Raw genomic sequence first — 72,089 nt, 5'->3', positions numbered from 1 at the left:
TAGGGGAGGTGGCGAGGCAGGCGGAGGGACGGGCAACAGCAGAGCAGGGCGGCGGGGGGGCGGCGACGGCGGGAGGCGAACCCTAGAGCAGGGGCGAGGTAGGTGGAGGGAGGGGCAACAGCGGAGCAGGACGGCGAGGTACGGCGGCGGGCGGCGAACCCTAGAGAGGATCGAGCGACATCGAGCGATAGGAGAGGCGAGACCGAGGGAGAGGGAGGAGTTGGATCGAGCGATGCGGAGGGGGAAAACCAACAGGGAGCACGGAGGTGGGAGGATGACGAAAAAAACCCGGAGATGGGAGGATGACGAAAAAAACCAGCGAAAATAAACCGCGGATACTATTCACTAAGTCGTCCATTAGGAGTAGAGACTATCTGCAAAGGCTGATTCTTTACTAGTGTCACATGACGGTGGCAAGGGAGAGGAGAGCTTGCTCGGGGAGGACATGTGGAGGCCGGAGGATGCATGGGAAAGCAGTAGCACTATAACTACTCCCTCTGTCCGATGAAAAGTGTACATATAAAAAATTTAGGACAAATTATGGAGTAGAGTAAAAAATACATTGGAAAGGTGCAAGCCATCCAGTGGCGGAGACAAGGGGGGCGAGCAGGGGCCTGCCCCCCCCCCCCCCCCCCCCCCCCTTTTTTTTTTTTTGCATGAAGGCACCCCCCAACGATCGAGCGATGCTATGTAATTAGCGATGCGAACGCACGTATCTATAATACCTAAATAGCTCATTCCCACTAACCTATTTCTCTTGACATGCAGCCTATCCACATTATCAATCAACATGCAACCATCCACTTAAGCAAATCTGCCACCTTAAAAAAAATATCTATGTTCTTCTTAAACCACGTCATCTCTATTTATTCTATTGGATTGTGTGGCATGCACTCACTGTAGAAGACCAAACGAGGGGCCCTCCACCATACGGGAAGACCAAACAAGGGCCTTTCCATATTCCATCCACCGTGCGGAAAGACCAAACGAGGACCGTTTCATATTCCATTTATTATCATGTCATATATTCATATGCCCGTCTACTGAGATAAATCCAGTTCGGTTCCTCACGCCCCTGTTCCTGTACACTTACCCATACAAATCACAATCGAATCTTCTGCCAACTACATGCTTCTGCTTTCCAATCACTGGACATGAAAAGCTGCAGCGGCGGGCAGGCAGCAGGTAGCAGCGCCCCGATGCCCATCGACTTTAGGAATAGGTTTGGGAGGCAATCCACCGTGTAGACGTAGTAGGGGTGCGGGGTGCCATGCGCCGACGATCGTCTGTATACTGAACTCTGGCTAGACCAGCAAAGGTATGCTAGAAATTTCAGTCATGTTCTTTGCCTCTTTTTAATCCAAGCCAGCAAATCATAATTTAGATTAATTGTGGACTGATTGGTTTGGTGATTTGATGAATTGGGTTATCTGATCAGACCATAGTGATGATGAGGCGTAATTTTTTTTCTAGAACAATTTGCGAACCATTAAATTTTGAGTTGGTTTCTTTACCCGTTTCTACACGCCACTGATCGAGAGGCGCCAGGTCAATATAAAGAAGAATGTCATACCAAGAGGGCAACCATCAAAGCGAATCCATGGGCAGCCGTAATAGTGATCACTTTGGACGTGAATCCGGAGGCTCTGGATTTTGCTAGATACATTCATTCCGTCAAACCTCTCCAGGGTTCCAGGCCTTCTTTTAATCCTAAGTTGATTCCACTACGTACACAGAGGTAACTCATCACTTTTTTTCTTCAAATCCAGTGATAATCAAGCTTTTGCAGGATTTAGCTCAGTTTCATATAATACAAAAGCATGCATGGTTCTGCACCAGATAAGACAAATAAAAAGAATCAGGCAATGACGGCAGTACGCTGCACAGGGTTGATCTAATGAGAAGTACATTTTTAGGCAGATTGCAATGGCTTTTAGATCAACCACTTGGGGTCACCAACTGAGTCAAACAAATTATTGTGCCCCTCATTGTTCCTTCCTATCTATGGCATGTCCTCTTGAAGAAAGTATAAATTGATGTGCTATGATGTTTATCTATCAGGGACGTATGAGTGTCATGTCTTCCATTATCTAGATTTAAAATTGATGATGACTGAACAAATTCTTCACATGGAAAGATCAAATTTGAATCCAAATTTGGTTGCATTTTCTCCACAGTTGACCAACTACTTTTTCTTTGGCGCCCATCATTGTATTGTTTTGATGAATGCAATATCTATCTCTGTAGATATTAGTCAGGTTAATCCCTTAAACAGATGCATAATTCTAACTTAATAAATCTTCCTTGAAGTAAGTAAGTTGCAAATTTCAACAATTCAATATTCCAAAGTAAAAAAACAATTTATATGCATATGTTCCCACAGCAACGCGCGGGGAATTATCTAGTTCCTCAAATTTATACGTACCCCCTACCTAACGTTAGTTTAGAAAAAGGAAAAGGCCCATGTGAAGCCCACAATCGGCCAGGTTGGGCGACCGGCTCTAGTCTCCTGGCGTTTCGTTCTCATGTGATTAGCCCGTACCTAATTAGTACACAGAAATTAGCCGCCGCCGTTCTGTGCCCTCGCCTGCCCGGCCACCTCTGCTCGCTCTCCCTACCCTGCTGCTGCCAATCCAATTCACACGGTGACGACGCCATGCATCCTTCTTCACTTTCAAATCTTTTGGATCCAACCAACGGGAACTAGCCAAGACCCAAGAATCCAAGGTTTAACACATTAATACATCACACCATGCATCTACTAATCCCCATCATCATCATGTATCATTGTTGAAATAATACATCAGATTTTGTTGTTTGCTTGTTTTTTGAGTGATTTGTGATGCTATGATTCTATGAAAATTCATATCTTGCACGTGCCCCAAAAATTACTGTGAACATAATGCAAATTACTCCCTCTGTAAAGAAATACAAGAGCGTTTAGATCACTACTTTAGTGACCTAAGTGCTCTTTTATTTTACAGAGCGAGTATCTTGTATGAGTTCTTATTTGTGATGCAAAATTTTCCTATGTTCAACTTATCCCATATAGCTAATTATGATATTGCAATTCAGTAGCTATGAAGAGAAACGCACCGCCAAGCCCCGTTATGATTAATTCATTTTTAAGCCGGTTGCTTCAAGTTCTCAACTTAGCTAGTGAAATTATTAATGAGGCTAATGTGCAAGTTACAAATCCCAGTCCAACTGACACACGTGATCAGGATATGTTGGACATGATAAATGTTGTAGAACAAGCAAAAACATGTCCAATTGGGAGCTGCCACCGGACAAGCAAGATGTCACTCGCCACTTTTATATATTTGAGGGACTACATCAGCTGGAAGTGCTCCTAAACACTCTAAATAGCAATCTGTCTTTTAAGCGTCAAATGGGAGGTTTACTTTGGTATTGCATGATCATATACGTTGAAAAACATTAGCAGGTAAGTTCTCTTCCAGTAAAATTATTAATATTTTTTCATCTTGATAGCAGTTATAGAGGTAATTTAAAGTCATACAATTATGTCCATGTTTTGTAGTGTGTAGCGCATGTTGCAGTATGATAATAGTTATTTTTTGGTCTAAATTGACTTGCCCCCCCCCCCCCCCCCCCCCCCCCCCCCTATATCAAATCCTGGCTCCGCCCCTGAAGCCAACATCTCTCTTCACTTTAATTATTCAACCTCCAATGACCAAAGTGCATGTAAAAATTAAAGAGACCATGTGTAGAATACTATTGATCTTGATTACCGTGTGATGAGAGAGAAGCATTTTTTCTACTTTAATATACATTAAGAAGATAGATGTATACTCTTTTGTGGACAAATTCTAAAGCCAAACATACGCTTTTCACCGGACAGAAGGAGTAGGTACGAAGGCATATTCTCTAACTCTCGGGCCTCCCTGTTTTGGACGCCTTATTAGGGCCTTGTTGGATCGAAAAATGCCAATGTTGGAGGTGGTATTTTGGCACAAGGCCCTAAGAATATATTTGGCTGCCCGAGTTGGAGCTTTGCTGAAGTTGCTGTCAGATACTTAAATGGAGTTAAATTTTTTTGGAGGGAGGTTAGGTCATGGCCGTCCTCCGCGAGCCAGCCCGCTCGTCGATCTACACCAGCCATCATCGCCCTCTTTAACCGGAACACCTACACCGCCCCCACCCAGCGGCCTTGCACCATGTGGCGTCCCATCATATCCTTCGTTCACGCGTCGGCCCGTCCTCCAATCTACGCTGCGTCTGTACGGCCGCCCTGCCGACTGTCGTCGTCGGCTTCATTTCGGACTCCGCCGCCACCCCGCCTTCACTGCGCGGCATCACCCGCCTGCCGCGGCGTTCTGCCTCATCTACGCAGTGCGACCGACCTGGCCCGTCGGTTGCGTGCGCCTTCGTAGGCCCCGTGAAGCATGTCCCGAGTTCAACGCGCACCTCTACCGACAGAGCAACGGGCTGCCGCTGCGTCGCCCTGTCGGGCCGCAGCGCCGCCGCCCCGTGGTTCTTCTCTCGGCTACACCGACCCGCGTCTCCGTTGCATCGCACCTTCGGGTCGTAGTGCCGTGGCCCGCGGTCCACCGCCGCACCGAGGTCATCTGATTCAGGTCGTCCTCGTGGTTACACCGACCTTCGCGCCGCCGCTGCGTGACCCCATCGGGCCGTAGCGAGCGTGGCACGCGGTCCACGCCTCCGTCCCGAGACCATTCCTGCGGTTGCACCGACCCGGGTTTCGCCGTTGTGTCGCCCCTTCAAGCCACCACGCCACGGCCCGCGGTCCCCGCCACCGCCTCGAGGTCTTCCCGCTATCGCCCCGTCTCGCCTGCTGCCGCTACGTCGCCCCTTTGGGCCGTCGCGCCGCCGCCCCGAGGTCTTCCCGCTGTCGCCCCGTCCCGCCTTCTGCCGCTACGTCGCCCCTTTGGGCCGTAGCGCCGCGGCTCATGGTCCACCGCCATCCCCGCACATCAACCTCTCATGGTATGCGCCGCGCCACCTCCCCTAGCGCAGGAACGATATCATCCGCGCCGGTCTTCTCATGCTGTCAGGTTCCTCGCCTACTTCGAGCACCGTCGCCGCGCTACTAACCTAGCCGCCGCTGTCAGGCCAATGCCGCTCTTCTTCAACGTCAACCGCTACCCCTGTAGCCGCCACTACCCCTGTAGCCACCGCCGCCCGCCCCCCCCCCCCCCTTCGTCTTCGTCCAGCACTAGCCCATCACCAGTGTCGCCATCATCTACCCCGACCACTTCGTCTAGTCCGACCACCATTGGTGACATCTGCCCCCATGCCGATTGGCGCCATAGCCGTTGTCGAGTCTTCTTCTCTGCCGACCCTCCGACTCCTCGACATGACGTACAACTCGTGCAGGTCCCTCGTCTCTGCATGCCTGATAACCCACAAGTGTAGGGGATCGCAACAGCTTTCGAGGGTAGAGTATTCAACCCAAATTTATTGATTCGACACAAGGGGAGCCAAAGAATATTCTCAAGTATTAGCAGCTGAGTTGTCAATTCAACCACACCTGGAAACTTAGTATCTGCAACAAAGTGTTTAGTAGCAAACTAATATGATAGTGGTGGTAATGGTAACAAAAGAGTAATGAAAGCAAAGTAATATTTTTGGTATTTTGTAGTGATTGTAACAGTAGCAACGGGAAAGTAAATAAGCGTAAACCAGTATATGGAAAACTCCTAGGCACCGGATCAGTGATGAATAATTATGCCGGATGCGGTTCATCATGTAACAGTCATAACATAGGGTGACACAGAACTAGCTCCAATTCATCAATGCAATGTAGGCATGTATTTCGTATATAGTCATACGTGCTTATGGAAAAGAACTTGCATGACATCTTTTGTCCTACCCTCCCGTGGCAGCGGGGTCCTATTGGAAACTAAGGGATATTAAGGCCTCCTTTTAATAGAGAACCGGAACAAAGCATTAGCACATAGTGAATACATGAACTCGTCAAACTATGGTCATTACCGGAAGTGGTCCCGATTATTGTCACTTTGGGCTTGCCAGATCATAACACATAGTAGGTGACTATAGACTTGCAAGATAGGATAAAGAACTCACATATATTCATGAAAATATAATAGGTTCACATCTGAAATCATGGCACTCGGGCCCTAGTGACAACCATTAAGCACAGCAAAGTCATAGCAACATCAATCTCAGAACATAGTGGATACTAGGGATTAAACCCTAACAAAACTAACTCGATTACATGATAAATCTCATCCAACCCATCACCGTCCAGCAAGCCTACGATGAAATTACTCACGCACGACGGTGAGCATCATGAAATTGGTGATGGAGGATGGTTGATGATGACGATGGCGACGAATCCCCCTCTCCGGAGCCCCGAACGGACTCCAGATCAGCCCTCCCGAGAGGTTTTAGGGCTTGGCGGCGGCTCCGTATCGTAAAACGCGATGATTTCTTCTCTCTGATTTTTTCTCTCCGTAAGCAAATATATAGAGTTGGAGTTGGCGTCGGAGGGTCTCCAGGGGGCCCACGAGGTACGGGGGCGCGCCCTAAGGGGGGGGGCCACCCTCGTTGACAAGGTGTGGGCCCCCTGGTCTTCATCTTTGGCGAGGATTTTTTATTATTTTTTTATAAGACATCCCGTGGGGTTTCAGGTAATTCCGAGAACTTTTGTTTTCTGCACATAAAAAAAACATCATGGCAATTCTGTTGAAAACAGCGTCAGTCCGGGTTAGTTCCATTCAAACCATACAAGTTAGAGTCCAAAACAAGGGCAAAAGTGTTTGGAAAAGTAGATACGACGGAGACGTATCAACTCCCCCAAGCTTAAACCCTTGCTTGTCCTCAAGCAATTCAGTTGACAAACTGAAAGAAAAAAAGAAAAACTTTTACAAACTCTGTTTGCTCTTGTTGTTGTAATTATGTCAAGCCAGCATTCGAGTTTTCAGCAAAGATCATAACTAACCACATTTGCAATAATTCTCAGGTCTCATAATTACTCATATCAATAGCATAATCTGTTAGGGAACGCAGTAATTTCAAAAATTTTCCTACGCACACGCAAGATCACGGTGATGCACAGCAACGAGAGGGGAGAGTGTTTTCTACGTACCCACGCAGACCGACTGCGGAAGCGATCACACAACGTAGAGGAAGTAGTCGTACGTCTTCCCGATCCGACCGATCCAAGCACCGTTACTCCGGCACCTCCGAGTTCTTAGCACACGTACAGCTCGATGGCGATCCCCGGGCTCCGATCCAGCAAACCGTCGGGGAAGAGTTCCGTCAGCACGACGGCGTGATGACGATCTTGATGTTCTACCGTCGCAGGGCTTCGCCTAAGCACCGCTACAATATGATCAAGGTGGAATATGGTGGCAGGGGGCACCGCACACGGCTAAGGAACGATCTCAAGGATCAACTTGTGTGTCTAGAGGTGCCTCCCTGCCTCCGTATATAAAGGAGCCAAGGGGGAGGGGTGCGGCCAGCCCTATGGAGGCGCAGGAGGAGTCCTACTCCTACCGGGAGTAGGACTCCCCCCCCCAATCCTAGTTGGACTAGGATTCCCCGAGGGGGAAAGAGAGAGAGGGGGGCCGACCACCTCTCCTAGTCCTAATAGGACTAGGGGAGGGGGGAGGTGCGCATCCCACCTTGGGCTGCCCCCTTCTCCTTTCCACTAAAGCCCACTAAGGCCCATTTAGCTCTCGGGGGGTTCCGGTAACCTCCCGGTACTCCGGTAAAATCCCGATTTCACCCGGAACACTTCCGATATCCAAATATAGGCTTCCAATATATCAATCTTTATGTCTCGACCATTTCGAGACTCCTCGTCATGTCCGTGATCACATCCGGGACTCCGAACAACCTTCGGTACATCAAAATGCATAAACTCATAATAACTGTCATCGTAACGTTAAGCGTGCGGACCCTACGGTTCGAGAACAATGTAGACATGACCGAGACACGTCTCCGGTCAATAACCAATAGCGGGACCTGGATGCCCATATTGGCTCCTACATATTCTACGAAGATCTTTATCTGTCAGACCGCATAACAACATACGTTGTTCCCTTTGTCATCGGTATGTTACTTGCCCGAGATTCGATCGTCGGTATCCAATACCTAGTTCAATCTTGTTACCAGCAAGTCTCTTTACTCGTTCCGTAATACATCATCTCACAACTAACATCTTAGTTACAATGCTTGCAAGGCTTATGTGATGTGCATTACCGAGAGGGCCCAGAGATACCTCTCCGACAATCGGAGTGACAAATCCTAATCTCGAAATACGCCAACCCAACATGTACCTTTGGAGACACCTGTAATGCTCCTTTATAATCACCCAGTTACGTTGTGATGTTTGGTAGCACCCAAAGTGTTCCTCCGGCAAACGGGAGTTGCATAATCTCATAGTCATAGGAACATGTATAAGTCATGAAGAAAAGCAATAGCAACATACTAAACGATCGGGTGCTAAGCTAATGGAATGGGTCATGTCAATCAGATCATTCAACTAATGATGTGACCTCGTTAATCAAATAACAACTCTTTGTTCATGGTTAGGAAACTTAACCATCTTTGATTAACGAGCTAGTCAAGTAGAGGCATACTAGTGACTTTCTGTTTGTCTATGTATTCACACATGTACTATGTTTCCGGTTAATACAATTCTAGCATGAATAATAAACATTTATCATGATATAAGGAAATAAATAATAACTTTATTATTGCCTCTAGGGCATATTTCCTTCAGTCTCCCACTTGCACTAGAGTCAATAATCTAGATTACACTGTAATGATCCTAACACCCATGGAGTCTTGGTGTTGATCATGTTTTGCTCGTGGAAGAGGCTTAGTCAACGGGTCTGCAACATTCAGATCCGTATGTATCTTGCAAATCTCTATGTCTCCCACCAGGACTAGATCCCGGATGGAATTGAAGCGTCTCTTGATGTGTTTGGTCCTCTTGTGAAATCTGGATTCCTTTGCCAAGGCAATTGCACCAGTATTGTCACAAAAGATTTTCATTGGACCCGATGCACTAGGTATGACACCTAGATCGGATATGAACTCCTTCATCCAGACTCCTTCGTTCGCTGCTTCCGAAGCAGCTATGTACTCCGCTTCACATGTAGATCCCGCTACGACGCTTTGTTTAGAACTGCACCAACTGACAGCTCCACCGTTTAATGTAAACACGTATTCGGTCTGCGATTTAGAATCGTCCGGATCAATGTCAAAGCTTGCATCAACGTAACCTTTTACGTTGAGCTCTTTGTCACCTCCATATACGAGAAACATATCCTTAGTCCTTTTCAGGTATTTCAGGATGTTCTTGACCGCTGTCCAGTGATCCCCTCCTGGATTACTTTGGTACCTCCCTGCTAAACTTATAGCAAGGCACACATCAGGTCTGGTACACAGCATTGCATACATGATAGAGCCTATGGCTGAAGCATAGGGAACATCTTTCATTTTCTCTTTATCTTCTGCAGTGGTCGGGCATTGAGTCTGACTCAACTTCACACCTTGTAACACAGGCAAGAACCCTTTCTTTGCTTGATCCATTTTGAACTTCTTCAAAATCTTGTCAAGGTATGTGCTTTGTGAAAGTCCAATTAAGCGTCTTGATCTATCTCTATAGATTTTTATGCCTAATATGTAAGCAGCTTCACCGAGGTCTTTCATTAGAAAAACTCTTATTCAAGTATCCCTTTATGCTATCCAGAAATTCTATATCATTTCCAATCAGTAATATGTCATCCACATATAATATTTGAAATGCTACAGAGCTCCCACTCACTTTTTTGAAAATACAGGCTTCTCCGAAAGTCTGTATAAAACCAAATGCGTTGATCACACTATCAAAGCGTTTATTCCAACTCCGAGAGGCTTGCACCAGTCCATAAATGGATCGCTGGAGTGTGCACACTTTGTTAGCTCCCTTTGGATCGACAAAACCTTCCGGTTGCATCATATACAACTCTTCTTCCAGAAATCCATTCAGGAATGCAGTTTTGACATCCATCTGCCAAATTTCATAATCATAAAATGCGGCTATTGCTAACGTGATTCGGACAAACTTAAGCATCGCTACGGGTGAGAAGGTCTCATCGTAGTCAACCCTTTGAACTTGTCAAAAACCTTTTGCGACAAGTCGAGATTTGTAGACGGTAACATTACCATCAGCGTCAGTCTTCTTCTTGAAGATCCATTTATTCTCAATTGCTTGCCGATCATCGGGCAAGTCAACCAAAGTCCATACTTTGTTCTCATACATGGATCCCATTTCAGATTTCATGGCTTCAAGCCACTTTGCGGAATCTGGGCTCACCATCGCTTCTTCATAGTTCATAGGTTCATCATGATCTAGTAGCATGACTTCCAGAACAGGATTACCGTACCACTCTGGTGCGGATCTCGCTCTGGTCGATCTACGAGGTTCAGTAGTATCTTGACCTGAAGTTTCATGATCAACATCATTAGCTTCCTCAATAATTGGTATAGATGTCGCAGAAATAGTTTTATGTGATGTACTATTTTCCAATAAGGGAGCAGGTACAGTTACCTCGTCAAGTTCTACTTTCCTCCCACTCACTTCTTTCGAGAGAAACTCCTTCTCTAGAAAGGATCCATTCTTAGCAACGAATGTCTTGCCTTCGGATCTGTGATAGAAGGTGTACCCAACAGTCTCCTTTGGGTATCCTATGAAGACACATTTCTCCGATTTGGGTTCGAGCTTATCAGGTTGAAGCTTTTTCACATAAGCATCGCAGCCCCAAACTTTAAGAAACGACAACTTTGGTTTCTTGCCAAACCATAGTTCATAAGGCGTCATCTCAACGGATTTTGATGGTGCCCTATTTAACGTGAATGCGGCCGTCTCTAAAGCATAACCCCAAAATGATAGCGGTAAATCAGTAAGAGACATCATAGATCGCACCATATCTAGTAAAGTGCGATTACGACGTTCGGACACACCATTACGTTGTGGTGTTCCGGGTGGCGTGAGTTGCGAAACTATTCCACAATTTTTCAAATGTACACCAAACTCGTAACTCAAATATTCTCCTCCACGATCAGATCGTAGAAACTTTATTTTCTTGTTACGATGATTTTCCACTTCACTCTGAAATTCTTTGAACTTTTCAAATGTTTCAGACTTATGTTTCATTAAGTAGATATATCCATATCTGCTTAAGTCATCTGTGAAGGTGAGAAAATAACGATATCCGCCACGTGCCTCAATATTCATCGGACCACATACATCGGTATGTATGATTTCCAACAAATCTGTTGCTCTCTCCATAGTACCGGAGAACGGTGTTTTAGTCATCTTGCCCATGAGGCACGGTTCGCAAGTACCAAGTGATTCATAATCAAGTGGTTCCAAAAGTCCATCAGTATGGAGTTTCTTCATGCGCTTTACACCGATATGACCTAAACGACAGTGCCACAAATAAGTTGCACTTTCATTATCAACTTTGCATCTTTTGGCTTCAACATTATGAATATGTGTATCACTACTATCAAGATTCAATAAGAATAGACCACTCTTCAAGGGTGCATGACCATAAAAGATATTACTCATATAAATAGAACAACCATTATTCTCTGATTTAAATGAATAACCGTCTCGCATCAAACAAGATCCAGATATAATGTTCATGCTCAACGCTGGCACCAAATAACAATTATTTAGGTCTAATATTAATCCCGAAGGTAGACGTAGAGGTAGCGTGCCGACCGTGATCACATCGACTTTGGAACCGTTTCCCACGCGCATCGTCACCTCGTCCTTTGCCAGTGTCCGCTTATTCCTTAGTCCCTGTTTCGAGTTGCAAATATTAGCAACAGAACCAGTATCAAATACCCAGGTGCTACTGCGAGCTCTAGTAAGGTACACATCAATAACATGTATATCACATATACCTTTGTTCACCTTGCCATCCTTCTTATCCGCCAAATACTTGGGGCAGTTCCGCTTCCAGTGACCAGTCTGCTTGCAGTAGAAGCACTCAGTTTCAGGCTTAGGTCCAGACTTGGGTTTCTTCTCCTGAGCAGCAACTTGCTTGTCGTTCTTCTTGAAGTTCCCCTTCTTCTTCCCTTTGCCCTTTTTCTTGAAACTAGTGGTCTTGTTAACCTTCAACACTTGATGCTCCTTCTTGATTTCTACCTCCGCAGCTTTCAGCATCGTGAAGAGCTCGGGAATAGTCTTGTTCATCCTTTGCATATTATAGTTCATCACGAAGCTCTTGTAGCTTGGTGGCAGTGATTGGAGAATTCTGTCAATGACGCAATCATCTGGAAGATTAAATCCCATCTGAATCAAGTGATTATTATACCCAGACATTTTGAGTATATGCTCACTGACAGAACTGTTCTCCTCCATCTTGCAGCTATAGAACATATTGGAGACTTCATATCTCTCAATCCGGGCATTTGCTTGAAATATTAACTTCAACTCCTGGAACATCTCATATGCTCCATGACGTTCAAAACGTCGTTGAAGTCCCGATTCTAAGCCGTAAAGCATGGCAAACTGAACTACTGAGTAGTCATCAGCTTTGCTCTGCCAGACATTCATAACATCTGGTGTTGGTCCAGCAGCAGGCCTGGCACCCAGCGGTGCTTCCAGGACGTAATTTTTTTGAGAAGCAATGAGGACAATCCTCAAGTTACGGACCCAGTCCGTGTAATTGCTACCATCATCTTTCAACTTTGCTTTCTCAAGGAACGCATTAAAATTCAACAGAACAACAGCACGAGCCATCTATCTACAATCAACATAAACAAGCAAGATTCTATCAGGTACTAAGTTCATGATAAGTTTAAGTTCAATTAATCAAATTACTTAAGAACTCCTACTTAGATAGACATCCCTCTAATCCTCTAAGTGATCACGTGATCCAAATCAACTAAACCATAACCGATCATCACGTGAGATGGAGTAGTTTTCAATGGTGAACATCGTTATGTTGATCATATCTACTATATGATTCACGTTCGACCTTTCGGTCTCCGTGTTCCGAGGCCATATCTGCATATGCTAGGCTCGTCAAGTTTAACCTGAGTATTCTGCGTGTGCAAAACTGGCTTGCACCCGTTGTAGATGGACGTAGAGCTTATCACACCCGATCATCACGTGGTGTCTGGGCACGACGAACTTTGGCAACGGTGCATACTCAGGGAGAACACTTCTTGACAATTTAATGAGAGCTCATCTTATAATGCTACCGTCAATCAAAGCAAGATAAGATGCATAAAAGGATAAACATCACATGCAATCAATATAAGTGATATGATATGGCCATCATCATCTTGTGCTTGTGATCTCCATCTCCGAAGCACCGTCATGATCACCATCGTCACCGGCGCGACACCTTGATCTCCATCGTAGCATCGTTGTCGTCTCGCCAATCTCATGCTTCCACGACTATCGCTACCGCTTAGTGATAAAGTAAAGCATTACATCGCGATTGTATTGCGTAAAATAAAGCGACAACCATATGGCTCCTGCCAGTTGCCGATAACTTGGTTACAACACATGATCATCTCATACAATAAAATTTAGCATCATGCCTTGACCATATCACATCACAACATGCCCTGCAAAAACAAGTTAGACGTCCTCTACTTTGATGTCGCAAATTTTACGTGGCTGCTACGGGCTTAAGCAAGAACCAATCTCACCTACGCATCAAAACCACAACGATAGTTTGTCAAATAGACTTCGTTTTAACCTTCGCAAGGACCTGGCGTAGCCACACTCGGTTCAGCTAAAGTTGGAGAGACAGTCGCCCGCAAGCCACCTGTGTGCAAAGCACGTCGGGGGAACCGGTCTCGCGTAAGCGTACGCGTAATGTTGGTCCGGGTCGTCTCGTCCAACAATACCGCCGAACCAAAGTATGACATGCTGGTAGGCAGTATGACTTATATCGCCCACAACTCACTTGTGTTCTACTCGTGCATATAACATCAAACCATAAAACCTAGGCTCGGATGCCACTGTTAGGGAACGCAGTAATTTCAAAAAATTTCCTACGCACACGCAAGATCATGGCGATGCACAGCAACGAGAGGGGAGAGTGTTGTCTACGTACCCACGCAGACCGACTGCGGAAGCGATCACACAACGTAGAGGAAGTAGTCGTACGTCTTCCCGATCCGACCGATCCAAGCACCGTTACTCCGGCACCTCCGAGTTCTTAGCACACGTACAGCTCGATGACGATCCCCGGGCTCCGATCCAGCAAACCGTCGGGGAAGAGTTCCGTCAGCACGACGTCGTGATGACGATCTTGATGTTCTACCGTCGCAGGGCTTCGCCTAAGCACCGCTACAATATGATCGAGGTGGAATATGGTGGCAGGGGGCACCGCACACGGCTAAGGAACGATCTCAAGGATCAACTTGTGTGTCTAGAGGTGCCTCCCTGCCTCCGTATATAAAGGAGCCAAGGGGGAGGGGTGCGGCCAGCCCTATGGAGGCGCAGGAGGAGTCCTACTCCTACCGGGAGTAGGACCCCCCCCCCAATCCTAGTTGGACTAGGATTCCCCGAGGGGGAAAGAGAGAGAGGGGGGCCGACCACCTCTCCGAGTCCTAATAGGACTAGGGGAGGGGGGAGGTGCGCAGCCCACCTTGGGCTGCCCCCTTCTCCTTTCCACTAAAGCCCACTAAGGCCCATTTAGCTCCCGGGGGGTTCCGGTAACCTCCCGGTACTCCGGTAAAATCCCGGTTTCACCCGGAACACTTCCGATATCCAAATATAGGCTTCCAATATATCAATCTTTATGTCTCGACCATTTCGAGACTCCTCGTCATGTCCGTGATCACATCCGGGACTCCGAACAACCTTCGGTACATCAAAATGCATAAACTCATAATAACTGTCATCGTAACGTTAAGCGTGCGGACCCTACGGTTCGAGAACAATGTAGACATGACCGAGACACGTCTCCGGTCAATAACCAATAGCGGGACCTGGATGCCCATATTGGCTCCTACATATTCTACGAAGATCTTTATCTGTCAGACCGCATAACAACATACGTTGTTCCCTTTGTCATCGGTATGTTACTTGCCCGAGATTCGATCGTCGGTATCCAATACCTAGTTCAATCTTGTTACCAGCAAGTCTCTTTACTCGTTCCGTAATACATCATCTCACAACTAACATCTTAGTTACAATGCTTGCAAGGCTTATGTGATGTGCATTACCGAGAGGGCCCAGAGATACCTCTCCGACAATCGGAGTGACAAATCCTAATCTCGAAATACGCCAACCCAACATGTACCTTTGGAGACACCTGTAATGCTCCTTTATAATCACCCAGTTACGTTGTGACGTTTGGTAGCACCCAAAGTGTTCCTCCGGCAAACGGGAGTTGCATAATCTCATAGTCATAGAACATGTATAAGTCATGAAGAAAAGCAATAGCAACATACTAAACGATCGGGTGCTAAGCTAATGGAATGGGTCATGTCAATCAGATCATTCAACTAATGATGTGACCTCGTTAATCAAATAACAACTCTTTGTTCATGGTTAGGAAACTTAACCATCTTTGATTAACGAGCTAGTCAAGTAGAGGCATACTAGTGACTTTCTGTTTGTCTATGTATTCACACATGTACTATGTTTCTGGTTAATACAATTCTAGCATGAATAATAAACATTTATCATGATATAAGGAAATAAATAATAACTTTATTATTGCCTCTGGGGCATATTTCCTTCAGTCTCCCACTTGCACTAGAGTCAATAATCTAGATTACACTGTAATGATCCTAACACCCATGGAGTCTTGGTGCTGATCATGTTTTGCTCGTGGAAGAGGCTTAGTCAACGGGTCTGCAACATTCAGATCCGTATGTATCTTGCAAATCTCTATGTCTCCACCTGGACTAGATCCCGGATGGAATTGGAGCGTCTCTTGATGTGTTTGGTCCTCTTGTGAAATCTGGATTCCTTTGCCAAGGCAATTGCACCAGTATTGTCACAAAAGATTTTCATTGGACCCGATGCACTAGGTATGACACCTAGATCGGATATGAACTCCTTCATCCAGACTCCTTCGTTCGCTGCTTCCGAAGCAGCTATGTACTCCGCTTCACATGTAGATCCCGCTACGATGCTTTGTTTAGAACTGCACCAACTGACAGCTCCACCGTTTAATGTAAACACGTATCCGGTCTGCGATTTAGAATCGTCCGGATCAGTGTCAAAGCTTGCATCAACGTAACCTTTTACGTTGAGCTCTTTGTCACCTCCATATACGAGAAACATATCCTTAGTCCTTTTCAGGTATTTCAGGATGTTCTTGACCGCTGTCCAGTGATCCACTCCTGGATTACTTTGGTACCTCCCTGCTAAACTTATAGCAAGGCACACATCAGGTCTGGTACACAGCATTGCATACATGATAGAGCCTATGGCTGAAGCATAGGGAACATCTTTCATTTTCTCTCTATCTTCTGTAGTGGTCGGGCATTGAGTCTGACTCAACTTCACACCTTGTAACACAGGCAAGAACCCTTTCTTTGCTTGATCCATTTTGAACTTCTTCAAAATCTTGTCAAGGTATGTGCTTTGTGAAAGTCCAATTAAGCGTCTTGATCTATCTCTATAGATTTTTATGCCTAATATGTAAGCAGCTTCACCGAGGTCTTTCATTAGAAAAACTCTTATTCAAGTATCCCTTTATGCTATCCAGAAATTCTATATCATTTCCAATCAGTAATATGTCATTCACATATAATATTAGAAATGCTACAGAGCTCCCACTCACTTTCTTGTAAATACAGGCTTCTCCGAAAGTCTGTATAAAACCAAATGCTTTGATCACACTATCAAAGCGTTTATTCCAACTCCGAGAGGCTTGCACCAGTCTATAAATGGATCGCTGGAGTTTGCACACTTTGTTAGCTCCCTTTGGATCGACAAAACCTTCCGGTTGCATCATATACAACTCTTCTTCCAGAAATCCATTCAGGAATGCAGTTTTGACATCCATCTGCCAAATTTCATAATCATAAAATGCGGCTATTGCTAACATGATTCGGACAGACTTAAGCATCGCTACGGGTGAGAAGGTCTCATCGTAGTCAACCCCTTGAACTTGTCGAAAACCTTTTGCGACAAGTCGAGATTTGTAGACGGTAACATTACCATCAGCGTCAGTCTTCTTCTTGAAGATCCATTTATTCTCAATTGCTTGCCGATCATCGGGCAAGTCAACCAAAGTCCATACTTTGTTCTCATACATGGATCCCATCTCAGATTTCATGGCTTCAAGCCACTTTGCGGAATCTGGGCTCACCATCGCTTCTTCATAGTTCGTAGGTTCACCATGACTTCCAGAACAGGATTACCGTACCACTCTGGTGCGGATCTCACTCTGGTCGATCTACGAGGTTCAGTAGTATCTTGACCTGAAGTTTCATGATCAACATCATTAGCTTCCTCAATAATTGGTATAGATGTCGCAGAAACAGTTTTCTGTGATGTACCATTTTCCAATAAGGGAGCAGGTACAGTTACCTCGTCAAGTTCTACTTTCCTCCCACTCACTTCTTTCGAGAGAAACTCCTTCTCTAGAAAGGATCCATTCTTAGCAACGAATGTCTTGCCTTCGGATCTGTGATAGAAGGTGTACCCAACAGTCTCCTTTGGGTATCCTATGAAGACACATTTCTCCGATTTGGGTTCGAGCTTATCAGGTTGAAGCTTTTTCACATAAGCATCGCAGCCCCAAACTTTAAGAAACGACAACTTTGGTTTCTTGCCAAACCATAGTTCATAAGGCGTCGTCTCAACGGATTTTGATGGTGCCCTATTTAACGTGAATGCGGCCGTCTCTAAAGCATAACCCCAAAACGATAGCGGTAAATCAGTAAGAGACATCATAGATCGCACCATATCTAGTAAAGTACGATTACGACATTCGGACACACCATTACGCTGTGGTGTTCCGGGTGGCGTGAGTTGCGAAACTATTCCACAATTTTTCAAATGTACACCAAACTCGTAACTCAAATATTCTCCTCCACGATCAGATCGTAGAAACTTTATTTTCTTGTTACGATGATTTTCCACTTCACTCTGAAATTCTTTGAACTTTTCAAATGTTTCAGACTTATGTTTCATTAAGTAGATATATCCATATCTGCTTAAGTCATCTGTGAAGGTGAGAAAATAACGATATCCGCCACGAGCCTCAATATTCATCGGACCACATACATCGGTATGTATGATTTCCAACAAATCTGTTGTTCTCTCCATAGTACCGGAGAACGGTGTTTTAGTCATCTTGCCCATGAGGCACGGTTCGCAAGTACCAAGTGATTCATAATCAAGTGGTTCCAAAAGTCCATCAGTATGGAGTTTCTTCATGCGCTTTACACCGATATGACCTAAACGACAGTGCCACAAATAAGTTGCACTTTCATTATCAACTCTGCATCTTTTGGCTTCAACATTATGAATATGTGTATCACTACTATCAAGATTCAATAAGAATAGACCACTCTTCAAGGGTGCATGACCATAAAAGATATTACTCATATAAATAGAACAACCATTATTCTCTGATTTAAATGAATAACCGTCTCGCATCAAACAAGATCGAGATATAATGTTCATGCTCAACGCTGGCACCAAATAACAATTATTTAGGTCTAATATTAATCCCGAAGGTAGATGTAGAGGTAGCGTGCCGACCACGATCACATCGACTTTGGAACCGTTTCCCACGCGCATCGTCACCTCGTCCTTTGCCAGTGTCCGCTTATTCCTTAGTCCCTATTTCGAGTTGCAAATATTAGCAACAGAACCAGTATCAAATACCCAGGTGCTACTGCGAGCTCTAGTAAGGTACACATCAATAACATGTATATCACATATACCTTTGTTCACCTTGCCATCCTTCTTATCCGCCAAATACTTGGGGCAGTTCCGCTTCCAGTGACCAGTCTGCTTGCAGTAGAAGCACTCAGTTTCAGGCTTAGGTCCAGACTTGGGTTTCTTCTCCTGAGCAGCAACTTGCTTGCCGTTCTTCTTGAAGTTCCCCTTCTTCTTCCCTTTGCCCTTTTTCTTGAAACTAGTAGTCTTGTTAACCATCAACACTTGATGCTCCTTCTTGATTTCTACCTCCGCAGCTTTCAGCATCGTGAAGAGCTCGGGAATAGTCTTGTTCATCCCTTGCATATTCTAGTTCATCACGAAGCTCTTGTAGCTTGGTGGCAGTGATTGGAGAATTCTGTCAATGACGCAATCATCTGGAAGATTAACTCCCATTTGAATCAAGTGATTATTATACCCAGACATTTTGAGTATATGCTCACTGACAGAACTGTTCTCCTCCATCTTGCAGCTATAGAACATATTGGAGACTTCATATCTCTCAATCCGGGCATTTGCTTGAAATATTAACTTCAACTCCTGGAACATCTCATATGCTCCATGACGTTCAAAACGTCGTTGAAGTCCCGATTCTAAGCCGTAAAGCATGGCACACTGAACTATCGAGTAGTCATCAGCTTTGCTCTGCCAGACGTTCATAACATCTGGTGTTGGTCCAGCAACAGACCTGGCACCCAGCGGTGCTTCCAGGACGTAATTTTTCTGAGAAGCAATGAGGACAATCCTCAAGTTACGGACCCAGTCCGTGTAATTGCTACCATCATCTTTCAACTTTGCTTTCTCAAGGAACGCATTAAAATTCAACGGAACAACAGCACGAGCCATCTATCTACAATCAACATAAACAAGCAAGATTCTATCAGGTACTAAGTTCATGATAAGTTTAAGTTCAATTAATCAAATTACTTAAGAACTCCTACTTAGATAGACATCCCTCTAATCCTCTAAGTGATCACGTGATCCAAATCAACTAAACCATAACCGATCATCACGTGAGATGGAGTTGTTTTCAATGGTGAACATCGTTATGTTGATCATATCTACTATATGATTCACGTTCGACCTTTCGGTCTCCGTGTTCCGAGGCCATATCTGCATATGCTAGGCTCGTCAAGTTTAACCTGAGTATTCTGCGTGTGCAAAACTGGCTTGCACCTGTTGTAGATGGACGTAGAGCTTATCACACCCGATCATCACGTGGTGTCTGGGCACGACGAACTTTGGCAACGGTGCATACTCAGGGAGAACACTTCTTGACAATTTAATGAGAGCTCATCTTATAATGCTACCGTCAATCAAAGCAAGATAAGATGCATAAAAGGATAAACATCACATGCAATCAATATAAGTGATATGATATGGCCATCATCATCTTGTGCTTGTGATCTCCATCTCCGAAGCACCATCATGATCACCATCGTCACCGGCGCGACACCTTGATCTCCATCGTAGCATCGTTGTCGTCTCGCCAATCTCATGCTTCCACGACTATCGCTACCGCTTAGTGATAAAGTAAAGCATTACATCGCGATTGTATTGCATAAAATAAAGCGACAACCATATGGCTCCTGCCAGTTGCCGATAACTTGGTTACAAAACATGATCATCTTATACAATAAAATTTAGCATCATGCCTTGACCATATCACATCACAACATGCCCTGCAAAAACAAGTTAGACGTCCTCTACTTTGTTGTTGCAAATTTTACGTGGCTGCTACGGGCTTAAGCAAGAACCAATCTCACCTACGCATCAAAACCACAACGATAGTTTGTCAAATAGACTCCGTTTTAACCTTCGCAAGGACCGGACGTAGCCACACTCGGTTCAGCTAAAGTTGGAGAGACAGTCGCCCGCAAGCCACCTGTGTGCAAAGCACGTCGGGGGAACCGGTCTCGCGTAAGCGTACGCGTAATGTTGGTCCGGGTCGTCTCGTCCAACAATACCGCCGAACCAAAGTATGACATGCTAGTAGGCAGTATGACTTATATCACCCACAACTTACTTGTGTTCTACTCGTGCATATAACATCAAACCATAAAACCTAAGCTCAGATGCCACTGTTAGGGAACGCAGTAATTTCAAAATTTTTCCTACGCACACGCAAGATCATGGTGATGCACAGCAACGAGAGGGGAGAGTGTTGTCTACGTACCCACGCAGACCGACTGCGGAAGCGATCACACAACGTAGAGGAAGTAGTCGTACGTCTTCCCGATCCGACCGATCCAAGCACCGTTACTCCGGCACCTCCGAGTTCTTAGCACACGTACAGCTCGATGATGATCCCCGGGCTCTGATCCAGCAAACCGTCGGGGAAGAGTTCTGTCAGCACGACGGCGTGATGACGATCTTGATGTTCTACCGTCGCAGGGCTTCGCCTAAGCACCGCTACAATATGATCGAGGTGGAATATGGTGGCAGGGGGCACCGCACACGGCTAAGGAACGATCTCAAGGATCAACTTGTGTGTCTAGAGGTGCCCCCTGCCTCCGTATATAAAGGAGCCAAGGGGGAGGGGTGCGGCCAGCCCTATGGAGGCGCAGGAGGAGTCCTACTCCTACCGGGAGTAGGACTCCCCCCCCCAATCCTAGTTGGACTAGGATTCCCCGAGGGGGAAAGAGAGAGAGGGGGGCCGGCCACCTCGCCTAGTCCTAATAGGACTAGGGGAGGGGGGAGGTGCGCAGCCCACCTTGGGCTGCCCCCTTCTCCTTTCCACTAAAGCCCACTAAGGCCCATTTAGCTCCCGGGGGGTTCCGGTAACCTCCCGGTACTCCGGTAAAATCCCGATTTCACCCGGAACACTTCCGATATCCAAATATAGGCTTCCAATATATCAATCTTTATGTCTCGACCATTTCGAGACTCCTCGTCATGTCCGTGATCACATCTGGGACTCCGAACAACCTTCGGTACATCAAAATGCATAAACTCATAATAACTGTCATCGTAACGTTAAGCGTGCGGACCCTACGGTTCGAGAACAATGTAGACATGACCGAGACACGTCTCCGGTCAATAACCAATAGTGCGACCTAGATGCCCATATTGGCTCCTACATATTCTACGAAGATCTTTATCGGTTAGACCGCATAACAACATACGTTGTTCCCTTTGTCATCGGTATGTTACTTGCCCGAGATTCGATCGTCGGTATCCAATACCTAGTTCAATCTTGTTACCGGCAAGTCTCTTTACTCGTTCCTTAATACATCATCTCATAACTAACATCTTAGTTACAATGCTTGCAAGGCTTATGTGATGTGCATTACCGAGAGGGCCCAGAGATACCTCTCCGACAATCGGAGTGACAAATCCTAATCTCAAAATACGCCAACCCAACATGTACCTTTGGAGACACCTTTAATGCTCCTTTATAATCACCCAGTTACGTTGTGACGTTTGGTAGCACCCAAAGTGTTCCTCCGGCAAGCGGGAGTTGCATAATCTCATAGTCATAGGAACATGTATAAGTCATGAAGAAAAGCAATAGCAACATACTAAACGATCGGGTGCTAAGCTAATGGAATGGGTCATGTCAATCAGATCATTCAACTAATGATGTGACCTCGTTAATCAAATAACAACTCTTTGTTCATGGTTAGGAAACTTAACCATCTTTGATTAACGAGCTAGTCAAGTAGAGGCATACTAGTGACTTTCTGTTTGTCTATGTATTCACACATGTACTATGTTTCCGGTTAATACAATTCTAGCATGAATAATAAACATTTATCATGATATAAGGAAATAAATAATAACTTTATTATTGCCTCTATGGCATATTTCCTTCATAATCAACTAGCAAGCCATAATAATAAATCTCGGATGACAACACTTTCTCAAAACAATCATAATACGATATAACAAGATGGTATCTCGCTAGCCCTTTGTGAGACCGCAAAACATAAATGCAGAGCACCTTTAAAGATCAAGGACTGACTAGAAATTGTAATTCATGGTAAAAGAGATCCAATCATAGTCACACCCAACATAGATTAATAGTGATGAATGCAAATGACAGCTGTGCTCTCCAGCTAGTGTTTTTTAATAAGAGGGTGTTGACTCAACATAAAAGTAAATGGATAGGCCCTTCGCAGAGGGAAGCAGGGATTTGTAGAGGTGCCAGAGCTCGGTTTTGAAATAGAGATAAATTATATTTTGAGCGGTATACTTTCATTGTCAACGTAACAACTAAGAGATGGCGATATCTTCCATGCTAAACACATTATAGGAGGTTCCCAAACAGAATGGTAAAGTTTATACTCCCCCTCCACCAACAAGCATCAATCCATGACTTGCTCGAAACAACGAGTGTCTCCAACATACATCAGGTCCCAGGGGGAGTTTTGTTTGCAATTAATTTTGATTTAGTTTGCATAAAGCATGGGACTGGGCATCCCGGTGACCAGCCATTTTCTCGTGAGTGAGGAGCGGAGTCCACTCCTCCTGAGAATAACCCACCTAACATGGAAGATGAGGACAGCCTTGGTTGATACATGAGCTATTCGAGCATACAAAACAGAATGTTTATTTAAAGGTTTAGAGTTTGGCACATACAAATTTACTTGGAACGGTAGGTAGATACCGCATATAGGAAGATATAGTGGACTCATTTGGAATAACTTTGGGGTTTAAGAGATTGGATGCACAAGCAGTATTCCCGCTTAGTACAAGTGAAGGCTAGCAAAAGACTGGGAAGCGACCAACTAGAGAGCGACAACAGCCATGTACATGCATTAAAATTAATAAACATTGGATGCAAGCATGAGTAGGATATAATCCACCACCATGAACATAAATATCATGAAGGCTATGTTGATTTTGTTTCAACTACATGCGTGAACATGTGCCAAGTCAAGTCACTTAAATCATTCAAAGAAGGATACCACCCCATCATACCACATCATAATCATCTCAATAGCATGTTGGCACACAAGGTAAACCATTATAACTCATAGCTAATCAAGCATGGCACAAGAAACTATGATCTCTAATTGTCATTGCAAACATGTTTATTCATAATAAGCTGAATCAAGAACGAGGGACTCATCATATTTACAAAAACAAAAGAGGTCGAGTTCATACCAGCTTTTCTCATCTCAGTCAGCCCATCATATATCATCATAATTGCCTTTCACTTGCATGACCGAATGATGTGAATAATAATAGAAGTGCACGTGCATTGGACTAAGCTGGAATCTGCGAGCATTCAATAAACAGGAGAAGGCAAGGCAATATTTGCTATGAGTTAATTCAACAATAATGCATATAAGAGCCACTTCAACAATTAATTACGGTCTTCTCCTATCGACCCCCAAAGAAAAGAAAAGAAATAAAAACTATTTACATGGGAAAGCTCCCAACAAGCAAAAGAAGAACGGGAAATATTTTTGGGTTTTCTTTTTAATTACTACTACTATAGCAGAAAAGTAAACTACTACTATTTTTTTTGGTTTTCTTAAGGTTTAACAAACACACAAGAAGAAAGCAGGAAAAAGAAAATAACTAGCATGGATATTACAGTGAAAGAGTATGAGCACCGACATCTAGGAATGAGTGTGTGTGAACATAAATGTAATGTCGGTGAGAAATACGTACTCCCCCAAGCTTAGGCTTTTGGCCTAAGTTGGTCTATTGCCAGGGATAGCCTGGCGGATACCCGTAGGTGTAGCTGGGGTCGTACTGCGACGAAGAATAACTGGGATCATACTGTGATGCAGCAGTTATCGCCTGTTGAGCTGCAGCGTGGAGTCGAGCTGCCTTCGCTCTCCTCTCGTACTCATCTGCCTCCTCTCTGGTGATAGTGTATCTTCGTTTTGCCTGAGAATCAAAGAAGGTAGGAGCAGGGAGAGTAATACGGACAACATGTTGTTTGTTAAAAATTAAACGATATAAGAGAGGTGATTCAGGCCTCTCGAAAAACTGGTGCGAAGCCAGAGTTATAATCTAAATATGCAGGAGGCAACTCCATATCACCCTCACGAATGTCTATCTCAAGAAAATTAGCTAAGCGGGTTGCATAAATTCCTCCAAAGAAATCTCCATTATGTCTATTATGATGAGCCTACGAGCTGCAATGGCTCCCATATGATAAGATTGGTCTCCTAACACAGCACTCCTGAGAATGCTAAGGTCAGGGACACACATGTGACATGCTTCATCCTTAGCATTTATGCATCTACCAATGAAGAGAGCAAAATAATGTATAGCAAGGAAGTGAATGCTCCCTATGGTAGTCTGCGTTATATCTCTAGATTCCCCTACAGTTATACTAGCAAGAAAGTTTCTAAATTCAGATTTAGGGGATCCCTAATACTACCCCATGATGGAAGTTTGCAAGCAAAACTGAAATCATCTAAGTCCATTCTATAAGATTTGTCATAAAGATCAAACATGACTAAAGGAGAACTACGCGAAGATGAATACTCAAACCTCCTCACAAATGAGCTTGTGAGATCATGATACTGGGGGCATTTGTCAGCCTCAAAATCCTCAGGACCGGCATTGCGCAAATATGCTTTGAATTCTTATTTAATTCCTGCACGGTCCATAAAATTTTCCGACGGCCATTCGCAAGGCTGTACTGTGAGCGTCTCTTGGTGGATCCTTGTCAGCATCCCGCATAGCAATCCTGGGTCCTTACTTCTTAGAAGAACCACCTTGGAACATCTTCCTAAGCATATTGTTTTTCTCTGAAAAATTTCTGAAATTTTTAGTAACTTCAAACAAAAGTGAACCAACTTCAATAAAACTGATAGCAACTACTCCTACAAGTGCCTAGAGCCTATATCAAGCATTAGAACTACCTAGAACCATATAAATTTGACATGCAAGCTCAAGAACATAGTCACCTATGCAGCACAAATTTGAAAAGAATAAAGCACTAGAACAAAAACTAATTGGAGCAATGGAGGAGTCACATACCAAGGAATAATCTCCCCAAGCAGTTTTGCGAGAGGTGCTTTTAGCAAGGAGATCAAAAATCACAGCAAAAGTGGCTGGAACTCGTGCTTGAGTTGGTTTTTCGGGTTTATGTGAGGCAGAGGAAGAAGATGGGTGCTGGGATAAGTTGAGGAGGGCCACCGTGGGCCCACGAGGCAGGGGGCAAGCCCTAAGGGGGGGGGCGCCCTCCACCCTCGTGGCCAGGTGGCAACTCCTCCTGCGGTAATTTTTGCACAGTAAATCCTCAAATATTCCCGAAAAAATCATATTAAATTGGCATGGCATTCTAAGGACTTTTATTTTCGGGATATTTTTATATTGCACGGATAAGCCAGGAAACAGACAGAAAAATACTATTTTTACTTTATTTCTACTAAATTACAGAAAGTATAGAGAGGGTACAAAAGTTTGTGCTTCTAGTTTCATCGATCTCATGCTCATCAAAAAGAATCCACTAACAAGGTTGATCAAGTCTTGTTAACAAACTCATTTCGATAATCATGAAACCGGAGAAATTTCGAATAACACTAAGTTACCTCAACGGGGATATGCACATCCCCTATAATAAGTATATCATATTTCTTTTTGATAGTAGGAAGAGGAAATTCGAAACCTCCAATTATAATCGATGGAATTTTTCCAATGGAGTTGATACTATGAACTTGAGGTTGTTTCGTCGGAAAGTGTATTGTATGCTCATTACCATTAACATGAAAAGTGACATTGCCTTTGTTGCAATCAATAATAGCCCTTGCAGTATTAAGAAACGGTCTTCCAAGAATAATAGAAATACTATCATCCTCGGGAATATCAAGAATAACAAAGTCCGTTAAAATAGTAACGTTTGCAACCACAACAGGCACATCCCCACAAGTACCGACAGGTATAGCAGTTGATTTATCAGCCATTTGCAAAGATATTTCAGTAGGAGTCAGCTTATTCATGTCATGTCTACGATATAAAGAGAGAGGCATAACACTAACAACACCGGTTCCAAAATCACATAAAGCAGTTTTAATATAATTTCTTTTAATGAAGCAATGTATAGTAGGTACCCCGGGATCTCCAAGTTTCTTTGGTATTCCACCCTTAAAAGTATAATTAGCAAGCATGGTGGAAATTTCAGCTTCCGGTATCTTTATTTTATTAGTAATGATATCCTTCATATATTTAGCATAAGGATTTGTTTTGAGCACATCAGTCAATCGCATACGCAAAAAGATAGGTCTAATCATTTCAGCAAAGCGCTCAAAATCCTCATCGTCCTTTTTATTGGATGGTTTCGGAGGAAAAGGCATGGGTTTCTGAACCCATGGTTCCCTTTCTTTACCATGTTTCCTAGCAACAAAGTCTCTTTTATCATAACATTGATTCTTTGATTGTGGGTTATCAAGATCAATAGCAAGTTCAATTTCTACATTATTATCATTACTAGGTTGAGCATCATCATGAACATCATCATTAATATTTTCATTAGGTTCATGTTCATTACCAGATTGTGTTTGAGCATCGGACATAGATATATCATTTGGATTATCAGGTGGTTCAGTAATAGGTTCTCTAGAAGTTTGCACAGTTCTATCATTTTTCTTTTTCTTATTTTTAGAAGAACTAGGTGCATCAGTATTATTTCTCTGAGAATCTTGCTCGATTCTCTTAGGGTGGCCTTCAGGATACAAAGGTTCCTGAGTCATTCTACCAGTTCTAGTAGCCACTCTAACAGCATAATCATTTTTCTTACTATTCATTTCATCAAGAACTTCTTTTTGAGCCTTAAGTACTTGTTCTACTTGAGTGGTAACCATAGAAGCATGTTTGCTAACAAGTTTAAGTTCACCTTTAATATTAGCCATATAATCACCCAAGTATTTAATCATATCGGAATTTTGTTTTAATTGTCTACCAAAATAAGCAATGAAATTTTATTGTTTGACAATAAAATTATCAAACTCATCAAAGCATTGCCTAGCATACTTATAGTGAGGGATATCACCTTCATCAAATCTATAGAGAGAATTTACCTTTACTACATGTATCGGGATATCGGGTTCTAGAGGTTCTTCGGTAAATAAAGAATTGAGATCATATGTTTCTTCAGCAGGCGGTAAAATAAGACCATGTATTTCTTTAATAGGAGGTAAATTATTAACATCTTCAGCTTTAGTACCTTTTTCTTTCATAGATTTCTTTGCCTCTTGCATATCTTCGGGACTGAGAAATAGAACACCTCTCTTCTTCGGTGTTGGTTTAGGAATAGGCTCAGTAATTGGAGCAGGAGCTGGCTCAGGAGGTGCCCAATTATTTTCATTTGTCAACATATTATTCAATAGAATTTCAGCCTCATCCGGTGTTCTTTCCCTGAAAAGAGAACCAGCACAACTATCCAGGTAATCTCTGGAAGCATCAGTTAGTCCATTATAAAAGATATCAAGTATTTCAGGTTTCTTAAGAGGATGATCAGACAAAGCATTAAGTAACTTGAGAAGCCTCCCCCAAACTTATGGGAGACTCTTCTTTAATTTGCACGAAGTTGTATATTTCCCTCAAAGCAGCTTGTTTCTTATGAGCAGGGAAATATTTAGCAAAGAAGTAATAAATCATATCCTAGTGGCTATGCACACAACCAGGATGAAGAGAATTAAACAATATCTTAGCATCACCCTTTAATGAGAACGGAAATATTTTGAGTATATAAAAGTAACGCGATCTCTCATCATTAGTGAACAGGGCGGCTATATCATTTAACTTAGTAAGATGTGCCACAACAGTTTCAGATTCATAGCCATAAAAAGGATCAGATTCAACCAAAGTAATTATATATGGATCAACAGAAAATTCATAATCCTTATCAGGAACATAGATAGGCGAAGTTGCAAAAGCAGGGTTGGGTTTCATTTTATCTCTAAGTGATTCTTTGTTCCATTTAACTAATATCCTCTTGAGCTCATATCTATCTTTGCAAGCTAAAATAACAGCAGAAGATTCCATATCAAAAACATAACCCTCAGGAATAACAGGCATATTTTCATCATCACTTTCAGATTCAATAATTTCCTTTTCTCTAGCCCTAGCAATTTGTTCATCAAGAAATTTACTAAGGGGCACAGTAGTATCAGGCATAGAAGCAGTTTCATCATAAGTATCATGCATAGCAGAAGTGGCATCATCAATAACATGCGACATATCAGAATGAATAGCAGAAGCAGGTTTAGGTGTCGCTAGCTTACTCATAACAGAAGGTGAATCAAGTGCAGAGCTAGATGGCAGTTCCTTACCTCCCCTCGTAGTTGAGGGATAAATTGTTGTCTTAGCGTGTTTCAAGTTCTTCATAGTGTCCAGCAGATATAAATCCCAAGTGACTCAAAGAATAGAGCTATGCTCCCCGGCAACGGCGCCAGAAATTAGTCTTCATAACCCACAAGTGTAGGGGATCGCAACAGCTTTCGAGGGTAGAGTATTCAACCCAAATTTATTGATTCGAGACAAGGGGAGCCAAAGAATATTCTCAAGTATTAGCAGCTAAGTTGTCAATTCAACCACACCTGGAAACTTAGTATCTGCAGCAAAGTGTTTAGTAGCAAAGTAATATGATAGTGGTGGTAACGGTAACAAAAGAGTAATGAAAGCAAAGTAATATTTTTTGTATTTTGTAGTGATTGTAACAGTAGCAACGGGAAAGTAAATAAGCGTAAACCAGTATATGGAAAACTCATAGGCACTGGATCAGTGATGGATAATTATGCCGGATGCGGTTCATCATGTAACAGTCATAACATAGGGTGACACAGAACTAGCTCCAATTCATCAATGTAATGTAGGCATGTATTCCGTATATAGTCATACGTGCTTATGGAAAAGAACTTGCATGACATCTTTTGTCCTACCCTCCCGTGGCAGCGGGGTCCTATTGGAAACTAAGGGATATTAAGGCCTCCTTTTAATAGAGAACCACAACAAAGCATTAGCACATAGTGAATACATGAACTCCTCAAACTATGGTCATCACTGGGAGTGGTCCCGATTATTGTCACTTCAGGGTTGCCGGATCATAACACATAGTAGGTGACTATAGACTTGCAAGATAGGATAAAGAACTCACATATATTCATGAAAACATAATAGGTTCAGATCTGAAATCATGGCACTCGGGCCCTAGTGACAAGCATTAAGCATAGCAAAGTCATAGCAACATCAATCTCAGAACAGAGTGGATACTAGGGATCAAACCCTAACAAAACTAACTCGATTACATGATAAATCTCATCCAACCCATCACCGTCCAGCAAGCCTACGATGGAATTACTCACGCACGGCGGTGAGCATCACGAAACTGGTGATGGAGGATGATTGATGATGACGATGGCGACGAATCCCCCTCTCCGGAGCCCCGAACGGACTCCAGATCAGCCCTCCCGAGAGGTTTAGGGCTTGGCGGCAGCTCCGTATCGTAAAACGTGATGATTTCTTCTCTCTGATTTTTTTTCTCTCCGAAAGCAAATATATACAGTTGGAGTTGGCGTCGGAGGGTCTCCACGGGGCTCACGAGGTAGGGGGGCGCGCCCTAAGTGGGGGGGGGGCCACCCTCATGGACAGGGTGTGGGCCCCCAGGTTTTCATCTTTGGCGAGGATTTTTTATTATTTTTTATAAGACAACCCGTGGAGTTTCAGGTAATTCCAGGAACTTTTGTTTTCTGCACATAAAACAACATCATGGCAATTCTGCTGAAAACAGCGTCAGTTCGGGTTAGTTCCATTCAAATCATGCAAGTTAGAGTCCAAAACAAGGGCAAAAGTGTTGGGAAAAGTAGATACGACGGAGACGTATCAATGCCCGGTGCTGGCAACACCCATGTGTGCCTTCATCTGCGACGTGTCTCCAGGCCTAGCAAGCCTGGTCAGCGCTTCGTCAACTTAATATTCGTCCGTCTAAGCATGTCCGGTGTTGGCAACACCGACGCGTGCCTTCGTCTACAATGTGTCCTTGGGCTTGGCAAGCCCTGTGCGACCCGTCGTCAACACCGACTTCTTCCCGGCGCACCACTACTTCCACACCACTGTGCCTATGACTAACACGGCGCCATCTTGCGCCCGCGGCTCCATGACGATTTCCTCGACACCGGCAACCCCGACTCCACATCGACCAGAACATTTTTCGCATGGCTACCTCGACCACGGATCCATCACCATAGGCTCTCGGCACAAAAGGCTACCGCCTTGCTTGAGCAACCTCGTCGGTTTCCACTCTAGCCTCGACTTCGCGATGCATCGACCGTTACGACTGTGGGGGGTCTCCGTCGGTGTGCCTTCGGATTCTCTACCAGTTTCACCGTCTGCGTCGCTAACGTTGTGACTGCGGGGGGATGTTGAGTATATTGATTAGATTGGAAACATAGGTTAGACTAGGAAATATTCTAGCTTGCCTTGTACTCCAAGTAGATCATGTGTTCCTATATATATGCCCACGAGGCTCAAGCAATACAATAACTATTCCACCAAATCTCTCTCTTCCTTCTGATAGTCTAGTTAAGTTAATTTGATCAACGCCATTCAACCAACTTTATCTAGGAATAAAGTAACCAAAAATGAAGATGGAATAGTTTAAACCGGTACAACCGCTTTGTGTTTAATTAGGAGACGATTTCTCAGAAATAATGTCTCACCACATATTTAATTTATCTAATTGCTAGAGATAAGACTAAGAGATAATTCATTATACATCATATTTTTGTTGTTATCTCTAACTTGGTAAACTTAAGATAAAACTTGTTGGAGTTGTGTCAAATATTGTCTACAAGGTAGGTTAAAATTGTACTCCCAGTTGTATTGTGTTCCAGGGTATGTAGCCGTGTTCTAGTAGGACACCCGTATCTTAGGCCTCTCATATATACTGTGGGTAGACACACGATATAACATACGACAACATAATAGCATAGATGCGCAAGGAAGCTGGCTGCGTGTGCTGGCACCCGGGTGGCCGGTGTGCGGTTTTGTGATGGTGTAACGGGGAGGAGCGCCCGTAGTCAGGCCTCCGTGATGTAGCCATATCGGTGCACCTCGTTAGCAAATCTCGGTGTCGCGTCTCGTGTGATTGCTTAGTCCTCGGTAGATCGACTACATGGCTCGGATTTGTTTTAATAAAACTGTCTTATGAAACACCATACATGTCCATGATTAATTTCAAAAAAGTTATAAAATGCCCATACTTAGTTATTTTAAGCCCAAAATGCCCGCAGTCTAAATCCAGATGAAGCAGAGACATGGTAATAGAGCAGCCGTAGATGGAGTCAATTTGAAAACACGACGTGGAAAATGGTTCTGAACGAAGAGTTCTCTTCCAAGTGGAAAAACGTTGACGGTTCGGACCGTCGGCAAGTGTTACCGGCAGCCTAGCTTGTACCATTACGAAATGGCGCCCGTCCGGCTATTCCTATTTTGCCGGCTGTTTACGAAGACCGCCGCTGGCCAGAACAGAACAATTCCTACCCTGGCAAAACCTTTCTCTTGAAGAAAAGGACAGAGCGAGCGAGCGGAGAAACTAAACGCTGATTAGTTAAACTGCAATTATTCCTCATCTGTGTTTATTTACAAGGCAAACCTTATATTACCTCCATCCTCTTTATTAGCCCCTCTCGTATTTAGGTTTATATTTTGACCATAATCTTAACTAAGAAAAATACAAGTTATACTTCCTTCATAAAGAAATGTAAGAGCGTTTATATCACTACTCAGAGGAGTTTAGCACTACAAGTTTAACATTGGTCAATTCCAACAAACAAGCTGATAGCTTACAAGTCCCTACGGAATGAAATGTCTGGCAGGGACTGACCCATGACGTGAGCGGGATATTACACCATAGGAGGGTGCCTCCCACAGTGTCTTCCGAAAATATCACCTGAGACGCTTTTCTGCTGTCGCTGCTGCCACCACCGGCCCTTTGCTCTGCCAGTACAGAGAGGCATAGTAAAAGGAGGACACGGCTAGGGCACCGAGTACGACGTAGGTGATGATGCTCACTGGGCTGTGTAAGATCATAAGCATTTCTACTCCCTCGAGGGGAGCCGCGTTGGGTTTATATTGATGTTGGCCGAAGCCTTGCCTTTGTGTACAAGGTGAGAGATACAAGAGTTTGAATAGAACAAGAGATAAGGCAAGAGGTTGAGATTACAACGATATATTCTAGCACCCTTCCTTAATCTCAACTATCCTAAATTAAGACTACTCTTGAACTCTTCAAATGGTCTTGCTGGTAATGTCTTTGTAAAGCCATCTGCCACTTGATCCTTGGAGGGGATAAACCATATCTCGAGTTTCTTTGATGCAACTCTTTCTCGCACAAAGTGAAAATCAATTTCTATGTGCTTTGTCCTTGCATGAAACACTGGATTTGCAAACAAATATGTTGCTCCCAAGTTATCACACCATAAACATGAGATACGATTTTTCTTGATCCCCAATTCCTCAAGAAGTGATTCAACCCAAATGATTTCAGCAGTTGCATTTGCCAAAGACTTGTTTTCAGCTTCTATGCTTGACTGTGACACAGTTGCTTGCTTTCTAGCACTCCAAGAAACAAGATTAGACCCAAAGAATACTACAAAACCTCTAGTTGATCTTCTATCATCACTACATCCTGCCCAGTCACTATCAGAGAATGCACTCACAAGAGAGGACTTAGACCGTTTGAAATGAAGTCCTGTTACCATATTATGCTTCACATATCTTACAATTCCTTGACAGCTGACCAATATGCAGAAGTAGGTGCATGTGGATATTGATAAACCTTGTTGACAACAAATGAGAGTTAGATATTGTAATGCTCCCACAGTACTCCTATACCTTGTGCTCTCCTCCTCTTGAAGTGGCTCACTTTCATATGCTGAGAGCTTTTCTGAGGAATACAAAGGTGTAGGCACTGGCTTGCAATTCTTCATTCCCATGCAAGACAGAAGCTCAATAATGTATTTTTCATGATTCAACACAATGCCATCTTGAGTTTTCTTGACTTCAATACCTAGGAAGAAATGCAAATCACCTAGGTCCTTCAAGGCAAACTCTGAGCTCAAATCATGTAGGAGAGCATTAGTAGCATTTTGTGAAGGACTTGCAACTATGATGTCATCAACATATATAAGCACAAAAATGACTACCCTTGCCTTGTTATAAATAAACAAAGATGTACCAGCCTTGGAAGCAATGAATCCAAGATATTTCAAATGTAAGCTCAATCTGGAGTACCATGCTCTGGATGCTTGTTTTAAACCATAGAGTGCTTTTGTCAAGCTTGCAAACATAATGTGGTAGCTTCTTACTCTCATATCCAGGTGGCTGTCTCATAAACATTTCCTCTTCCAGAACGCCATGCAAAAATGCATTCTGTACATCTAGCTGTCCTAGGCTCCATCCCCTGGTTACAGCAATGGCTAACACAAGTCTGATAGTTGCAACTTTCACAACAGGACTAGAGGTATCCTCATAATTAATACCATAACATTGTTAAAAGCCCTTTGCAACTAGACATGCCTTATACCTGCCAATGGAGCCATCTGCCTTCTTTTTAATTCTGTACACCCATTTACAATCAATGATATTTTTACCTTTCTGATTTGGTACAAGATGCTAGGTTTTATTCCTCATAAGTGCGGAATATTCATCATCCATCGCTTTTTTCCATTTAGGATCATCAAGTGCACTGCTCAACGTGGTTGTCTCTCCTGAAATACACAACATTCCGTATGGTATAGTCCCATCTTTTCTTATTTTATGATTTCGTATACCTTTCTGTAGCCGAGTGATAATCCGTGAAGAAGTCGCTAGCTGAACCGGTGGATCACTCGCCACAGAAGATATGGGAGAATCTGCATGTGCTGACGTAGCAGGCGAATATGTCGCCTCATGCAGAAGAGATCATGTGGTCGCTGGTGTGGCTGCCTCCCCTGTACGCACACGGGTGCCAACCGACCGAGCCGGCGTAGCGGATCCGCTGTCCAACCGCGGCTGCAGGCGCACGCTGGGCGAGGGGGATCCTACCCCGCTGCTGGTCCCGCCTGTTGCTGACGTGGTGGTGCGGGAGTGGCCCGACCGTGGGTCGGGGCTGCAGCTGGTGGGAGCGCGATCCGAGGAGGTTCTGCTCACGCGATCCGTGGACTGCACGCGCACAGGAGTATCACGCGCCGCCGGATCACCTTCGTTAGCTGTGCCAGGTTTGTCTTCTTCTCCAGTATGCTATATTTTCAAGATTTTGATCATTTTGAGCACCGTTTTCTCCAGGGACCTGCATGGGCAATAGAGAAGAACTAGTACCAGCAGAGATATCATCACATTGGTTAGTAGTTTAGTACAATCGTCGCCCCCGTGATCAAAAGACCGAAGATGTGGAGGAAGAAGAATAGTTTCCTTGTGGAGAAGTGCACCAGCATTGGGATGAAGAGAGGCAAAGGGAAACACAGACTCATCAAAAACAACATCTCTGGATATGCAGACCCTACTAGTAGGAACATTAAGGCATTTGACCCCTTTATGCATGGGGCTATAGCCTAAAAAAGACACACTTTTTAGAGCGGAAAGCGAGTTTGCGTGTGTTGTAGTCTCTAAGGTTGCGCCAACATGCAGAGCCAAAAATACGAAGATATGTGTAATTGGGTGTGACACCAAGGAGTCGTGTAATGGGTGTTTCAAGTTTGATAAATTTACTTGGAAGCAAATTGATAAGATATGTGGCAGTTAAGAACGCTTCATCGCAAAATTTAAGTGGCAGGGATGCATTTGCTAGCAATGCTAGCCCCATATCAACTATGTGATAGTGCTTTCTTTCAGCAGAATCATGTTGTTGGTGAGCATGAGGGCAAGAGACATGATGTTATATACCAAGCTTTTGGAAGAAAGAGTTTAATTTTTCATACTCACCACCCCAGTTAGTTTGCATAGCAATGATCTTGGAGTTCAGTTTGCATTCAACAAGATTTTGGAAATTGATAAAGACTTGGAATACATCAGACTGTTTCTTCAATAAGTAAATCCATGTAAATTTACTATAGTAATCAATAGAACTTACATAATAGGAAAATCTACCAACTGAAGTAGGAGCTGGCCCCCATACATCTAAAAATATAAGTTGTAGAGGAGCAGTAGACACACTAGTAGAGATGGGGTAAGGTAATTGATGACTTTTTGCTCGTTGACATGGATCAGAAACTGACTCAATACTATTATTATAAGAGAGTTTATTTTTGCTAAGAACATATTTAACTATGACTGAAGATGGAAGACCTAAACGACTATGCCACCTTGATGATGATGGCTTGGTGACAACGTTTGCTTGCTTATTGGACCAGGAAGATGATGATGATATGAGTGGGTAGAGGCCTCCCACGCACCATCCTCTAACAATGATTCTCCTTGTTCTCAAGTGCTTAACCAAGAAAAAATAAGGGTAGAATTCTATAAGAACATTGTTATCAAGAGTGAATCGATGAACGGAAACAAGATTTTGGATGTTTGAGGAACATGCAAGACATCTTTCAAGTGCAAATTTTTCATGGGGTTTTTAACAATTGAACTACCAATGTGTGTGATATTCATACCAGAATCGCTTGCCATGCGAATTTGTTCGCCTCCGTTGTATTTCCTCGGCATCGTCAACTTGCCAAGTTCTCCTGTGATGTGATTTGTTGCTGCACTATCGGCGTACCAGTTGGTGTCCACGCCATAGGACACAACACACGCCTCCTTCTCTTCTTGATCGTATTATTCATAGCGCCACCAACAAACACATGCACCTCCTGGATGATGCTTGTAGCATATCTGATGTCTACGATAGTCATGCTGATGCTCACGCACCTGCTGTTGCTGTTGCTGTTGCTGTCGAGGGCGTCCTCTGAAGCCGCCGCCTCCATTGGCAGGAAAGGGTTGGCGGTCACCACAGTCACCACGGTCGTGCCCCCTTCCTCCTCGCCCACGAGACCTGCCGCTGGACTGGCCACGGCCTCTGTAGACCGCGTTTGCAGATGAATGAAACCCGCCCGAAGACAAGTCGCCTACCATCTCCATCATTTGATCGAAGGCAAAGTTTTGAGCAAAGAGGTCGTCGGTGGTGATAGTGTTCTTGACAGTGCCGATCACCGCCACCACAGAGTTGTAGTCACGGTCCAGACCTGCAAAGGATGTAATCCACCATCTCCAGATCAGAGACCGGACGACCAGCATCAGCTAGTTCATCCCCAAGACTCTTCATCTTCACCATGTATGCCGAGCATGACATGGTGCCCTTCTTGGTGTTGGTGATTGCAATTCTCAGATTGGTAATCTGAGACTGCGATTGTGAGGCGAAGAGATCTGTGACTGTTGTCCAGAGCTTGAAGGTGGAATCCTTCCCAACGACGTGCGCAAGAATCTCTGGAGACATGGAGTTGAGGAGATATGAAAGGACCTACTGATCTTTGGTGATCCAGGGCCCGTACAGAGGGTTTGGCTCTAGCGCAGGGGTCTTGTCCGCCTTTGTGATCTCCACCATCCCGGGCGGAGCGGCGTCAGAGTTGTATAGGAGCCCCGTTACCTGCTCACCTCGTAGGGCTGGGAAAACCTGCATCTTCCAGAGGATGAAGTTCCCTCTTGCAAGCTTCTCAGATGGCGACGAACCGAGGTTGAGGGCGACGCCGGCCAAGGAAGACATGGAGACGATGATGTGTGATCTAGGGTTTTGGTTTGTGGCTAGATGCATGGGAAGAGGTGGCTCTGATGACCATGTAAGATCGTAAGCATTCCTACTCCCTCTAGGGGAGTCGCGTTGGGTTTATATTGATGTTGGCCGAAGCCTTACCTTGGCGTACAAGGTGAGAGACACAAGAGTTTGAATAGAACAAGAGATAAGGAAAGAGTTTGAGATTACAACGATTTATTCTAACAGGCTGATTTGAGTAGGGCCCTTCTTTTGTTTGTGCCGTGCAAGCAATGGCTTTGGCTTGATCTTTGCCATGGTTCAGCTCTGGTAAAGCAATGTAAAGAATCAGCATAGTGGAATTTTAAACAACATAAAAGGCTTGCTATGTTTATAACATATAGTAATAGTTTATAAACAACAACATATAGTAATAGTTTATAAACAACAACACATCATCACAACGGCGCATACTTATAAACAATAACATACCATAACAACAACATATTCTTCAACAAAATTTTCTCAAAACAACAACACATGGTCATATATTTTAAGTTCAAAACTCATGATAAAGCCGGTACCAATCAACACCTCCAAGAAGGGACGTGACGATAGCAACCAAGGTTTTCCCCCGGTATGCGGCGAGGAGAAAGGTTTTCCCACGTCGGTGTCAGACAGGATGGCAGGGATTTCTACCGATCCCAACCATCACCCAGGCACTCTAGAGCACTCCACCATACCGCCCACCACCCCGTGCCAACACGATCTTCAAGCCACCCATGCTGTCTCACCACGGCACCGAGTAGTGGAGCCTGCACAGGAAAGAAGAAGAGTCGGGACGTGAGCCAGCAGCACCCTCGTCATGCAGGAGAGCCCGAACTCCACCATCAACGACGGTAACAGACCAGATGCAACAGCAGGAGCATACCAGGCCCGTGAGCCCACATGCCTGGCCGGGCCCTAAAATGCCCATAAAGCTCACACTGTCGTGCTGTAGAAGGCACGCCTATGGCATCTCCGCCCCCATCCGAGCAATCCCTCCTCTTCACCATGCAATAAGCAGGGAGGCCGCACCGGAGACAGCCGCTAGGATCCAGATGGGCCACTCAGGGCCTAGATCTGGGCCGGGGTGCACTGCCGGCAATCCCCGCGCCACCAAGCCACCCGGCCACCAAGGAAAAGCACCACCACCTCTCTGACCGCCGGCCACCGCCAACAGGTCACTGGACCACAGCCTACTGAGCCGCACCGCCGCCGACCTCCTGCCCCGAGAAGCAGGGTCGCACGCGGGTAAAGAAGACCCCGCCGCTGCCGACGCCACCCTGGTGAGGTCCGGCGGTGCCCGCCGGCAGCGGCGAGGGGCGAGGGGGGAGCGGGGTCCGATGGAATCAAGCAAAGGTCATCACGGAGGCAAGACCGCCAGGACGGCAGGATGGAGGTCATCACGGAGCCCACCGCGGCGTCTCCACCAAAGCCTTTTGCAGACGAAGACTACTTTTGTTAGGATAGCTTGTACTAGTTGTCCCCCAGGTTAGGGTTTAGAGTTTAGGGGTGGGAGGAGGAGGGGGGCGGAGGGAGGTGTGCCGTGCGCCCCCCAGGAGGCTGCACTAGGGCAGGGTTGGGATGGGATGGGCAGGTGATTCGTGGAGATGTCTTGCTGCTCAGCAGTTAGGAACCTTGGCTAGCTCCAAGGTCTCGCCTTCCGAATCTCAAATGTAGCGTGCAACACAACCATTAAAAAAACCATTAGCACACTGGACAATTTGTGAAGTACCAAGCGTGCAAAAACATTACAATGAACTGGGAGGTGGCGCATTAAGAGGAGGCTGCAACCAAACTTTGCTGCGGAGAATCATATCAGCCATCAAGGAAGCATATCGAAGCTAAAACTCCTGCTCACACACAGAAGCAAAACGTCGTCCTCCCTTCCCGGCCCCATGGCCGTCGATTCAAGGTCGGAACACGCGAAGGATGCAGTGGCGACAGGCATTGGTCAAGGTAGGTGTGTGGAGATGGCAAGGACTAGTGGGGAAGAGCGAACGCCGAAGTGTGTAGGGCAAATAAGCCGCGGCGACGTGTCGGGCACGACCAACGCATGTATGGGCGCGAGCTGATCGTGTCAGCCACGCCGGGTCCGCGGCGTAGCTGTGTGTGTGCGCGCGCGCGTGCATGTGGTGCACGGGGGTGTCCGTGTGCGGCTACACCGTGCGTGTGTGTGCATGGGCATTCTGTTGGCGAGCCGTGCGGTCCGATCGGGCGCGATCCACCGTGAGCCGCGCAGCGCGGGCGTGTCAGAGCGAAGAGAGCGCGGGCACGATCGGGGGGCGACTGGAGGCGTGGGTGCGTGCCCGGTGTGCTGGCTCGGGTATAAAGCCGTGCGGTGGCGTTATAACAGAGTGACAAGGTCAAGTTCGTACTCGAGGGAAAGGAAGAGGGCGTTCGTGCGCCGGAAATCTCCTGTGTCCACTGTCTCTTTCGATCCTCTTTTTCCTCCTTCTTCGGGCATTCGAGCGCAGAGAGCGAGTGAGGTGCAACGAAAGATGGAGGTAGAGCTAGGGTTTAGGGTTTTGCAACAACATTTGGTATCAGAGCCACGTGGAGGGAGGAGCTCGCCGTCGATGTCTGCCGGTGGATCCCGTATGCCGGTGGATCAGGCAGCTCGCTACTGTAGCCAGTGTCGATGCTCACCGGTGAGAACTACACCGCTGGGCAATCAAAGTCGAGGCAAATCTCTACGCGGCTGGGCTGTGGGAGGCGGTGGTGGTGCCGGAGGACGCGGCGGCGGCGGTGCTCGTGAAGAAAGACAAGTCGGCGCGGGCTTACCTGCTCGAGGCGCTCGCAGAGGACCTGCTGCTGTAGGTGGCGTCCAAGAAGACGGAGGCGGAGGTCTGGGCCAGCCTTAAGGTGCGGTTCGTCGGCACGGATCGGTTTCGGGCGGCGCGACTGGGCACTCTCCGCGGCGAGTTTGAGCTGCTGCGCATGGCAGAGGGTGACTCGCTGGACGCGTTCGCCGGCAAGCTCGGTGGCATGACGGCGTGCTTCACGAGGCTTGGAACGATGCTGGAAGATGCGGCGTTGGTGAAGAAGCTGCGTGACTCCGTGCCGGACCGCATGTACGCGGCGGTGGGGATTGAGCAGTTCTTCGACGTGAGCACCATGGCGTTCGAGGAGGCCCTGGGTCGCCTGAAGGCCTTCGACAAGCGGCTACGGCAACCTGGGTAGGCAGGCGGCGAGCGAGATGAGGGCCAGCTCATGTACACGGCGGCACAGTGGCCGGGGCGGGAGCGGCAGCATGGCAGGGCTCGGGACGACGACAACGGGCGAAGCGTGGCGTCGGGCAATGGCAGAAACAGGCGCGGGCACTGCTACAAATGCGGCGAGGACGGCCACTTCAAGAGGGAGTGGCCACTGCTGCGCAAGGAGTCGGCGGCCGGGCGTGCGCTGCTGGCGGACGACGTCGTCGTGGAAGACAGCCTGCTCTGAGCCGCGGCTTAGAGGGTGAACTGTAGGGCAAATAAGCCGCGGCGACGTGTCAGGCACGACCAGCGCGTGTATGGGTGCGAGCTGATCGTGTCGGGTGCGCCGGGTCCGCGGTGTAGGTGTGCCTGTGTGCGTGCGTGTGGTGCATGGGGATGTCTGTGAGCGGCTACACCATGCGTGTGTGTGCGTGGGTGTTCTGTTGGTGAGCCGTGCGGCCCGATCAGGTGCGATCCGTTGGCGCTCACAGCGAGTCACGCGCGGGCACGATCGGTGGGCGAGTGGAGGCGTGGGTGCGTGCCTGGTGTGCTGGCTCGGGGTATAAAGTCGCGCGGTGACGTTGTAACAGAGTGACAAGGTCTAGTTCGTGCTTGAGGGAAAGGAAGAGGGCGTTCGTGCGCCGGAAATTTCCTGTGTCCACCATCTCCTCCGATCCTCTTCTTCCTCCTCCTTCTGTCGTTCAAACGCAGAGAGCGAGCGAGGTGCAACGAGAGAGAGAGAGGTAGAGCTAGGGTTTAGGGTTTTGCAACGACAAAGTGGAGACAGTCATCCCTTGCGCGCCTCTTCCACACCACAGCTCCTGATTCGCCGTCGAGGACTCTTCAAGGCGGGTGGTCGTGCAAGACCGAATCGGCTAACGGCGCCGATGCATAGACGAAGGAGGCAGAGGCGGCCTTGTACCGGTAGATGGCGACGGGGGCAGACAGCCGGAGTTTGCGGGGGTCGGTGGAGAGAGCAGGCGGCGGAGAGGATATGGAGAGAAGTCAGAGACGGGCGAGAGAAAACCAGGCGTCTCACCGATCGGGGACGGAGCAACCAACCATGAAAGCTATGTGGCTCGGTGCTATGAGAAATCCCACAAATGCCCTCGGCGGAGTATGGAAACCATGTGCGGGGTATGCAAAGTGGAACGTTTTCCTTCCTTCCTTCCTTCCACTTGCATTTTGCTCTTCGTTTTTTTTTATCTTCCTTCCACTTCTGTATTGTTGAGCGCTCATACTTCCCCGCTGCATGTCCTCCCCTGCGTCAGTGGCTCGATTGGTATACTGGTTCGTCAGAAACTATTCCCCTTTATATTTTTTCTTTTATGGATCTTGTTTGTGCAAAGCTCGATTGGTATACTGGCGGAGAACCATGAAAGAGCCGACCAGTTAAACTGCTCATCTGTACTAACGCTTATTATCTTATCTATATAAACATGCAGCTGGTTCTTTAGTTTTACATCCCGGGGAAGCAATACCATGGCGGATGGACCAAGCCGTGTGCCACTCCATTCATGGGAAAGTATGACAAACAATTTCTCTGAAGACCGTGTACTTGGTAGCGGTACATACGGAAAAGTTTATCTGGTATCATTAATCATTCACAATTTCGTACTCCCTCCATCCGAAAATAAGTGTCGCCAAGGGATTATATGCTTTGAAATGGTGAAAAAAAATCGTCATTCATTGCACTCTTTATTTCATTACTGTGGTTCGATTTAGGCGTACGCCAAGATCCATGGCACCGTTTTCTCATATTTGATCTAGCACACTGCTATTTAGTTTTCTATATCAATCTTGTTGAGGAACAACTTGCATATAATTTTCCAAATATCTATGCCTATTCAAGAATGAGTATATTCAGTAATATCTTCTGCTTTATAAATGTCAACTATATCCCTACAAACAGAAAACTAAACCGTATGTGTCCAATAGGGGAAGCGGGAAGATGGGCAAAAAATTGCTGTGAAGATTCTTCATGGCATGGTAGAACATGGCGATGAGAAATTTGAAAAGGAGTTCTACAATCTTGCAAATCTTCAACACCAGAACATTGGGCGGTTAATTGGTTATTGCCATGAAACCCGACGAGAATTCTTGCCGTACAACGAAACAATGGTTCTTGCTGATGTCACAAAAAAAGCGCTTTGCTTTGAGTTTATGTAAAATGGAAGCCTTAACAGCTATCTTTTTGGTAAATCTATGATGATGCTTCATTTTCTATAGGTTGCCATTATATATATGTGTGTGTGTTTCAAGAATTATAATATTGTGTTTATTTCTATAGAGGAATGTAATGGACATAGTTGGTGCCAGCGCTACGGTATAATCAAGGGTATTTGCAATGGTTTGAAGTACCTTCATGAGGAACTAAAGCCTCCTATTTTTCATTTGGATCTAAAACCAGCCAACATAGCTGGACAAGAACATGATCCCGAAAATCGCAGATTTCGGATTGTCCAGATTCTTCAAGGAAAAAAATCCCACATCACCAATAGCCCTATAGGAACACTGTAAGCTTATTCTTCATGTCAAATGGTTTGTTTTTTCAACCAGACAACTCATATTTGCAATGTGCACATGATGTCTCTGACATATGCGTTGTGTCGTGCTTGCAGTGGGTACTTACCACCAGAGTTTATAAGTGAGAACATAATCTCAAATAAGCTGGATATATTCAGCTTAGGTGTTGTGATCATAAAGATAATGGCAGGACCCGAAGACTACACCAAAAGTGCTGAAATGCTGTCCGAGCAATTTATTAAAATTGTAAGAAGTGCCTTTTATTGGTATCAGTTGAACATTCTCACTAATAGTGCTCTGTTTTTACACTACCATACTTTTTGTTCTCAATATCCATGTACATAAGAACTGGAGGACTAGGATACAAGCAGCGTCAGAGGATTTGTTGGAGTCGTATTCTGAACAAGTAAAGATATGTATGGAAATTGCTTTAAGTTGTGTGGAGGCCGATCGACGGAAAAGGCCTACTATAGGGGATATTGTTAATATGCTAAATGAGACAGAGACAGTAGAAAATGATCAAGAGGCAGTAATTGACCAGGTGTGATCAACAATACCACAATCTATTTTTCTAGTATGATCTTAGTCTTTTTTTCTTGTTTTCCTATTCTACAAAAAAAGGCCAAGCTTGTACGTATATTACTGATTCTTACGACCTGAAAATATTATGGCAATGGATATTAATTTTCTTAAGTTTGATCCTAGTATAGACGGGTGGGATGATGCACCCGGTCAGTCATTGGGTCAAAGCCCTGCTATTGTTTTAACCTTGTGGCTTTCTTCTTGCATGCAGATGAACTCTTGCATGGTCAAGGACACTGACCTGATAGATGTCCATCCCCTCCGGCTCGACTTCTCTTTCCGACCGAACAAGTTGATCTCCTGCCAATTTCACGTAACTAACAACATGGATGATTGGCTTGTGTCCGTTAAGTGTGTCCCAAAACACAAGGTGGCAAACCGTTATTATACTAATCGGACGGACATCATCGGTATTGTGCCACCAAGGTCCACACACACCTTCATTTTAACGATGAAAGAAGCACAGCAGCCGCCGGCCAACATGGATGTGCTTGACGTAGTCGTAGAGACTTACGCAAGCAAAGAAAACAGCCGTGCATGTCATCGTGATGTAACCCTAATGGCCGTCTGTGCAACAACGTGCGAGACGAAGATATCTGAGGTTAGTTGTTGGTCTTGGAGGGTTTGAAGTTTGAACGTGATCAAGTAGACGCTAGCTAGGATATACTCTGATACTTTTTCACGTATATTTTACCTTCTGTTTTCAGCCTCATATGGCGCATGTTTTGATCAACTATGCTTACTTCAGGTCATACTTCGTGATGGCGATTACGGTGTACTAAAGTCGATGGATGTGCACCCTACGGAGCCTTGGTGAGTTCAAGCTTCCAGCGGTATTGTTTGTTTGCTTTGGGTACAAACTGACGTGCACTTAAGCACTTCAGAAACCAAACCTTTGCCCTGGATCTTCTATCTTCTATTCTTAAATAGCTACAGCCCACTACCCAATTTTTCTCTCCATGCAACAATGCCACATCACCAAGTCAGTCATGCATGTAGTCATAAGTTACTTTCTCCATTAATCTCTTCATGCAAAACATACTCTCATGCATAATTTTTTTTCTAGGTAATTAAGTCATATAAGACATTTTTATATTTGTTTTTGCATTAATATTTGTTTGCTACCATTTATTCATATATTTTTAACAAGTTTCCTGCAGCAACACGCGGGGCATCGTTTAGTTATAGATAAAGCAACCAACAAAAGATCCATACAAGAAGTACAAAGATAAAGGAAGTTTGGGGACACAAGCAAACAGACCTCGACAAGGGTAGCATCAGGCTCATTACAAATGACGAAGACAGACGGTTCCCTCAAAAAAAAATGACAAAGACAGACGGGGAACAATCCTGCAGCATGGTGTGGCCAAACCAGCTGTCAAGCTAGAAGAGGGGCGCGGTGCCCTGACCAACCTCATGTCGGGCTTCCTCCCGAATGATGTGCTTAATACTTTGGATCGACCGCTAGAATAGGGACCCCTCCTTCAGAGAGCACGCGAGAAGAAGATGACCATGAACGTATTTTGCTTTGATTGGATCAAGGCAAAGGCCCACCTCACCCGAAGGATCCTCCAGACCCATTTTCAGAGTATAGCCAAATTGATGCCCGGCGATGCCAATAATCCCTACAAATACCTTCGTCTGTATGGTGGCAAAACTACACCTATTTAACCATGCGGTACCTTTGTTTCTCATCAATACCCTGCCAGAATAAGCGATAAACCTCCTTGTCCATCTCCGCATGGATCGCTTCTAGGAAAAAGTACAAACCCATAAGTAACATGGGTAGGCTAGAGAGACAAGAGATAATTAGGATATTAGCGCCTTTGGAACTGGCCCGCCAGGGCTCCATATGGGACATAACCTGCTCTACTAGTAGTCCTAAGTCCCTAATTAGGATCTGCGAGTCACTCACCGGACAGCCTAGGTACGTAATTGGGAAGGTCGGGGAGCCGACAACGCAGGTTGTTCCCAATGCACTACTGCTCGTCTCGCAAGTACCCCAGAACATCGTGAACATTGTGTCATCTGCATACTAGAGGTGGGTGAGACCACCTCCAACGATCAAGTGATCCACCAGCCCATGGATGTGGCCAGCCGCTTTGGCCTTATCAAAGATATATGCGGCGACATCAATGATGTGGTTAAATAGGAGCAAAGTGAGCGGATCTCCCTGGCGCACACAGTGTGAGGATTTGAAGTAAGTGATGGGGATCGTTGCATGGAAAACAAAAAGTTTTTCTATGAAACACCCAAGATCTATTCTATAGAGATATTGGCAACGAGAGGGGAGTGTGTCTACGTACCCTATTAGACGGAAAGCTTTAACGATCTAGAGATCGTGGTTGGCGTAGTCGTACTCCCTTGGTGATCTGATCCGATCCAGTGCCGAATGGGTGGCACCTCCGAGATGTGCACAAATATGGCTCTCTTACGTATCCGCCTCCTTGATCCAGCAAGGGAGGAGGAGAGGTAGATGGGATCTAGGCCAGCACAATGGCGTGGTGGTAGTGGTGTCAGCAGAACAGCAGCAGGGCTTCGCCAAGTGTGTGCATGAAGGAGATGGAAGGAGTTGGGAGAGGTGGCGGCCATGGGTGGAAGGGTGCAGCCCTCCTTGTACCTCCCCACTATATATAAGGGTGAGGGAGGGGCGGCCAGCCATGGACCATCCTCCAAGGAAGGGGCAGCAGCCATAAGGGGAGGCTTGCCTCCAAAGCCATGTGGGGCACCTCCACCCCTTGTGTTGTAGGGTGGAACCCTAGATGGAGATCTTTCACGAATTGGAGGGGAAATCCCCAAGAACACGAATAACATGAAGAATACAAGAGCGGGGAAACACTCAAATTGACTAGATCCAATCACACAAAGAGAGATACAAGGGTCCAAATCCAACACAAGAAGATACAAGAGGTAACTAGTTCATCCCAATCCTATGAGGAGAGAGGTCTTGATGATCCAATGATGGGGATCCTTCCCTAGATGGGGTCTTGATATCCACAAGAGGATCTTCTCCCTTAGGAGGACATGATCTCCAAGGGCAGGAAGATGAGAAAAACTCTCTCAATATCTCACATATACTTTGCTATCCCTATAAATGACTAGGGGAGGGGTACTTATAGTCTAGGGACGAAATAATGGAGAAAAGGGGTACAAGGGTCATTTTAACCCAATATGCACGCAGGCATCGTCGGAGGGGTCCGGGCACCCTGTGGTCCCTAGGATGAGGAGGCCGGGCACCCGGGGTAGCGCCAGGTGAGTGTGTGGGCACCCGAGGGGTCGGGGTGCTGGCACCCGGGGATGCGGGCACCCGGTGTTGAAATCCCGGGCACCCGGGGTGCTCAGGGGCCGCACCCTTTGGGGGCCGGGGGTCCGGGCACCCGGGGCATAGGAGACCGGGCACCCGGGGTGGTCCGAGGTCTCCGGTGCTTCGCGTCTTGGGGTCCCTCTTCCTCCTCCTTCTCCCTTATTGGATGGTGTACATGTTCTCTTGCGCTTGAACTCCTCCTCATCGACGATGAAGCTTCGGTAATACCTATGCATGCACACGAGAGGAATGTCAAGTAGTATACCATCCTCGAAGGGGTCAAGTGAACACGTGTAAAGGAGATGATTAACCTTTATGTATGTGCAGTAGATGTCGCACGTGTCACTTGCCGAACGGACTCTTGACATGGTGATGTTCGTAGGATGCTCTGCATCATCCCCTCCCCCTTGGGAAAGATCCGACCTCGGATCGAAAACCAAATCACCATGGGAAAGAGATGGCGTCGCCTTGTAGGAGTGAACGTTCACCAAGTACTCATTGTCTTGAAACTCAAAGTTGGCACTCTCCAATGTCGCACCGGCTCGTGATTCCTTCAAAATGAGCAAGAACAACTAACACTTGGAAAAACAAATGTGGTTAGCGTTAGTGCAAAACCAAGCATTCAAGTGGTGATTCACCGAACAAGTGTTGTCATCATGCATATCAAGTGGTGTGACAAGGGATTGTGACATGTCATGTAAGCACATAAATTGAGCAAAATCAAGGACATCATGGAAGCAAGCATGCAAAGGTGAGGTAAAGGTGTTAATATGCGGGACAAGTAAACGAGCATCTACCTCAATGTCATAGCAAGCATGCATGAGACTCTCAATGAACGGTCTATGGTAGGCATAAGAGTCATTCACAACACCAAATGAACTGCAATGTCTAAACACATGGGGTAAGTGCAAGACAATCCGAGCATAATGTGCACATGGTATAGTGAAAATAGTGTGGCACTCAACACAATGGAAAGAGCAATTGTTCATCATGTGTGAGGCAATCAAGTCAAGCAAGTGACAAGCAATGGGACATGGCATATGTGAAGTAATGACATTGTTGCAACCAAACATATGATAGCAGTAAGTAATCCAAGAATTGGATGCAACATGAGAAAGCATAGAAATCAAGTCGTGCAAACTAGTGGAGCGAAGATGCAACACACTAGAGGAAATAATGGCAATCATGTCATGTGAGCAAATACTAGGCATAGGCAATGCACATGGCATATCACAAGCACGAGTACAAAGCAATATATCATCATAGGAATGGATCACAAAGGAAACATGGCAAGAACAAGCAATATCTCCACCAAGCTTGCAAATACACATACAAGTAGTAGAATCAATCATCATGCGTAATGCAAAGCATGGGTCACAAATGCATGGCAAATGTAAAGAAATGAGCATATCATGCAAAGTGAACATGGCAATATGGGCATAAAGTGAGAAGTGGTATATAACCCATAACCAAGTGAGGGCCATGTAGAACAAATGCGCGAAGTCTTTGTGCGAAGAGAGCGGTGGTAAGAACAATCCACGGTATCCCAAATCATCATTGCTCTCTAAGCTCGTTTCGTCAACTCGTGGGATTGCGGGGTTGACGATGTAGAATGTGTACCTACACAAAAGAGACACAAACCAAAGAACTTGTGTGTGTGGTAAATGTATACATCATCCATCATGATGTGTATGTGCATGTGTGACTTAGCACAAAATAAGCATCTGTCAAAGAAATTGGAAACCTGGTATATGAACATGTCATCCATCATGAAAGAATAGTTGTTATGTATGACACGATGGGGACACAAGTTGAGAGTGCAAGTATATGGCACATCACTAGGATGTTTATTCATGGGGAGCATATGGTGCACACAAGTAGTGAGATCATGCAATGAATAGGATGGATCAAAATCTCCTAACATGTATGAGGAAACTATGGGGGTCTCCTCATGAGCATTAGTGGAAACAACACATGGAGAATATTGACAACATCCAAAAAAATGCATATTTGGAACAATGTGATCATGGCATGGCATAGTAGATGAATTGCGCAAATCATGTAAAGGAAGCATGGCAATGTCATCGCATGAAAAACAAAAGCCAATGACCATCATCTCGTCATCTATGCCATAAGTGCAAATGAGATTTATTTTAATGGCGGAAGCATAGTTACTATGTTGAGATTGAAATGATGCAATATGGGAGATCTCACTCATAGCATATGACAAGTTCAATGGATTGTCAAACATGATGTGACCTAGAGAATTGTCACAAGAAATCCTATGTAACATGGCATCACAACTAATAGAGTCCACATGGCAACCATCAAACTCATCATAAATGGGTAAATCAACGCATGTGGAAGTCGAACTAGCATGAAGCATGCCAGTAGGCGGATCAACATCATGCAAGCAATCAATGTCAAGAATGTCCACTAGTGGGACTAGAGCATCACCTTCACCCATGTTACCTTTTCATTCCACTCAAGTGGTGTACTTGAGGTGGCAAAGACCAAATGGTGGTCATCATCCTCAACTTGATGGAACCATGTGGGGGGTGTATCGTAATCCACCATGGCCATCGTCTTGTCCAAAAGAAGGACGAAGTCGTCCCGAATCGGTGCATCATCATATATGGGACCTATCACCAAATGAGAAGACACAATAGAGGTAGAGGTTAAGTTGTTAGAAATCAAAATGGCCTCACGTGCCCTATCAACTTCCTCACTCTCTCTATGTGGTGGTGGCTCAATCACTACCTCAAGGTAGGTGCACTCAATGTCACATATGGTGGAGTCACTCAAATCACTCAAGTGGTGGTGTTGGTGGCTCGCCTCGCATGTGAATTGGGGCAGCTCATCATATATGGAGCTAGTGGTGAAGTCACTCTCACTCTCAATATGGTGGCACAAGTCACTCAACTCATCATACGTCACCGTGGTCGAAGGGAAAATCTCATGCTCAACCATCTCGTCGTCGTCGCCGTGGATGAAGGCCGAAGATGGCCCCTCATCGCTCTCCTCCATGACCGACGGGAAAATCACATGCTCGATCATCTCATCACCGTCACCGTGGATGAAGGCCGATGTAGCCGTACTCGTCAGAGGTAGGCGAAGATGTCGTACGTCCAAAGGCGAAGATGCCTTGATAACACTAGGCGAAGATGCCGAAGTGGCGGTAGTAGTCGTAGCTCAGTCTTGTTGGTGCTCGTGTCGCGGTCTTCTCTTGTGTTCATGAAGGTTTTCTTGATGGTGCCGTGTGGTACTTGCATCTTGTAGCTGCTCTGAAGGTGTGCGACTTGAGCATCTCCGCCGAGAAGATGACGAAGGGGAAGAAGACTTGCATTTGGCCACCAAGTCTCATACTTGATGCATTTGTTCGGCCAACTTGGTGTCTATGTAGTCCCTTTTACGTGCTTCGTTTGGCGAATGTTGATGGCGAGTCACTCAATGCCTTGCATTGCTCGTTGTAGTCCTAAGGTGGACATTTTGGTGATGTAGTTGTTAGCACCGTCATTGTCGTGGAAGACCGGAGATGAAATTCCCTGCCTATCCATCACAAGACTCGAGCAAATCTGAATGGAAGAAAGGAAAGAACTAGACCAAATGTACCTTTCGAATGTTGAAGATGGATCAATGATCACTTAATAATGTATCAAGGAAATAGCACAATTGGTACCGGATCTTGTCAATTCTCACACCTAAACAAGTACGGCTTATGGTGGAGCTCGGTGAGGATACTGGCACAAATTTTTTATGAGAAATATTAGCAAGAGTCAATAATGTTGGAAAAGATTCACAAATTCGCAAGTGAAACAAGTAGACCAATAGCAATATGTGGCACACGGAAACACACACACGGATAGATATTATGGGGTCGTGCAACCAAGGAATGAGCACAAAATGTGGAATCCACGGAAAACGCTCATGTTGCACAACTCAAAAGAGACGCTAGCACGATTGCTCAATAGGCGGATACGACACTTGTGCACAACCTATAAGATGCAAAATGTATGAGCCTTCTATCCCAAGTATGCTATGTGTATCATGTTCCCAATGTTCTTCTCAAGGTGATCCAAGATGATCGGATATGACAATCTTATGTGGAATTTGGTATGATGCTATGGCTCTTGCTCACAAGCTTCTTTGCTCTCTTTTTGCTTAAAAGCTTACTCTTTTGTTTTTTTTGTATGGCCACTTATGCGAAATGCACAAACCAAGATAGCAATTGTGTATATGCGGGAACAATCTTGTGACACAAGGAATGATATGTGTTGGGGAACGTAGTAATTTCAAAAAAATTCCTACGCACACGCAAGATCATGGTGATGCATAGCAACGAGAGGAGAGAGTGTGATCTACGTACCCTTGTAGACCGACAGCGGAAGCGTTAGCACAACGTGGTTGACGTAGTCGTACGTCTTCACGGCCCGATCGATCAAGCACCGAAACTACGACACCTCCGAGTTTTAGCACATGTTCAGCTTGATGACGATCCCCGGACTTCGATCCAGCAAAGTGTCGGGGAAGAGTTCCATCAGCACGACGGCGTCGTGACGATCTTGATGTACTACCATCGTAGGGCTTCACCTAGGCACCGCTACAATATTATCGAGGATTATGGTGGAAGGGGGCACCGCACACGGCTAAGAATATGATCACGTGGATCAACTTGTCTCTAGGGGTGCCCCCTGCCCCCGTATATAAAGGAGCAAGGGGAGGAGGCCGGCCGGCCCTATAGGCGCGCCAAGGAGGAGGAGGGGGAAGGAAGTGGGGAAGGAGAAGGAAAGGGGGGCGCCGCCCCCCCTCTCCTTGTCCAATTCGGAATAGGGGGGGAGGAGGCGCGCGGCCCACCCTTGCTGCCCCTCTGTCTCTCCACTAAGGCCCGTATGGCCCATTACTTCTCCCGGTAGGGTTCCGGTAACCCTCCGGCTCTCCGATTTTCTCCGAAATCACCCGGAACACTTCCGGTGTCCGAATATAGCCGTCCAATATATCAATCTTTATGTCTCGACCATTTCGAGACTCCTCGTTATGTCATTGATCACATCCGGGACTCTGAACTAACTTCGGTACATCAAAACTCATAAACTCATAATATAACTGTCATCGAAACCTTAAGCGTGCGGACCCTATGGGTTCGAGAACAATGTAGACATGACCGAGACACGTCTCCAGTCAATAACCAATAGCGGAACCTGGATGCTCATATTTGGCTCCTACATATTCTACAAAGATCTTTATCGGTCAGACCGCATAACAACATACGTTGTTCCCTTTGTCATCGGTATGTTACTTGCCCAAGATTCGATCGTCGGTATCTCAATACGTAGTTCAATCTCGTTACCGGCAAGTCTCTTTACTCGTTTCGTGATACATCATCTCGCAACTAACTCATTAGTTGCAATGCTTGCAAGGCTTATGTGATGTGCGTTACCGAGAGGGCCCAGAGATACCTCTCCGACAATCGGAGTGACAAATCCTAATCTCGAAATACGCCAACCCAACATGTACCTTTGGAGACACCTGTAGAGCTCCTTTATAATCACCCAGTTACGTTGTGACGTTTGGTAGCACACAAAGTGTTCCTCCGGCAAACGGGAGTTGCATAATCTCATAGTCATAGGAACATGTATAAGTCATGAAGAAAGCAATAGCAACATACTAAACGATCGGGTGCTAAGCTAATGGAATGGGTCATGTCAATCACATCATTCTCCTAATAATGTGATCCCGTTAATCAAATGACAACACATGTCTATGGTTAGGAAACATAACCATCTTTGATTAATGAGCTAGTCAAGTAGAGGCATACTAGTGACGTTTGGTTTGTCTATGTATTCACACAAGTATTATGTTTTCGGATAATACAATTCTAGCATGAATAATAAACATTTATCATGATATAAGGAAATAAAAATAATAACATTATTATTGCCTCTAGGGCATATTTCCTTCAATATGATGATACCAAGATGATCGGATCACTAATGTGCACATGTAACGTTGCCAACAATACTTAAATGGCTAGTCTCGATAGGCAAGTGACACAAAATGGGCTAAGGGGTTAACAATGTAAAGGCAAGAATGTACAATGATGGGATACCACGATACCAAGATGATATAGAGGTTATTGTTCTTGCTTACGGTTAGGGTGTCAAATTGGTGAAGTGGTCGATGTCGAGTCCTTGTCGAAGGTGAGCGGCGGTGTTGTCGATGTCAAACTGTTCCTAGGTAGCCGAAACAACCTAGGAAACGGGAAAAACTGCAAACTCAAAATCTCAAAGGAGAATTTCAAATGGTGGTAGCGGAAAGCGTAGGTGGTTCCGGAGTTAGCAATGCGGGAGTGGTGGTGGTGGTTGATGACGAAGCGACAATCACTAAGTAGCCAAAACACCTTAGGAGACTCAAGTAACCCCTCAAGCAACCACAAATGCTATATGGAACTAAAAGGGTTAGGTTGCGGAAAGCTATGGTGGTTTTGCGGATGATATAGTGGATGGCCGAGGCAAAGAAGCCAAAATGCCAAAATTTTGATGAAGTCAAATGGTGTTGGAACCTATCCAGATGGATGGGGGATGTCAATAGCTACTCAACGAGCCAAAGAACGTCAAAATCGGACTCCGGGGGTGAAAATTATGGCCGAAACGGTTTTTGTTGGTGGGCTGATTCGAGGGGGTGCGGGTGCCCAGGGGTCGAGGGAGCGGGCACCCGGGGTGGTCAGAGGGGTTGGACGGGGTGGTCCGGGTGCCCGGGAGTCACGGATTTGGGCGGACATTTATGGGAAAATGGGAGAAATTCGTGGATTTCGTGGAGGGAAAGATGGAGATGGATGGGGGAAGGCGAGATCCACTTGAAACCAAGCAAATCCATGGATCAAATCCAACAAAACCTCATCAAACCAACAAATCACAAAAAAAATTGGGGCTATTTTTGGTGGGAAATTTTCGTGAGAAACACAACAAAATTAGGCTAGAGAACGAGGGGGGCTCCAATTTCGTGAGATACCATGGCTCATGATACCAAGATGTTGTAGGGTGGAACCCTCGATGGAGATCTTTCACGAATTGGAGGGGAAATCCCCAAGAACACGAAGAACACAAGAGAGGGGAAACACTCAAATTGACTAGATCCAATCACACAAAGAGAGATACAAGGGTCCAAATCCAACACAAGAAGATACAAGAGGTAACTAGTTCATCCCAATCCTATGAGGAGAGAGGTCTTGATGATCCAATGATGGGGATTCTTCCCTAGATGGGGTCTTGATATCCACAAGAGGATCTTCTCCCTTAGGAGGACATGATCTCCAAGGGCAGGAAGATGAGAAAAACTCTCTCAATATCTCACATATACTTTGCTATCCCTCTAAATGAGCTAGTGGAGGGGTACTTATAGTCTAGGGACGAAATAATGGAGAAAAGGGGTACAAGGGTCATTTTAACCCAATATGCACGCAGGCATCGTGGGAGGGGTCCGTGCACCCGGGGTAAAGGGGTCCAGGCACCCGGGGGCCGCTGGGATGACGAAGCCGGGCACCCAGGGGTGAAGTCCGGGCACCCGGGGTAGCGCCACTTGAGGGTGCGGGCACCCGAGGGTAGGAGTGCGGGCACCCGGTGGTGAAAGCCCGAGCACCCGGGGTGGTCAGGGGCCGCACCCTTTGGGGGCCGGGGGTCCGAGCACCCGGGGCATAGGAGGCCGTGCAGCCGGGGTGGTCCAAGGTCTCCGGTGCTTTGCGTCTTGGGGTCCCTCTTCCTCCTCCTTCTCCCTTCTTGGATGGTGTAGATGTTCTCTTGTGCTTGAACTCCTCCTCGTCGTCGATGAAGCTTCGGTAATAGCTATGCATGCACACGAGAGGAATGCCAAGTAGTATACCATCCTCGAAGGGGCAAGTGAAAACGTGTAAAGGAGATGATTAACCTTTATGTATGTGAAGTAGATGTCGCACGTGTCACTTGCCGAATGGACTCTTGACATGGTGATGTCCGTAGGATGCTCCGCATCACCTAGGGTTTGCCCTAGCCCAGCCGCATAGACCTTGTAGGGGCTGGTGCACCTGGCCATGCAGACCAGGGTTCCCTCCTACAGCCCATGTTGGCCCCCAAGGCAAGTGGACCTCCGGAACCCTTCGGTACCTCTAGTACACTCCTGGCATACCTCCGAACTTTTCCGACTCCAAATATAGCTTCCCATTTATTAATATTTGCCCCTGGAAGATTCTGGAGCTCCTTGTGATTTCCCGGATCCCATCCGGGACTGCAAACTACTTTTGTACTTCACCGTATGAATATCCCAATACTACCCTAGCATTACCGAACATTAAGTGTGTGACCCTACGGGTTCGTAAATCATACACACATGAGCGAGACACCTCTCCGATAAATAATCACTAGTGGGACCTAGATGCCCATATTGATTTTAGCATATTCAATGAAGATCTTCATCGGTTGAATCACGATGTTGAGGATTCAATTAATCCCGTATGCAATTCCTTTTGTCCGGCGATATGTAGGATTAGACTGCCCAGAGCTGGAGCGGTCATTCCAACAAGTTACTTGATATCTCCTTTTTATTAATCTGGTATTCGAACAAGAAAGGGTATCCCACACCTATTTCTCTAGAGGTGATCCTGGGTATCGAACCCACGAGTGGAAGATTCCCTTGAAGCGATGGTCTCTAGCAAGCTTTTGTCAAAGTGTCAAATCCAACTTTTGACCAGATCAACAAGCAAATTGTGATTCAAACACATATATTAAAAAGAAGGTACAGTGATGAGGTCTTAATGCTCACAACCATGTATTGGTGTTGGGATAAAAAATGATATTAGTTTGTGCTTAGGAAGTCACCCATCAAGAGGTGCTTGCTTCGTTTGGGATGGGGATGTGTCCAAATTACACCTTGACCGACATGAGTCCTGCATCAAGAATCAGTTGTCCTACCGAAGGCCCTATCTATCTCGCGGGGTTGCCCCCATAATTAAGATAATAATATCTGACAAAAGCTTTGGGCGTTCAATGACTACACCTCATGAATCCCCAAGGATATCATCCATGTTACCCAACTAAACCTAACTGTCACCGGTGTTTGATATAAAACTTCATGGTCCCCTTGCCCCTGACCTCACCGGTGCTCTATCTCCATGATTCTGGGTACCTACAGGGATGAAGATCGCGGACAAGACAAGAGATACTTCACGATGCAATTTTATTTTACACATACAATACGTTGTGTCAAAGACTTCCATCGACCCCTTCACCAAATTCCTGGGCCTGCAAGTCTCATGCCTCACCACATACCTTACCGGACTACTCACACATGGAGATCAGATCGCGAGAAAAGATCACTGAAGAACACATCTTGAGATTGATTGATTGCAATATGTCTTACAATAGATGCCTTGTGTGATGCACGATTACAAGTATGAACTAGATGAGAGAGGGCTATGATTTCTGAGATGGCTATGGAGGTGAAGATGGCGGCGGCTAGGGTTTGTGGATGAAGATGGTGATGAATGGGTTGTGGTTGTGATCCACGCTCCTCCTTTGCTCCTTCTCTTGACATTTTGACGGGGTCCCCTTAATAAAATTTGTTCAGGTGCACGACCTGCCTTGGTTTCCACGCCAAACGACCGCTCATACGAGCGCGTGCGGTCGCATGGAATGTCGTCTTTCTCCCTGGTGGCCTTCTGACGCCTCCTGGTGATTTGTTTCTTCTCTATTTCCCTTCCTTTCCTTTCTCCCACGTGATATCTTCCCTTTTCAGCCCATTTCCTATGAAAAAAACAGTAAAGAGAGGATTTGTGGAATCCTTTGCATTCATTAGTCATTAATGGCAACATCGGAGCAAATATCTCTCTTTTAATGAAATATGCCGGTTTAAACGAGCTTGAAATGAGTGTAAAAATATCATTCATCATTACTCAGCTTGGGTTTTTCAGTCAATCAACAGATTGTGTAGTTTCTTAGTCTTCTGGTCCACGTCTTCATGACTTATAGAAAGGGTTTCTTTCTTTTACAAGATCATGGAAGCTTCAGAAACCGTCCTAGATCTTCTAGAAACAAGAAACGGACATACCTAGTTCAATTTTGTTACCGTCAAGTCTCTTTACTCATTTCGTAATACAATATCCCTGTTATCAAACTCATGAGTCAAATCCGTGAAAGCCATTCATGATGTTGTATTACCGAGAGGGCCTAGAGATATCTCAACGTCACACAGAGGGACGAATCCTAGTCTCGATTCATGCAACCGAACAAACACTTTCCGATATATCTGTGGAGAAACTTTATGATCACCCAGTTACGAAGTGATGCTTGATATCCACAAAGTATTCTTCCAGCAATCGGGAGTGGTATGATCTCATGGTCTAAGGAACAGACACTTGACATAAAGCAAGTTGTAGCAAATACACTAAGTGACACGATCTGATGCGAAGCTTACAGTTGGGTCTATCCATCACAGAATTCTTCTAATGATGTGATGCCATTATCAAATGACAGCTCATGTCTATGATTAGGAAATCTTAACCATCTTTGATCAACGGCCTAGTCTAGTAGAGGCTCACTAGGGACAGGGTGTCTGTTTATCTACCCACATATGTATCTGAGTTTCTGGTCAATACAATTATAGAATGTATTGATAATAAACATTAATCATGAACGGGGAAATATGATAATAACATTTTTATTATTGCCTCTAGGGCATCTTTCCAACAGCAAGGGCTTAGAACACCATTTGTGTTAATGGTCGTACTACCACTGGATCCAAGTTGCATCACCCAGATGATTCAGCAGTCATCAAAGGCCCTCCGCTTTAGGACCTGACGAAGGAATAAGAGCTCCAGGTGGTTATATGCTTTCTAGAAGACAAGTTTAAGGAAGATCCCCCCCCTTCGTTTCGTTGACTTGACTTTGGGGACAAGCTCGTGAAGCACGAGCACCCTATCGAAGATATCCTGACCTCAGAGAAAGGTCGACTGGCTGGGTGTGGATCACCCTACCAGTGATCGGAGCTAGGTGCATTGTGCACACCTTCGTAAATACGCGCTGAAGGGTGTTGATCACAGTAACAGGCCTAAAATGCATAATGTCGGTGGCCCCAACAACATTGGGAATAAGGGAGATGACCCCAAAATTATTTCAAGACATATCAAGCATCCCAACAAAGAAGTCCTGGCCATCTTGGCCAAGGGTTGAGCCTGTTCTCTAGTATGCCAAGGCTGCCCAAATTTCCACTTAAAAAGAGGAAGGGCGAGGGCCTCATTCTCGAGGGCATAAATGATAACCCACAAGTATAGGGGACTGCGACAATCTTCGAGGGTAGTATTTCACCCAAATTTATTGATTCGACACAAAGGGAGCCAAATAATATTTTGACTATTTGCAATTGAGTTGTCAATTCAACCACACCCGGAGAACTAAATATGTGCGGCAAAGTGTCTATTAGCGCGGTAGTATGATAGTTTGATTGCAGTAATAAAAATAGCAATAGTAATAGTAACAGTAGAAGTTTTGTAGTGATTGTAACGGCAGCCACAACAAAAGTAACTTAGCGAAGATCAATATGACAAAAGCGCAGGCATTGAACGAGCGATGGATATTTATGTTGGATGTTGGATGATATTCATCATATAACAGTCATATATCAGTCACACAATAGCTCCAATTCATCAATGTAATGTAGGCATGTGTTCCGTATATACCCATACGTGCTTATAATAAGAACTAGCATGACATCTTTTGTCCTACCCTCCCACGGCAGTGGGTCCATAAGGAAATCTAATGGATATTAAGGCGTCTTTTTAATAGCGAACCGGAATAAAGGATTAAGACATAGTGAACACATGAACTCCTCATACTATGGTCCTCACCGAAAATAATCCAATTATTGTCACCTTAGGGTATGTAGATCATAACACGTATCCACCCTTCTGAGCCCCGAACGGGCTCCAGATTAGCCCTCCCGATGAAGAACAGGAGGTGGCGGTGGCTCCGTATCGTAAAACTTAATGATTCCTTATCTCTGATTTTTTTTCTCCGCGAGACGGTACTTATGGAGTTGGAGTTAGGGCTAACGGAGGAATGTGGACCCACAAGCTCACACGGCGCGCCCCCTGAGCTCGTGGCTCCTGGGTGCCCCCCCTCCAGTAGTTCTCTTCGCCAATATTTTTTACATATTCTGTAAATATTCTTCGTAAATTTTTAGCTCAATATGAGAACTTTTATTTCTACACAAAAATAAGACCATAGCAATTCTGATGAAAATAGCGCCAGTCCGGGTTAGATTCATTCAAATCGCATAAATTAGAGTAGAAAACGGAAGCAAAAGTTTCTGAAAAAGTACATACGTTTGGGAAATATCACTAAGACCCTCAACTCCATGGGCAAGAAATTAGGGGCAAGGGCACCCCCTACTAGGAGCCGCCTCAAAAAACACCTTATTGAAGGCATATGTGTGCTCCTGGATGGCCCACGCTTCTGGAATGAGGGACTCATGCTACTACAGGTCCATCAACACCAATGACAAAAAGTTATCATCACTCACCATTTGGCGACCCGTCAGTGATGACTACCTCATCACTAGCGGACTACCTCACCTGTGAGTGATGACTAGTGATCACTGACCGGTCGGCCATTTGGTCAATGGTGATTGTTGATGGGGCAACACGAAACAAGCTAGTACTGACCGACGGTACACTCTGGGCGGTTGGTGTACTTGTGGTGACCTTGGTAACTAGGGCTGCACTGCTAGCACACTATTCTAGTAGTGCAGCCCCGATTACACTGCCTCATCCAGAGATAGATTACATCACCAACATTGCATTTCATAGCATCACATACAAAACAGTATGAACATTGCATATCATCCCATACACACATACATTTGCATTTCATAGCCTTACATACAAATAGTATCATTATTGCATGTATATCATCAATATTTCATTTCAACATTTTTAACTTGTGTACATGTACATCATTGCCATCGTAAAGTAGATACAACGTACCTATCTCATCTCTTCATGTCTAGACCATAGATCATTTTCAGATATCTAGTTGACCATGACTATCTGGCTTGCTACAAATATGTTTGAATAAGTATATTAACTTGGATGTACATAAATGAAATGGAGATAGCTAGTTTGCAATCGCCATGACTTTATATCATAGGCCCCAATCTAGTGCAATTTTGAGTCGATAGCTGGTGCAATGCTACCAGCTAAAGGCGCTGCCATTGGGTATTTTTGTGCAGTGCAACAAAATTTGAGCAACGTCACCAGCGTCATATTTCTGCCGGACTACACAAACACTCTCTTGAAAGAAAAGTGCTTTGTATAGTACATCTGCATTACACAAAACACTCTTTTGAAACAGTTTTGAGAATGAGTGTATCATCCACACATTGTAGATGAGAGAGCCCTCCAAGTACCACCCTGGCCTCCACTACCAAAATATGGCTTGCTGCCTTGGAGCTTTGCTGTCAGAGCATCGGCCACAGTATTAAATAAGAGGGGGAATAGCGGATCATCCAACGGATCGACCCCCCCCCCCCCTCACATTTCTAAAGAGTACTCCTATCTCACTGTTAATGTTACCTCCGTTTACTAGTTACATCATACAACTAGTCCATCTGGTACCTCATCGATAAATTCCAATCTAACGTAGTCAAGCGAAAATTAATGTCTCCCCTCGAGAGCATTTGATCTCACGTAGCACTTTCATGCAAAACCACATTCCCATGGAGGATACTCTTACCACGGATAAACACTGTCCGGTTAGGGTGGATCATCTTGTGGGCCACCCGCACCAATCTGGAGGCAAAACTCTTTACCAGTAACTTAAAGCTGACATTGATCAATGTAATCGGTCTGTATTGCCGAATGCCATCCGCTCCATTCAACTTCGGCAAAAAGGTTAACACCCCTTATTTAAGTCTCTTAATATCAATTAGGCCCCATGTGAAATCATCCAGCAAGCTAAACTTCTGAGGGCCTACCAGCGCCCAGAATTTCCTATAAAAAAATCACCGGAAGTCCATTTTGACAGGGAGCCATGTCCGTCTTAATCTCGTCTAGAGACATGTATTTTCTTGTAGGGAAAATGGAGCCACCAAACTCCTATTATCCATCTCTGATACCCTTCCCTTAATCTTCCACGTTGTTGCCGAGATATGTGCCCATCCAGGTTCTGCAGTCCCGAGAGGCTCGCGGTAGAATTCATAAATCTGGTTCCAGAGCTCCCGGTCATGGGAAATGATTCTGTTCCCACTCCTAAGGTACCAAATCAAACATCTTCTCCTTCTCCCGTTAGCGAGCGCATGAAATAATGCGGTGCTGGCATCACCCCCCAGAATCCATTGTTATGTTCCCCTCTGCTACCCGTACAACTCCTTGCAGTAAGCTGGGAAGGTTAGATCGTCTTCGATCTCATATCTCCATGCCCATCCATTCATCGAGACACCAACAACACCGGCTTTAAGGTCCATGTTGGGACTTCGGCCACTAAAGCCTTTTTCTCTAGATGCTACCTACATTCACTCCCCAACCACTGAGGTGATGTCGTAGGCGTCGAATGCTATGTTGCCAACCATTGATCTTGTGCCATAACGGCCCATAACAGTGGGGTGGCCTCTCCATTGCCTGCCACCAAATGTCAGTGACACTCTCCACAAAACCAGGCTGGAGGAGCCATTGTTTCTAAAAGAAGAAGCGCCTAGGGGTCTGCCTTTCTTCCTCCCCGGAGGCTAACTACAATGGACAACTACAACAATGATCGGTCATGAGAACTGTAAATAAAAAAAATAAGTGCGTAACGTGTCATCCAGCTATTGCGCGTGGAACAATGTTCACCTTTGTATTTTTCTTATTGGATGCGGATTTGGTGAACATGGTTCCACGCGCACCCCTTATGAATAGTAAATTCAAAAATACTAGAAAAATTAAAAAAATCTGAATATTTTTTCTAACATACTTAGTCAACCGATATACCTGTGTTTGAAGTTTCACAAAGCAATTACATCCTTATTATTCTGGGCAAAAATGAAAAAAGAAGCTATATTAAGAAACACTATTTAATGTACAGTAAGGTCCCAATTGTAGTTTCTTCACTAAGAATACTACTGGTGTCAATATTTTTCTGAAAATTCACACGTGAGTAGAATGGTCGACCGAGTTTGTTATCCGAAAATTTTAGATATTTTTCAATTTTCCTTGTATATTTTTGAATTTACTATTCACGTGGGTGCGCGTGGAACCATGTTCACCTTTGTATTTTTCCTTATTCCCCTACCATGTTTCCTCATGTGACGCAGGATTTTGGCAGCCTATTACAAATGGCTTGTCATTTGGAACTACAAGACCCAGGTATATACGTAGGATGGAGCCGTATTCTTCTTGGGATGCATTGATGGGCTGGGCCCTCACATCATATATTACGCATTGAAAAGTAAGATGTTCAAGAGTTTCAATTGTATCGATATTTTGTGCGATGCAGACAAGAATTAGGGAGCATGGATTCTACCCTGGTTTGACTCATGCCATCAGAGCGCTTAGCTCCGACTACGGTGGGTTCATCGCTTCCGTTAGGTTCATCGCACAGTCGACGGAGCAATTGTTCGTGGTGGGTGATGGGCATGGGTACATCCACGTGTATGAATGCATGTCAATGAAGAGAGTCAAGGAATTCAAAGCTCACGGTCGTGCGGTCATCTCATTCACCGTTCACCCGACTGAACCATTTCTGTTATCAGCATCTGATGACCAGCTGATTAAGCTTTGGAACTGGAAGGAGAGCTGGGTTTGCATTCGGATATTCACTGGGCACTCGGACCGGGTAAACCAAGTCATGTTTAATCCGCATGATGTCAACACGTTTGCCAGTGTTTCCAAAGATGGCACAATGAAGGTTAATTATTAGTCCTTTTTCTTTCGTGCTCGTGCCTATAATGTTTTCTTTTTCTTTGAAGGGAGGCCTATAATGTTGTTTGTCCGTATAATATAATTTATTTATTTCTCATTCACAGGTCTGGAGAATTTTATTTCCCATTCATGTCATCAGCCTCAAGTGCGAAGAGGGACAAGCATGTGTTGTTTACTATCCCACGGGTGGTGATCAGCGGCACTACATTGTTACAGGATCAGAACATGGGACGGCACGCGTATAAATACTAGATCATTTTCTTAATTCAACAAAAAAATATGATATCAGATGTATCCCGTGGTTGCATGCCGCACATCTCAAATTAACGTCTCTCCTTCATTTTCTAATATCAGATCTGGGATTTGCAAACACAGACATGTATCCGTGAAATCAAGGGGCTCAACCGATACAGTGAACAAAATGCTGGTGTGATGGATTACCTCCCAGATCGTCCAGTGTTGGCTACCGCGTCAGGTGCCACAGGTGTTTCTCTCCACGACCTCACTACCTACAGGTATTACAGCACCCGCTACAATATATTGTGACTTCGTGCCTCCTCAGGCATAGTTTTTTTGTCGGGTCCCTGTACTAAAGGCACACAAGTGATGGCCATAGTACTAAAGAAACACGAGTGATGACCATAGTAAGAGCAAGTCTAATACGATACAATCAACACGTTGTGAGGATTAAAATGTTGTATTCTTGCTGAGTTAGATGAGAGAGAAGAGGAGCGAGAAGCGAAGCGGGTTGTACATTAAAAACCAGCTGCAACACCGGCTCCAAGAATTATTGCCAAAATGTATGGTGGGCCATGTACTAGTAAAGTAGTACTATTAAGTAACTAGCTACTATATTTGGCTATTAAGTTGACTATATATGACATGGCAAGTTTATGTAGCCGGTTGCTGGCTATACTATTAACCATACTCTAAATAAATGTGCTTGTCGAATCTCTTCTGATCACATGTGCATGAGGAAAGTTTCAATTTGGATCCGAATCAACCTGGCAGAAAGCAGGGAATGCAAAAGTAACACTCTAACTACCAGCTTGCTTTTCAGTTGAAATCCTTATATAAAACCAGAGGATCCGAGCATGGCTCCACCATTCCCCTCTCTTCTTTTGTTTTTTGTTTTGTTTTATGATGTAGAGTATACATGGCTAAATTATGTATGCATGTTGGAATTAATAGTAGGATTCATAATTTTGTAGGTGCCAAAGAACGCTTCATTTTGGTCTTGGCAGTGTTTTATGTTTTGCATACATCAAGGGCACAAGAAGGTAACGATGTTTTTTAAACGCCCTGTATTTTACTACTCCCTTCATTTTTGTATACAAGGCCACAAACTCGGATTACAGGTACCAATGTAAAATTTAATGCATGCTTTATAAGTCAACTTTTTTTCTTATTTACTGGGATCATTAATACTTCGCATGCATGCAAAGAAACTGAATGGTGGAAGTAGATGACTGTCATTATGACTGCATGCATGCAAGTATTAAACAGGTTGTTAGTATGAGAAACTACCATTAATTTAGCCTCGATTACTGTTGGTGGCCTTATATAGATGCAAAATGTATATTTCATAGTGGCCTTGTATATAAAAATGGATGGAGTACCACACATCTTCTTTTCAACCTTTTAGCGGGAACAAAGTGGGATAATCCTACGTGAGAATAGCATCGCCACAGGAGTAGATAACGTCCTAACAAACTAAAGCCATCTTGTCCATGGGGATGATCCTAGTACTCCTAGCCAAATGTGTGAACATCCAAGCTCAATAAGCCCCTTGAGGGAAAGAAGTGCTAAGGGCATCTTCGGACCCTCAAACTGCCCGCAACCGTCCGGACTACGCCGTTAGGACGTGTTTAGCCATTCAAAGCGGGTCCGCATCGGTCCGCCGACCTGTTCGGACGCACTTTTTTCCAGAAAGACGAAACAAACTACGGGGCTTTACACGAGTCTAGACAGCAACCACGTAGGACTCTGACACCACTGGCCCACACAAAGCCCCTCCTAGATCCCACATCCCCATCCTCCCATCTTTCTCTGCATCCACTTTCTCACTTGCTTCCTCTGCTGTTCCACCAGCCCGCCACACCCTTCCCTAAACTGGACGACTCCGTATCCTCCAACACTACACCCAGGCTTCATGCCGGTTTTCCACACCTCCCCTCCATCTGCCGCACAGGTACCATCTGACCCTACGGTACTACGTACTAAGCCTGACAAGTGTTCATTGAAACGCATGTGCTAATTTGTTTTATCCCTTCTTCTTTAAAACTGTTTAGATATGAAGTACATATATGAGCACTATGTTGAGTCGTTGGATGGCTTGTCCGACAAAAGACGACTCCACAGATGAGACACCGATGATGCAGGCGGTCAGACGCGAAGCGTGCGGAAGAGCATGTTGTCAAATTATATGGATCGACCAAGGGTCATCGAGTGCTCAACCGCAACAGGGCGTGCGGCCTTTTGATGCTGATGGACCACTACCTTGCCCTCGATACCTATTCGCCGATATTTTTGGTTGGCTCTTTTGGATGTGAATAATGTCTTCGATCGGCTCTATGGCGTCCGGCCCTTTGATGATTACTTCATCTTAAAGAAGGATGTCGTGGGAAGGATATGGTTCTCTAGTTACCAGAAGTGCACGACTGCACTATAGATGCTTGCTTATGGCACTGCCGCTAATTCATGGGATGAATACCTATAGATGTGTAAGAGCAATGCGGAGATGACATGGTAAGATTTCCTACTGTCGTGGTCTCAGTGTTTGGACCTCAGTACCTGAGAGAACCAACTGTCGTAGACACAGACAGGACCTTGGCAATGTCTAAAGCTAGATGGTGTCCAGGTGTGTTTGGATCTCTTGACTTCATGCATCGGAGATGGAACAACTGTCTTGAAGCTCTACAAGGCAAATTTCAAGATCATTTTAAGAAGCTTACCATCATTATTGAAGTAGTTGCACTTACAAAATCTTTGGATTTGGCACGCTTTCTTTGGTATGCCCGGGTCTCATAGTTGAATCAATGTGCTGCAACAATCACCATTGTTTGCTAGGCTGACTAAAGGCGAATCTCCTCCTTGCCACTCTGTCAATGGATATGAATACAACATGGGATACTATTTGGTTGATAGTATCTATGCTCCATGAGTTACCTTTGTCAAGACCATCTCTGATCCACTTGGCCAAAGTCTCACTTTGGCCAAAGACAAGAAGCAGCTGGAAAGGATATTGAGAGGGCATTTGCAGTTCTGCAAGTATGTTGTGCAGTTGTTCGTGGACCTACTAAACAATGAGATCCGGAGACCTTTTGGGAGGTGATGACATGTTGTGTAATCATGCACAACATAATAGTGGTGGATTAGGGTGAGGATGTTATCGTAGCTCTTCAATTTGATAACATGGGTAATCCTATCGTACTGCCAGAGCAAAATCTAGCCAAATTTGATGAGTTTGTTCAAATGTATCAACACATTCAACATCGAGCAACTCATATGCAACTGAACTAAGATTTGATTGAGCAACCCTGTGCAGTTAAATAGGACAAGTAATACAAATGTGCTATTACAATCTTAATACTTTGTTGGACAGTGATGTTTAATTAGAACTACTATTGCATTTAAGCATTTGCTTTAGTTAAACTGGAACTGGATATTCAGCTATTTTGAGCTTGTAGACTCCAAAAAAAATGGAGGCTGATGTATGCGGCTAGCTTTGGATGGGGCATACTCATCGGTCATTTTTTTAGAGCTAGACGGAAATTTATAACTCCGGTCTAACACTTCGTGTAGCTTCCGCTTTTCTGCGCCGAAATCCATGCAACCGATCGGGGCGTTATTTCTCAAGATGCAACCTAGCATTTTGCTATATGTCTTGGCCGCGCCATCTGGGGCGATGGGATCTCCTTTTGGGCCAACTTACGTTATTATAATGATACCTTCATGAAGCTTGTTCGGTTCCCTAGCCTTATGACTGCTCTTGTTGCTGGAGGCGGTGCTAGATGAAGCCCCATCGGTGTGGCTCGTTTCTCCTCGCCCAGTGGGTGGTTCTTCATGTTGGTCGTCGCCCATCTCAACGTCAGGGGCTACTCTCAACATCAGGGTTGTTGTAGTTGAGTTCCTTTTCAGATGATGCTCTGGCGTGGGGATCCATTCATCGAAGTGCAAAATTGACAAAGAGTTATTATTGAGTGGAAATTTTGGCATGACCCTTGATAAAAGGGAAAATTTTGTTTTTGCCACTCTCGATTTTGCCAATTTTTCTTATGCCAGTTCAGATTTTGACATTTCACTTTTGCCACTCTTAGTTTTGGACAATTGTCACAATTGTCATTCCTGTGCTGGTGGAGATCTAGTGGTCAACAGCATTGTTGGGATAGAGTGGGAACATGACGGTGACCCCGCGGTGGCGCCCTCTCAAAAGCCATGCAAGCACGGCAGGTGAGCACGCGGTGGTGGCGGCGCAAGAGGCGAGCACGCATGGCCGGTGAGGTCTAACGGCTCGCGGCGCACGGCGGCGATGGGCGATTTCGCTGAGCGGGGGCATGGTTTGAACAAAAGGCGTCTAAGGTAAGGTAGATGGGGGGCCGGTAATTTTTGGATCGGACCTACGTGGCGGGCGGGACAGCCGCAAATGCCTGGCGCAGCGGGCCCACTACCGTACCCACCACCCCAAATATCTGACATGGCGGTCCACCTAGCACGCCCGCCACAGCAACTTTTTTTGAATGTCACAATGCTTCTACGCAGTGATTATCGATCCGATCCACACATTATATATGTCTATATAGTACAAAATAACATTCATATAAATACATTAGAATTAAGTTGTTAATGGATTCTACTGACGGTCTTCACATGAATTTTGGTTATCCTCTTCCTGGTATGGACTATTGTCCTTTTCTGACTCAGTCTTGACCATGGTGCAATGTCATCACTAGGCAATGTTGATCTTTTTCTTCTCGGTACATGTTTGATGCCTCGTTGTTCTTCCGCGGGGTAGTCGTCTAATTGGTCATAGTCCTCCTCATCATTGACTTCGTCCATTCCGACGATACTCCTCTTTCCTCTTCAGTAGACCACACGGCTAGGCTTAATTGGGTCTTTTATGTAGAAGCATTGACAATCTTATTGCAAGCACGTTCGTGGACTCATTTTGTGGTGGTATAACCATGGTAGTGAAATAATCGTCTTCTTAAAGTACGTGGTTCGCCCATCTAACATGGAACATGGGGCATATCCGCGTACCTTAGTTCCCAAATCTCTTTGATTCTGTTGTAGTGTTCCTTCTTTTCATTAGCGGTGTATGCATGTAGTGTCACCCCTAAATTCTGGTACACACCTTTTACCTTGTCTCTGGCCTCCGTATAGAATATGTATCCGTTGATGTCATAGGCTTGGTATGTGGTCACATTCAATGCGGATCCCGATGCCAAGGAGAACAGCTCAGTAGCTCTTTCATCATCTTCTCACAATGGATTTTCCCGCACGTATGTCTTGAACAAACCTGCAAACTTTTTGTCGTGCTCATTTGTTAGTTGCACATCGGAGCGGTTTATCCCGTGTTTCCTGTATTCAGTTTTCAACCGCAACATGTGCTTCCTAGCATATGGGTTGACACACTTAATGTGTTGTAACACCACAGTGTGAGCTCTTATGAAGTCGGGCTCTCGGTTGGGATCGTCAAAGGTCACATGCATATTCTTTCTCCATTTCTTGTGACCTACGTCCTTTAGCCGGCCAATGTGCTTATTCTTGGGCATGCCCAAAGGTTTCTCGACTTCAAGGTAGTCTATGCAAAGCAAAATAACCTCTATAGATAGAAATCACTGGACGATGCTTCCGTCTTGATGTGACCTGTTATGAACGTTTCGTTTGAGTATCCCATTTGATCTTTAGAAGGGGAACATGTTGTGGATGAATACTGGTTCTAGGTCTATGATGTTTCCGATAATGTGGACAAGCAGATGCACCATGATGTCAAAAAATGAGGGTGTGAAGTACACCTCAAGCTCACATAGTATGACAACAATCTCTTCTTGCAGTTTCGACACGTCCATCCATCATTCATTCCTGTTGCTCGTCATTGTCCGTTCCTTCACATGACATCCCATCCTCACCATGACTTGCCCATGTCGTATAACCGGGCATAAAACAACTAGGCAACAAGTTCTTATGCAACTCTCCTGGTTCACTTGAGTACATAACATCATTCTCGCAAACAACACACAGACAACATATTTTCTTGGAACTCTTTTTTTGTACATATTCCTCCGCAAAATGTAAGAACTCTATCAAAACATTAAAATTATCATTGGACACACATGGTATAGAGTACATCCAACTATGTTCCAACATTCCACGCCAAAACCTGCAACATATATACATATATAACATAATAAATTATTATTCGATCTAAGAATATGGAAAATTAGAAAATTCGGCACGACCTTTGCTAAAAATGGGAGATATTGAGTGACATCAACCCGACGAAACAAAAATTAATCAACATTTCGATGTGATTTGGCACTTTCATTTGTATTCCCTGAAAATTTTCAACAAAAGCATCCGATCAACCGAATGTTGAATCGCCGAACACGTCCACCGCACCACACACCAACAATCAAGTACGCATGCATGCTCATACATACACACGATGTTGAATTTAGAAAAGAATTCTCACCTAAAACGTGTCTCCTCGTCTCTCTGATGTAGCGTGTCAGATCGATCAGAAGAAATCAAGAACTGAGAGCTGTGGTGTATGATCAATGGTGAGAGGAGTAGCAGGAAGAGGAAGAAACTAGGGAGTGGAAGCCACTGAACTAGGAAGCAAACATTACACACGATTTTATCACTGGCGGGCGGCAGGAATTGCCCACCACTGCTAAGTGACGTGGAAAACATCCTCGCGCGAGAATTTTTTGTGGCGGGCACCAATTAGGGCCCGCCACATCTATTCAACCTACCACTAGCGGGCGATGTAGAGGACCAGCCACAGCTATGTTCTGCTAAAATTGGGTTTCAAACGATGATAGCTAGTGGCGGATGCTAGTTACTGCTTGCCACTGCTTGGTCATTTACCTGTGGCGGGCAGCAGCTAGGGCCCGTCACAGCTGAGTTACGCAAGCAATCCTCGTCCGGGAGATTGTACCTGTGGCGGGGGTTGAATTTTGTCAACCACAGTTACGTTGTTAGCTCTGGCGGACACTGTTTGGTACTCGTCATTGCTTATTTAAAAAAATAACTGTGGCAGGTGACCTACACTGCCCGCCACTCACTGGGGTTCAGCTATAAGCCCTTTCCCAGCAGTGTAGTGGTAGCCTCAAAGCTTGGTTGCGATCTTGCGTCTGATACATATGTCTCCTATTTGAAGTTATTAAGTCCAAAAATAGTATTCCATAAACGAGTTTTACAAAACAACAACTGAAAACTGATTTTGTAAACTTGTTCCATATAGCAGATATCCTAACAACCACTCAAGCGTGGGATAGCATAGTAGGAAGGTTTTTTAATTCGGCATGGGGATTTTTCTTCACAACGTTATTTCACAGTTCATAGTTCTGACCATAGTGTAGCCTTGCCATTGGACATATCTCCGGTGTTGCAATCGTGGAAATCGATGAATTTTCTAAGAACGTCCTGCCTCCTGCAAGGTAATTGAGGAATGGAGGAACATAAAGCTTGAACGAGATGGAGCATGAATTGCGTGTTTGAGTTATGCCAATGCAAAATTGGTGTAGAGATTGTTCTCAGTGGTGTTATTCAGTTATGTGATTAGCATTCTTTATCATATTGTAGAAGTAGTACATATTTTTCCTATGTACATTGCAGTATGTTCCGATCAGAGAAACGTGGGTTCCCTCAAAATTTACATTTCTTCATGAGTTTCTGATTTTAAAATTGGTATGAACCTTGCACATTTCTTCATGAGTTTCTTATTTTTAATTTGTTATGAACTTTGCGCTTTCCTGTGGATCCTTTTCCCTGCATAACGCATGGAATTTGTACGAAACGCGGACCCCCTGTCACCTCTCTGTAGATATTTTGGAGTGAATGGTGTGAAAGCAGAGCATTATTTAAGGTCGACGGGAGTGAGTGGCGCTCGTTCAGGAGTGAATAGGCTTGGTGCAGGAATATTTGAGGAACATGGTTTTCTTTCAGTTTTGCATTCTCACTAGTCCCAGTGTTGCTGTTGTTGCTTGATTGATGGCAAACAATTGCCTCGATTTCAATCCAAAGTTGCTCGGGTTAGCATCGCTAAGCTACCACCACTATCGCTCCATAGAATTGCAAGGACATTCAGTTAATATATCCAAAAACTGAGGAGCCATTGCTCACTCTACAACGGTGTCATAAAAACTTCCAAGCAAGACTGCAAGTACATACTGATCGATGATCCAATTTTTAAGCGACAAAGTTAGACGAGAGATATTTGGGCGGCATCGTTCTGTCTGACCTCTCCGCCATTCAAATCACCAGATATATCCGAGATACCTTTAGCTGCTGAAATGCACATATGCAACCATCCATCTTCTGTCAGTCACTCTGTTAGTGTAGAGTGCATTTCTGTCTTAGGCTATTGATAATAATCTAGAGCAGAGTATAATTCATTTCTATGATTACCACTACATAGTACATTGCTACAAGTAGTACATAAAGAATGCATGAGGCATAACCTTAAGAGAGAAACCCCAATAAGAGGGAAATACATGGAAGCACAAGACTTTAATTTGCAGGGCTCCACAGTAATCAAGCTTTCTCCCGCTTTATCAGCAGATCACCAATACAAAAGGATCCGCTACATTCATTCAGTTCAACAATGAATAACGGAAGCTCACAAAATAAAAATGAATTGTCCAATGTGATGTTTTAAAGTACCAGCATGTATACATAATAAGGGGTGTAATGTTGAATACACTATGAGTTTGTCCACAATGGTACCCATATTATACTTGACCGTATCGTGTCATTTATCAACAGATGGTTGAAACCCATGGTATCCTACAGCT

General features: G+C 45.0%; 2 protein-coding genes and 1 pseudogene across 2 annotated transcripts; 2 read left to right on the top strand and 1 right to left on the bottom strand.

The window, feature by feature from the left end:
* The first annotated feature begins 42,223 nt into the window (after window positions 1-42,223).
* On the top strand, window positions 42,224-70,854 carry LOC147977533 (coatomer subunit beta'-1-like). Its single transcript, XM_087545798.1, has 10 exons — window positions 42,224-42,331; window positions 44,061-44,450; window positions 44,598-44,662; window positions 62,463-62,514; window positions 62,645-63,055; window positions 63,174-63,308; window positions 63,424-63,584; window positions 64,281-64,349; window positions 70,656-70,733; window positions 70,821-70,854. The coding sequence occupies exons 1-10, from the start codon at window positions 42,224-42,226 to the stop codon at window positions 70,852-70,854; spliced, it is 1,503 nt and encodes a 500-aa protein (XP_087401924.1).
* On the top strand, window positions 42,595-43,814 carry LOC147977535 (cysteine-rich receptor-like protein kinase 26; annotated as a pseudogene).
* On the bottom strand, window positions 48,718-50,499 carry LOC147977534 (uncharacterized). The gene is made up of 3 exons (XM_087545740.1): window positions 50,424-50,499; window positions 49,621-50,344; window positions 48,718-48,769 (listed from the first exon to the last, which is right to left on the bottom strand). The coding sequence occupies exons 1-3, from the start codon at window positions 50,497-50,499 to the stop codon at window positions 48,718-48,720; spliced, it is 852 nt and encodes a 283-aa protein (XP_087401866.1).
* Window positions 70,855-72,089: the final 1,235 nt, after the last annotated feature.

The sequence above is a fragment of the Triticum urartu genome, chromosome 3A (genome assembly GCF_056163025.1).
Source record: "Triticum urartu cultivar PI428250 chromosome 3A, HENAU_Tu73, whole genome shotgun sequence".
NCBI lineage: Eukaryota > Viridiplantae > Streptophyta > Magnoliopsida > Poales > Poaceae > Triticum > Triticum urartu.
Note: the sequence above shows the minus strand (reverse complement) of the source record. Positions and strands in the feature narration are given on the sequence as shown.

Bases quoted from the DNA above. Each gene is read 5' to 3' on its own strand.
- LOC147977533 (XM_087545798.1), top strand. From the start codon at position 42,224: ATGGCGGATGGACCAAGCCGTGTGCCACTCCATTCATGGGAAAGTATG. The intron at 62,515-62,644 runs GTATATACGTAG...TGTGCGATGCAG, and splicing joins TTTGGAACTACAAGACCCAG to ACAAGAATTAGGGAGCATGG. The intron at 64,350-70,655 runs GTAACGATGTTT...ACCATAGTGTAG, and splicing joins TACATCAAGGGCACAAGAAG to CCTTGCCATTGGACATATCT.
- LOC147977534 (XM_087545740.1), bottom strand. From the start codon at position 50,499: ATGCAAGTCTTCTTCCCCTTCGTCATCTTCTCGGCGGAGATGCTCAAG. The intron at 50,345-50,423 runs GCAAGTACCACA...AACAAGACTGAG, and splicing joins CTTCAGAGCAGCTACAAGAT to CTACGACTACTACCGCCACT. The intron at 48,770-49,620 runs ATGGGTGAAGGT...TTGTGTAGGTAC, and splicing joins GAGTGGAATGAAAAGGTAAC to ACATTCTACATCGTCAACCC.